At 39.5% G+C, this 72,089-nt stretch overlaps 1 long non-coding RNA gene across 1 annotated transcript; it reads left to right on the top strand.

Annotated features, from left to right (window-relative positions):
- Positions 1 to 41,084: 41,084 nt before the first annotated feature.
- On the top strand, positions 41,085 to 43,718 carry LOC141583548 (uncharacterized). Its single transcript, XR_012516198.1, has 3 exons — positions 41,085 to 41,181; positions 42,238 to 42,398; positions 43,402 to 43,718. It is a non-coding gene; the product is annotated as an uncharacterized LOC141583548 (long non-coding RNA).
- The last annotated feature ends 28,371 nt before the right edge of the window (positions 43,719 to 72,089 follow it).

The following is a 72,089-nucleotide window of genomic DNA, read 5'->3' as shown; positions in this document are numbered from 1 at the left end:
CCAAATTCATTTTCTGCTTTCTTTTCTACTAGCTTACATAAAGACTATTGTTAGCTATTAATTGCACATCTCTGTCTGCAAAATTATAGGATATTGGGTAGGAATTTTGACCAAGAAAGAAAAAGAATGAATATCTAAAAATGAAAACAGGGGCATTAGGATTTTTGTGTCTTGCCTTTTGAGGGAGGGATTGAACATTAAATTGAGGGATAGTTCCAACAAGTCACTTACAAGTATAATATTATTGTTGTTTGGAAATTTAAATATATGTGTATGGAGATCTAACTAGATATTGTGTCTTGAAATGTAATATGATGCCTGCTCTTTTAAACTCTGTCCTGTTACATGGGGCTTAACAGCTTGGAAGCTACATTAACCAGATTTACTAGCCAGTAGGGAATCTGGCTTAAATTCTGCCAGTAAAAGGCATTTGTGTGAGGATTGGAAGAGGAAGATATAGAGAGACTATTATTCTCTGGGAGCAGCTGGGCATCTGCAGATGGCTGATGGGGGTTCCGCCATGGCTTTCAGGTGTCCTCTTGCAATGCTGTAGGCAGCATAAATCATTGATGGAAGTTTATTAGGATCCTCCTACTATCTTATTTTTGGGTATGCTTTTTAGCTTTCCTGACCTTGCAATAATTGTCTAAGACTGTGCTTTTCTGTGTTAGACCCTTTCCTGCTTAAAATACCCAGTGTCATAGCTGGTTTTCTGAGCAAATCCTGATGGATGTCTAGACTATATCTTTGTTTCTATATTTGGCTACTCTTTAAGGTTGTGTGATGTGAACTTTGAAAGTATATTCCTATAAAATATTTCTAATCATATGCCTACGGAAGTGCTTATCTGCAGCATTCTCTTCAAATACAAAGATAGCCCATAAATGGAGTCCTTCTGTATCCAGGGAAGATTGGTTCCAGGACCATCCCCCCATGGGTACCAAAATCTAAGGATGCTTGAGTTGTTTATATAAAATGGCATGGTATTTGCATAGAATCTATGAACATCCTCTTGGATACTTTAAATCATCTTTAGGTACTTATAATACACAATGCAGTGTAAATGCTGTGTAAATAGTAGTTACACTGTATTGTTAAGGAAATAATGGTAAGGAAAAAAGTCTGTACATGATCAGTACAGTTTTTTTTAAAAATATTTTCAATCAGTGGTTGGTTGAATCCATGGATGCAGCATCACTGAATACAGAGGGCTGATTGTAGATGTAAATATACCATATGTTGTGAAATACAGCTCGAGTGGTTCAGCCATAATCAAAACAGAATAGATTTAATTGGACTGCTCAAACACTCAGCCAACTCATATTTATTATGTTGGTGTTCCAAAATGTTACGCTGCTGAATTTTCTGCCAGTTTAACTTACTGTGACTTTGCCAACATAAATGGGAATAGAAAAAGAGGTTTAGTTGTGTGAAAATCCTCACAGAGCCAAGCATATGTTTATGCCTTTTCAAAACATTATTATTATAAATTTATTTCTATCTTACTTGAATTCCATATTCTTCTGCATTGCAAAAGAGGAAGGAAATGAGAGTGATAGCTATTTTCAGCAGGGAAATCATATTTATTTTTTCTTTTAGTTAGACAAGTAAACTCTTCTTACTTGCTTCAGTCAAACTGCCTGGAAAAAGTTGGTATTTCTAATGATGTGTCAATGTTGTTTGAATGACACTGTGTAGATTTAAAAGAACAGAAAAAGTTATTTCCAGGATGGAAACCAAAGCTGTCAAAGTGAGGTAGATTCATTATGGAAAATTGAGAAAATAGTATGTTAAAGAATGAATTGGTCAAAGAAGTACCAAATGATTTATAATCAATTTATTCTATTGCTAGGCAGTCTTTCTCAAACATCTTTAAAAAAGAAGAAAAGAAGTTTTGATGATTCTCATTTAGAGAATAAAGTCCCAGCTCCCTGGCATAGCACATGGATTTCCAGGCCACACTTGTCTTCCATTCACCCTGCACCACTCCATGGATTGGCACACACCACAGTGCTTCCATGTGAGCCTACTTGCTAACCCGGATACGCCAAGCACTTAGGGCTCCCGCTTGGGTAATGCTTGGATCTGAATTCTTTTAGCAGTTTTAAAATATCTCTAGCTGTTTATGTGTGTCTCTTCAGCTGGATTGAGTTCAGTGAGTATAGAGATTATTTTTACATCTGTTAATCAAAGGTGCTTAGCAAATATAGATGGTAGATACCAATAAATGGTTGATACATGCAATAAATGAATGTATGGATAAATAATAGTTTAGATTTGAAAGGAATAGTAGGTGTTCTTTTGTTCAGGTTCCATGTTTTACAAAAGGAAACAGGGCCTAGTGGACGTTGTTTTGTTCTAACATACAGTGGTAGCACTCCTGGTGGTGGAACAAGGGTGTCTCTGCTTTCCACTCAGAGATCTTTCCTGTTTGATTCCCAGCTAATTTGGAAATTTGCTTGAAGGAATTGTGGTTCATTTTCTAAGTATTTGCCCTATAAAGCTCCTAACATCCTTGGGGACATCACTCTCACTTTAGAAATAATTGAGAAGGCCAGGCACGGTGGCTCATGCCTTTAATCCCAGCACTTTGGGAGGCCGAGGTGGGTGGATCATGAGGTCAAGAGATCGAGACCATTCTGGTAAACATGGTGAAACCCAGTATGTACTAAAAACACAAAAATTAGCTGGGTGTGGTGGCGTGGGCTCATAGTCCCAGCTACTTGGGAGGCTGAGCCAGGAGAATCACTTGAACCCAGGAGGCGGAGGTTGCGCTGGGCAGAGATCACTCCATTGCATTCCAACCTGGGCAACAAGAGCAAAACTCCGTCTCAAAAAAAAAAAAAATTGAGGAAAAAATAACAATAACTTCAGACATTCGAAGAGCTACATGAGCCTTCTAGTTTTTCACCTGGCTCCTTGCCTGCCTACCATTTCATCTCTCATAAAACAGCAGGCCCATTGTGGAAACTATTTACAAAGAGCAAGCCTCTATATTGGGTATAGACTTCATATTCTATTTCTCTGTTTGACTTTTCATTTTTGAGTTGTGGGAGTTCTTTATAAATTCTAGCTATAAGTCTCTTGTCAGAGAAATAGATGATAGAAAATTGATAGAGAGACAGAGAGAGAGAGAGAGAGAGAGAGAGAGAGAGAGAGAGATATTAATAGCTATTTCTTCCTAGAATGTGGCTTGTCTTTTTGTTATCTTCCTAGTATTTCTTGAAAAATAGAAGTATTAAATTTGGATGAAGCCTCATTTATACATTTTGTTTTTCTTTTGTAGTTCATTCTTTAGGTGTCCCTAAGAAATATTTGCCTGTCCCACGGTCATGAAGATTGTCTCTGATGTTTTCTCTGAGAACATTTAGCTTTTTTTTCTGTAAAGTTTAAAACTATTCAATTCACTGTAAATGAATTTTCTTAATAGTATAAGGCAGAATTTGATCTTATGTGTTTCTCTGTATATTCACTTACTTGTTACAAAATTACTTTTGAGATTTTCTTTTCCCATTTAGTAGATTTGACATTGTTTTGAAAATTAATTCACCACATATATGTGGGCCCATGTCTGGACTAAGTATTCTGGACTATCTATTCTGACCCATTGATATGTTTGCTTACCATTTTGCCAAACTCACCCTGTCTTGATTATTATAGCTGTTAGTCTTTTAAATCAGAAAGCTCAGGTCTTACAATTTTGTCCATCTCTTGCAAGATAGATTTTGCTATTTTGCTATTCTAGATCCTTTTCATTTCCATATCAATTTTAGAATCTACTCACAAAATTATACCATGCAATTCATTGAGTCTGTAGATCAACTTCAGGACAATAAACATTGAGACAATATTGGTTTATGATCCATGAATATGAATATTTTTCTCCATTCATTTAAATCTTTATTTCCCTAAGCCATGTTTTATAGTTTTCAGTAGAGATTTTATGCATCTTGTTGTTAAATCTATTCATAAGTATTATATTTTGGATACTATTTTTAGCTGAGAAGACAAAATCTTACTATTTTATTTTAAGATTTATGAGTCTCAGTTGCATTCAAATATATTGTAGATAAAGTTTATTGTTTGACAGTGTTTAGATCTTGGAATGTAATTCCACACTGATGTATCTGTTAGAAAATGATAGTTATTGATCCATGCTAGGCCATCCAAAATGAATTTGACATTACCGGAAACAAACAAGTCATAGACACATACATGAATCTGTATACACATAAATAAATCCTTATTAATATTTGAAAAGCCTTCTCACTCTTCATTTAATTTAGCTTTCCAAATTAGCCAGATGTTGTTGAACTCTTAAGTATCTTTACTGATTAAATATGTGCTGCTTATTAGCTCTAACACATGACATATGGATGTCAAGCAAGACGAGAGGACAACAAAGACTGCAGCTTCTTACAGAAGCCGACAGTTGTCTGTACGACCTTGCTACAGAGATGGAGTAACTAAGGGTAGCTATAATATCTGCAAAGGAAACCGGAGGAGACCAACTGGACAAAGAGGCAGTACAAACTTAGCTGCTGTAAGCTGGAATGCAACTGTGCATTTCATCAAGAGTAGGTTAGCTAAAATTATTTATTGCTTCCCCTATTTACTCAAACTAATAATATATTTACATTCCAAAGATCTTGCCAATAGTCACATTTCATTTTACGTAGTTAAATGTAAAGAATCAGTCCTAATAGCAAAACCATTCCATTTTCAGAAGAAATAATGTACATAATATATTCAGAACACATATCAACACATAGCAATGACATTTTCTTTCATCTTTTGTTTCCCTGAATGTGCAGGTGTTTTGAGTTCCTAGTATTTCTTCTTTCACCTCAGATAAGGACTGTTCAAAACTATTTCATCATCACGATTCATTCCAGCCATTCTGATTTTCACTTCTCCAAACATGTTGGTATACAAACTGCTGTGTGATCCTGACTATCTTAGGCAAGCCAGAGTACTTGAAATCTTTTTTCTCCTTTGGTAAAATGTGGCTATTTATCAAGTTCTGAAGATCTGTGTTTGAGTTAGTTTTTTTTTCTTTTTCCGTAAGACCAATGAAGGAGAATCACAACCTATTCCTAATTTAGCTACTTTCTTTATCTTTTTGTTTGTTTGTTTGTTTGTTTTTAAATCTCTTCTCCATTCCAAGCTTTTGTGTAAGTATCCATTTCTTCTACTGTTCCACCAATTTGTATATTAGCCTCTGCAACATACATCTGAATGTGATGATAAATGCTGGTGGCCTGACCCTCCTGAGGAGATATTGTAGTCCTCAACTGAAGTGTAGGAAAAGAAGAAACTCTGTGTTCTTGTCTGTACCCACCTAGTGGAGTTTCATTCATTCTTAACTGGAAGGAGTGAGTGAAGGTGTGAGTTGTGATTCAAATGCCATGTACTTCAGTGGTCTGTAGAGTTGTAGTATATTTTTTTGAATTTTTTTCCATTTGCTTATGGCTTCAGGACAAATTTCCAAGACCTCAATCAGTTTAGTTTTTCTAGTTTTTCACCAGTTATGCTTATTTCTCTGGGAAGTGCATGCACAGAGCTCCTCATGCTACCTGCCCAGAACTACAACTCTACAGTCCATTTTAAATACCATCTAGTACCTTTCAAATTTTTGAATATCAAACTATTCTGTTCTAGAGTTCCAATTTTATTCTTATTTATATTTATCATTACTCTGGTGGTATTTCCTTTATCTCTCATTGTGTTCATATTAAAAAATCTTTGAACATCATTACGATAAAAGATTTCATGTACTGTCTGCTAATTCCAACACTGTAGTCATTTCATGGTCTGTTTCTTTTGCCTGTTCTTTTCTCTTGGTTGTCAATCACATTTTTAAGGTTTTCGTTTGCATGACCATTTTTTTCTGTATGCAAAACATTATGAATGTTTTGTTGTAGGATGTCTGAGATAGGTAGTATTTCTTTAAAAGGTGTTGGATTTGTTTTGACAGCAATTAAGTACTGGAATATCCTTTTGATCTTATCTGACTTGGTTTATGCTAAAGGAGACTTACACTGGATTTGTCCTTTGCCCTAGTGTGTTCCTGATTCCCAAAGCATCACTTCTCTTGGGTCTACATTGAATGTCTAAGTTGCCCAATAGTATATTTCCACTCTGGCATGACTGAATTTACTACATCTTAGAACGCTGTATGATCTCTGAGTCTCTGTGTGGCTCTCATTCCAGAAGTCACTCTCTGCTAGGCATCATGTCATTTTGCACTGTGCATGCGCAGCTTACTCCCAGCCAAGGGGTCAAAGGAAACCTCCATGTAGATCCAAGCCTCTCCCTTTGCATTTTCTCCTCTTAAGTATGCCAACACACAAGATTTCATCTTGCTCAGTAGCAATGGATGCTTATCTTTGCTTTTTGAATTTAGGAAAGTGAATTTTTTTGGCTTGAGCACTGTGCAATCATGAGGAAGGTACTCACAGTCTGAAGGTGGAAGAAAATGTGGAATTAACTTGGCGTATTTTTCTTTTCTCAAGAATCACTGTACTTTGACGTCCGTTGTCCAATGTCAGAAAATGGTTCCATGAAATATTTGAATGTTATAGTTGTTTATGTCGGGAATGTAAATCTGATAACACTTTCTCCTTCATAACCAGAAGCAGAATCATTGCCTCCTCTTGACCTCTTTTAAATATATATTAAAACTTATTTATAGATTCTTTAATATTTTCAATCTGGTTTACATTATCTATATCTCACTTAGATGCCAGAAGCTTGCACTATCTATTAAGTCTCATTGATAATGCTGCACCCTAATTAAGAAACCACAACAGTTTGTGATTCAGCACTCAATAGTATACAAGAAAATTTTAGTAGATGCTGCCATGGAAACTAAAATTCTTCTCATTCTTTCTGTATAAATCAGTGACTAGGCAAAGTTTGTCTCAACTTCATACACAAGAGGAGATATCTATCTGGAAGGGACACAGGTTCTGAGAATTTTAAAGCACATAACTTTACTTCAGGAAGTTAGAAATCTGAGAATGAAGAGACAGTAAAATTATCCAAATGAGCTGTACAACAAAAGTTGAGCCATAAGAAGGAGAAAAACTCCCAACTGAAAGAGAATAAATTTATTGCAGTGTAAACAAATAAGAGCCAAATGTTTAGTTAGCACAGCATTGCTACAATGGGGTAAGCTTTATTTATTATTTTGGTTTGACAAAGTATGCTGGAATTGATACACTCCAGACATCCTAAATGCTAGAAAAACGTTATTAGTGATATAAAATATGTGAACTGACCTAAAAATTCTCTCACTTGTATACATGTTAAACATATTTCCGAAAAAAGTTCAAGTCAAATAATCACACTTCATGGTTAGAAAACATTTCAACAAAGGAGTAAGATTGCTCAAGAAGACTGCCATTCAATTTGAAATGGAAAGGTTAAACCTGACAAAGCTAACACAAAAGGAGCTCTTCATCTGTGGCATTTTTGAAAGTGGTGTAGACTAGTTGAAATGTCCTCTGTTTTTGTGAATGTGGCAACTTTTACTATCAGTTTCTACTTTAGGCACTAGATTTCTCAGGGGAAAGGAGGAGTTTTGCCACAAACCAATATCTCTTAATACAATGCTCTGCCGTGTGACTTTAAATTTCAATTGGTATACAAATTCCGTCAGGTGATCACTCTTTCGTTCATGTTTTTTGGGTGGACCTAGGGGTAATGAAAACACACTCCTAGCTCTTAACATTTCAGAGTTGTGGAAACTCCTCCTGTACATGTGATATCTAAAGCATAGAGTATGATGGGCATGGTGACTCATGCCTATAATCCCAGCACTTTGAGAGGCCAACATAGGCAGATCATTTGAGGTCCGGAGTTCGAGAGCAGCCTGGCCGACATGGTAAAACCCCATCTCTACTAAAAATACAAAAATCACCGGGATGTGGTGATGGGCATCTGTAATCCTAGCTACTCAGGAGGCTGAGGCAGAGGAATTGCTTGATTCAGGGAGGCAGAGGTTGCAGTGAACAAAGATTGTGCCATTGGACTCCAGCCTAGGTGATAGAGTGAGACTCCATCTCAAAACAAACAACAACAAATCAACCAACCAACCAAACAAAACCCAATAAAGCACAGTGTTCTCATTTAATTAATCATACAGATGTTATAATCACAAACTAGAAAATTCCATCATGATATGATTGATCAACTCCTGCAAGTTGCTCACATAATAAACTCAATATTTTAGGAGTTTATTTTCCAGATTTCCCAAGTGCTATTCCTGCATTAAAAAGATATGCATGCCACTGCACTCCAACCTGAGCAACAGATTGAGAGCCTGTCGGGAAACAACAACAACAAAAAGATATATGGATAATATTACCTGAGACTCCTCAATAAATACTTTCACTAGCTAAAATTTAAATAATTATGTGCTCAGCCTATGAAAGTAAAAAATTGAGAAGCATACATTTGGTCAATTTTTCTGTTTTGCAAGTATGTAGTTTAAGTTACTATCTGATATGTCATTTAGTGCCCCTTAAAAAGGAATCCATCTTTTCTCTAATTCAGTTTCTGGGGAAAATGTAGGTTTCTACAAAGTGCTTAAATTTCTTTTCTTTGTCAGGCAATGAATAATAATTTCATGAGTTTGTATGTGTGTGTGCCTGTGTGTTTCCTTATTTGTTTCACCATATAACATATTAGACAAATCAAGAGCCCTGGAGTGATATAGCTCATCTCATATGGCTAGTCGGATCGTATGGCCATATGATATTGTAGGAAGAGCAGCACACACAGAATCAAAGAACTTGGGTTTACGTTCTTGATTCTGCTTCTCCCAACTTGAAATGTTGAATAAGTTACGTATTTCTCCAGGGCTTTAATTTTCTCATGAGTAATATGTGGCTAATCATACTGATGCCAAAGGATTACTAAAATTTCAAATGATTTGCATGAGGGAAATTAAATGTTAAATATCAATAATATGGTGTTGTATAGTAAAAAAATATGCAGTCTGCATTGTACAGTGTAAACTATAAAAGGTTGAGGGATATTATTCATTGCTTCCTCTGACCTGATTTCCTTTTCTTTTTATTCTGTAGAATTGTAGAATTACAGGCTTGGAAAAGACATGAGAGTCATCCACCTCCATGGCATAAAATATATAGAACTTTTCAAAACTACAATATATAAAGAGTGATTAGAAATGGGACATTTTCAGTGCTTTAAGTAATCCTATTTTGTCCCAATGCTTAAAAATATATTCTCATTCATCTCTTCCCACCCAGGATCTTTTAAGAAGTCCTTATTTGTTTCTACAAGCATCGAAAGTTATGAGAGAATACCTGACCACAGGTGTTACCTGGGAACTTGTCGTAGAGCCATAAATCTTAGCATTCAGCCCATGAAATCTCTAACTGAAATGAGAGGAAACATGACATAGCCACTGATTGTAGCCTGCTTGGTTGACGTCAACATAAATGCCACCCCTTTAGAGATATCTCTTCTGACTCCCTTGGCACAAAGAAATCAGAGGACATAACAATTAGTTTAAAAGTGGAAGGCAAAGAAAAATTCAAGAGACTCAAAAAGAGTCATTTATAGTGATTAGCAAAACAAAGATATAGTTAGAAATCATTAATGTTGTCTACATAGCGTAAGATATAAATATCAAAATACAATAGGATTACAGAGACACTGATAAAAACATTTTCTAGAGATGTTCAAGAGCGTTAAAATAAATAAGAATATGAGATTTGAATACAGCTATTTAAAGAATAAAAGAGATAACCAAGGATGCAGCTTTTTATTCTGTAGAAATAACAGAAATTACATATTTTCTTCAAATTTACATAATATAGTTATAAATGTTTTCTACAACACAAACAAAATTATAGTAGGAAACAATTCTACAAAGCACAAATGACATATGTCATATATTCTGACTACACTACATTAAGATCAGAAATTCATAAATATATTCACCAACTCAGAAATTTTTACATGGCTTCTCCACTTAATAAATATTATTTGAAAGAGATATTAAATCTGTAATTTTTATTTTTAGAACATTACAGAAAAGCATTTTATTTAAAAATATCAATATGTAAATGTGATGGATGAATTGACATAAATGATAATAAATTGATCCAATTAAATACTAACATTGAGGAATCTTAACTCTGAAAGCAAAGCTTAAAACTTTGATGCAGCATATTAGATCCTCTAATTTTTTTACTCACTCTTCATTACCAGAACTTTTTTGTTTGTTTTTTTCTGAGACAGAGTTTCACTCTTGTTGCTCTGGTTGGAGTGCAGTGGTGGGATCTCAGCTCACTACCACCTCTGCCTCCCAGGTTCAAGTGTTTCTCGGGCCTAGGCCCTTTTGAGTACCTCCTACTACAGCAGACAGCATATGTTTCTTTGCCCCATTGATCTTGAGCTTGGCCTATGATTTTTATATCCTAAATGGAATGTTAGTAGAAGTAAAATGAACAATGCTACCGCTAATCAGCGGTTCTATTCATAAGAAATAGGTAAGCCACTGAGTATTAGGGCTGTTCATTATGTAGCATTATTGCAGCAACAGTTGACTAGTATACAGTAATCCTCTGTTATCCTTGGTGGATATGTTTCTAGACTCCCCAGTGGATGCCAGAAACCAACAGATATTGTGAAACCCGATTGCCATCAATTAGAATATGTCTCTTTCTGTTCATGTCTTCCACCCACAAATGTAATGCCTTTTCCATCTTAACTAAGCACTTAAACACTGTGGCCATAACTTTCGTATTTTGAAATGTCACAGCAAAACTAGCATGAATTTATTTTCCTTTCCTCACAATTTCACAGAGAGAAGATTCATTCTTATGATGGATCTTAATAACTTCAGCATACGATTTATTTCCTTTCTTATTAAGTGAAGAACTTGTGCCTTTTCGTTTAAAGAAAGCACTTTATGGACTCTTTGTCATATTTGAACTGCCAGCATCACTAATCCTGTATTTTAGGGGGATTAGTAAGTAAAATAGGGGTTAGTTGAACACGAGCATTGCAATATCATGACAATCTGACCACTGAGACAGCTACTAAGTGACTAATGTGTAGGTAGCATTTACAGCGTTGGATATGCTAGATAAAGGGATGAGTCACACCCCAGGCAGGAGGGAACTAGAGGGCACAAGGTTTCATCATGCTGCTGAGAACAATGTGCAATTTGAAACTTATGAATTATTTCTGGAATTTTCCATTTTATAGCTTTGGACCATGATTGACCATGAATAACTGAAATCATAGAAAATGAACTGTGGATAAGTGGGGACTGTTATACTCAATCAAAGATTTGTAGAAAATATAGCCAAGAATGAATATTTTAAATTATTGAACAAAAGCCTCTTTAGTCCACAGTTAAAAAAATTAACAACACAATTACTGAAGACATTTAAAAAGCAAATAAGCAAATAATCAAATAATTATATGAAAATTAAAATAATGCGATCAAAAAGGGCTGCAAAATATGAGTTTGATTTTTACATTCTAAGTAAGTCAAATTTAACATTTAAAATGCTTAATAGTGATAAAGCTGGTACTTGCAACATTTTACTACTGAAATTTACATTGGTTTAGAAAAGTCATGAGTCTTTAATAAACTTATAAACTTTGATTAAATAATTTATTTTACAAGAATGTTTCCTAAAGAAATGACAGAAATAAGAGTTACTTTTAATGAGGCATATATAATATTATTTTACATGCTAGAGGGACAAAGTGGAGAATTTAATGCCTTACCATAAGGAAATGCTTCAATAAGTGTCATGACACATATATAAAGAAATATCATTTTTGAAACATAAATAGTATTTTCAAAGAATTTGTAATGACATTCGTAATAAAAATTTAACAGCAAAATACAGATTTTTAAAATAAAAGTCTAGAATAAAATGGTCTACAATATTACCAGTGGCTATTTACTTCACTTTGATTGCTTTATAATTGTTTTCTTAGCACAATTTGCTACATGGCAATTCTATTTTATTATTTTAAATTTTATTTTAGATTCAGGAGGTATTTGTGCAGGTTTGTTACAAGGGTACATTGCATGGTGCTGGAGTTTGGGCTTCTAATAATCCCATCACTCAGAGAGTTAATATAGTACCCAATAGAAAGGTTTACAAGTGAGAACATGCAGTATTTAATTTTCTGTTGCTTCATTGATTTGCTTAGAATGATGATTCCAGCTGCATGCATATTGCAAAGGACATGATTTTGTTATTTTTCATGGCTACGTAGTATTCTACGGTATGTATGTACCACGTTGTCTTTATCCAATACACCATTGATGGGTACCTAGGTTGATTGTATTTCTTTGCTATTGTGAATAGTGCTGCAATACATATGAGCACAGGTGTTTTTTGGAAGGATTTATTTTCCTTTGGGTATATACCCAGTAATGGAATTGCTAGATTGAGTGATAGTTCTATTTTGAGTTATTTGAGAAGTTTCCAAACTGTTTTGCATAGGGTCTGAACTAATTTACATTCCCACCCACAGTGTGTAAGTGTTCCCTTTTCTCCACAGCCTCACCAATATCTGTTCTTTTATCTAATCCCAAAGCTAGCAGATTAAAAGAAAAAACTAAAATCAGAGCAGTACTAAAGGAGATTTCAACCCAAAAACCATACAAAGGATCAAGAAGATGAAAGTTTCTTCTTTGAAAGGTGAAAAAAGAACAATAAATAACTAGCCAGATTAACTAAGATAAAAGGAGAAAAGATCCAAATAGGCACAATCAGAAATGACAAAGGAAACGTTACAGCTGATCCTACAGAAGTGTAAAAGATCCTCAGAGACTATTATAAACATTTCTATGAGAGCAAACAGAAGAATTGGATAAATACCTGGAAACACATAACCTCCCAAAATTGAATCAGGAAGAAACAGAAACCATTGACAAGCCAATAACAATTTCTGAAACTCAATCAAAAATATAAAACCAACCAAAGAAGAAGAAGAAAAAAAAGCCTGGGTCAATGGATTAACAGCCGAATTTTGCAAAACATACAAAGAAGAGCTGGCGCCAATTCTACTGAAACTATTCCAAAAAATCAAGGAGGAGGGATTCCTCCCTAAACCATCCTGTGAAATCAGTATCATTCTGATACCAAATCCAGCATAGACACAACAACAACAACAACAACAACAACAACAACAACAACAACAAAAACTGCAAGTCAATATCCCTGAAGAACACAGAGGCAAAAATCCTCAACAAAATACTATCAAACTGAATCTAGCCACACGTCACAAAGTTAATTTACCACAATCAACTAGGCTTTATTCCTGGGACACAATGCTGGCTTAACATACAGAAACAATAAATGTAATTCACTACATAAACCGAATTCAAAACAAAAATCATTCTATATTCTCTTGAAGTGCATTAATAACCTACTTTTCAGATACTTAAGGTTGTAGTGCACCATCATGCCCCGATAATTTTTAACTGTTTTGATTGGGGCCTTATAAACCATATGTTCACTTCCGGAGGCGAGATTAGAATCAACCACACTTCAAGTATATTAATTGGAAGTGCTGTTCTCTAAAGGGAAACTTAAAAATTGTTATCAAAAGAAAGGGTCATTAACTTTTGGCGTTGTGCTCATGGCAAACACAATGGATCTTCTCAATGGAGCATTCTTGTCTCCGGGTGTTCCCAACTTAAATTGTCGCCCCCACATACACTCTGTCTTGCCTGGTGGCACCACATTCCTGCACACAACTTGTGTGAGCCACAGTTGTAAGCAGAATAGGGGTCACAATCTAAAGGCTGAAGTTCGAAGTACTTAGTGACTTGCTCCCTAATGACTTTTCCAGCCTTGTACCACTCACATCCCCCACAGACACACATACAAACCTTCACTTCAATGGTGTTGGTAGCCCTTCCATTCCCCTAACATACCCTGCAACCCCCCGGCCCCATTATTGCATTTGACATGCCTTGGGTCTTTTAGAGCCTCAACCAAATTCTACCCTTAAATCATGCCCCTCCCATGTCTTGTATCACTGCCTCAGGTTGTGTCAAATATATGTATTTACCAGATGGTGAACCTCTGGAGGATACTGTATAGGTAAAAAATCATCTCTGTATTCCCCAGAGTAACTTACACACCACCTTTCAAATAGTCAATAAATATTTGTTGAAATTGTTGAGTTGGGTAATTACCCAGCCTTAGGCAGAAGAGCAGAGGTTGGGATTGGCACAGAGCTCAGTATTTTCAGCATGTAATTTCTGCAGGACCCTGAAGGTGACTGAATCCTGACAAGCTGCTGGACAAGAAAGGTGATTCAAATTACATATTTAAGGGAAGGCGTAATTTAGCCCATGTGTTGAGATAAAATAAGAAAGCAGTCAGAAAGTTCACACGAATAAGAAAGAGGCCCAGTGTCAGCTACAGGGGCCTAAATGAAGTGTTTTTAAAACACGTTGCTCACTATTTGGGGGAGTTTCTCTAGTATTAGGGAAGAAAGAGTTCCTGTGAAGATTGGAACTCAACTGATGAGTGGTTAGACTCTGAACGAGAGATGCAGAAATTTTCCTACCTCGCCAGCATGCCTTTTTTTGCATAATTTCCTAACAGCTTGGATGATACCTAAGATACTTGTGACTTGTGAGGGAGGAAAAAAGGTAATCAGAATTTTTTTTTTTTTGATACAGTCTTGCTCTGTCACCCAGGCTGGATTGCAGTGGTGCAATCTCTGCTCACTACAACCTCCACCCCCCCAGGTTCAAGTGATTCTCCTTCCTCAAGCTACCAAGTAGCTGATACTACAGGTGTGCACCACCATGCCCTGCTAAATTTTAATTTTTTTTATTTTTAGTAGAGACGGAGTCTCATCATGTTGCACAGGCTGGTCTTGACTTCCTGAGCCCAAGCAATCTACCCACCTCGGCCTTCCAAACTGTTAGGATTATAGACATGAGCCAACCATGCCTGGCTAAGAAATTTTTATATTAAGTGGTACTTAAAATGCTTTCATCTTATGACACTTTTACATACAAAGCATAACCAAATAGCCATAGCAATTAGCCTAGGGTGGTTAGAAAAGGAATGCATTGTGATCATGAGGTCTCACACACACACACACACACGCACATATGTGTGTGTAGTATCACTTTTTGAAGTTAGTCCTACTGCTCAAGCTAGAGAGCAAATATTAGCACCCTCTGTTTGATGCTCTTTCTACTAACTAATTCTGTGGCTTTAAAAGTATTTCTTAAATGCTCTGAGCCTCTCAACATAATCTGAGAATCTAGGCCACGGTTGCAATTGCCTTTAAAGTCATCCTAAACTTTTTGAGATCATGTGATTCTATATTTCAAGAGATACTATATTATATGTAAGATAAATAAAAATACCAAAAAGGACTTAGACAAATCTGATAATAGACAGTCAATAATGCTCTTCAAGTATCTTGGGGATCAGGAGCTGAGAACCATCTATTATCTTGGGGTAGAGGACTAAAAAGAATTCATATTGTCCTGTCTTTTAGGTATAAAGCTCTTTTCTTGTTTCACTAGAGAAAGTAGACTTCAGCACTCATTTGAAGAAGCTATTGCACTTGTCCTGGCAAGGGATGTTATTTCATTAGACTAGAGTAGAAAGAAGTGAGGGAAAATTAAATTTTGAATATGTTTTAGATATACAGTAATATAATTTATAGAAATATAAGCTTTTACACTGTTGGTGGGGGTGTAAATTAACTCAATCATTGTGGAAGACAGTGTGGCGATTCCTCAAGGATCTAGAAATAGAAATACCATTTGACCCAGCAATTCCATTACTGGGTGTATGTCCAAAGAATTGTAAATCATTCTATCATAAAGACAAATGCACATGTATGTTTATTGTGGCACTGTTCACAATAGCAAAGACTTGGAACCAACCCAAACGCCCATCAATGATAGATTGGATAAAGAAAATATGGCATATATACACCATGGAATACTATGTAGCCATAAAAAAGGATGAGTTCATGTCCTTTGCAGGGACATGGATGAAACTGGAAATCATCATTCTCAGCAAACTGACACAGAAGCAGAAAACCAAGCACTGCATGTTCTCACTCATAAGTGGGTGTTGAACAATGAGAAAACACAGACACAGGGAGGGAAACAGCATACACTGGGGCCTGTGGGGTGGGGGGCAAGGGGAGCAATAGCAGGAGATGGAGAGATTGGGGAGGGATAACATTAGTAGAAATACTGAATGTAGATGACGGGGTGATGGATGCAGCAAACCACCACAATGGCACATGTATACCTATGTAACAAACCTGAACAGTCTGTACATGTACCCCAGAATTTAAAGTATAATAAATAAATTTTTTTAAAAAAAAGAAAGAAAAGAGAAAACAAGCAAACAAAGAAACAAAAAGAAATATAAATTGTGGGATGTCTCAAAAAGAGAAGAACTACTGGTGATTCCTAGATGTAGCCCTATAATAACTGGGTTGATGGTGGTGCTATTTATTAATATGGGCAAAGATTAGGACCCAGGAAAATCTGAGTGTGAGTGGAGATGATGGCTTGACACATTAAGTTTAAGATATCTTTTAAATATCCAGGTGGAAATACTGAGTAAACAATTGAATATGCAAAGTATAAAGATATGCTTAGAGAAGAATGTGCTTCAGAGTGGGGGCCAACAGTGTCTAATGTTGTTGAGAGTCAAGTATGATGAGTATGCAGGATTCAACACAATTTCTGTTTGAGAATGGTGGATGTAAATTCAAACTACAATAAATTGACTTGCTAATTGTTTTTTCATTAATATTTACCTATTCAGAAGCAGATACCACATAAGAGGATAGGAGGTTTAAACAGGTGTAGGTTCCACTACATGAGTGTATTAAAGGGAGAGGGGGAGAAAGGAGATTTTGCAAGAGTGTGGTTTCACTTGACATAGCCAGTAATACACTTACACTGAACAAGCTACAACTACATCAACTCTTCTGTCCTATGTTATACTCTAGTCCACAGAAAGTATAATTACCTTCTATTCTGTGAGGCTTCACCCCGATCTATTGCATGGATGATATGCTGACTGGACATTGAGAGCAGGAAGTAAAAGTCACTCGTCCTAAGACACACAATTGCCAGAGGGAAGGAAAAAAAGTTTCATAAAAATTCAAGAATCTGTCCTTTTCATCAAGAGTTCTAGGAATCTAGCACTCTGTGGAGTATCAATATAATTCTTTCAAGGTTAATGACAGGTCATTGCATCTGACATTTCTGATACTAAGAAGGAGGCATGGGGTATAGGGAAGAGAAAGTGGGACCGGGGGATGCATCACTTTTTACTGGAGGAGACGGTGAAGGCCCCGAGCTCTAGTGTCTCACACTATTTATTGGTTACAATCACTTTGATCTATAGAGTAGGGGTGGAGTGATGGTGGGGAGAGGGTGACATGATGGTGGAGTGAATCAGTGAGCCAGAACTGAATCAGTGAGCCGAAACTGGTGTCATTCTAAAGGTATTGGACTCACTTTAGGCATGTAACTCACTTGGGCATTCTGCTTTCTCATTTATATCAGTCACCCATAAATTAGCATGCATTGAGTGGGAGCCAAACCAGCCAATTGCAGAGAAATTTATCCAGCAAGCTGTGGCATGCTCTTTTTACCTTTGGGATCCCATAACCTCAATGACCCCTTTGAACTGTAAGTCTGTGTGACTGATTATGTTAACATCTGGCAAAGGGAAACAGCTTCCCCACAGGCACCTCTTGAAATTATGCATCCACTGCCTACCTGACACAGCTACCATACAGCCCTCTAAGAGTACTTACTAGCTAACTATGGGTGTCTTGTCAAAACCAAACTTCTGACCCGTGGAAACCTTATGATCCTCAAGCCTGATACTCCCATTTGAGGATGGTTAACTTGGATATAATGACTAGCAAGGTGAGAAGGGTCCAACAAATATCACTTGTCAAGTGGAAATGGAATGTTCAAGAACGTAGTTTGCTGGCTCCAAAGGCATCTGACTTCACACAAAACTGGAGCAGGTGAATTTGTAAGTAGGGCAGAATCTCAAAACTTTCACAGTTACTGACAGACAATAAATGAACGTGCCATCTACTCTGAATGGAGACACTGTCTTCATCTTGCAAAGTTGTTTATATGTAGACATCATTGAAAAATAGTCAAAAACAAATGTCATCAGTGACTATGCCCACAAGGTACCTAGAAATGCAAGCAACCCATACATAATTGCCTTTCAACAATATGCTGGCACTGGATAAACGTGGAAGGCTACATCTCACTTAACTGAAGAACAGTGAAGGAAAATCCTCCTGGTGAGCAGAACTTTGAGCAGTATACATGAAGGTTTATCTTCCTTAGAAGGACAGGACAGAGATTCAGATATATATTAATGTGTGAGTATTGGCTAACAGTTTGGCTGATGGTTAGGGACTTGGAAGGAAGATGGTTAGGAAAATGGTCTTAGGAGGAGCTATTTGGATAAACTTTTCTGAATGGACACATAATGAAGATATTTGTGTTCCATGTGAGTGCTCAACAAGCAGCAGAGTAAGATTTGAACAATCAGATAGACAAGATGACTTGTTCTGTAGACATCAAGCAGCATCTTTCCCTGGTGTCTTATTCCATTTTGTGCTGCTGTAACAGAATACCAGAGAAACAGAATTCCAGAGACTGGGTAATTTACAAAGAACAAAAATTTACTTGGCTCATGGTTCTGGAGGCTGGGAAGTACAAGATCAAAGCACTGGCTTCTGGTGAAGAATTCTGTGCTGCATTACAACATGGTGGAAGATGCCACATGGGGAGAGAGGGGAAAGGGGACCAAACTCATCCTTTTATAAGGAACCTATCCTGTGATACAAGCCCATTCCTGAGATAACAACAATAATCCATTCACAAGGGCAGAACCCTCATGACCTGATCACTTCTTGAAGGGCCCACCTCTCAACATTGTTGCATTGGATGGCCGGGCACAGTGGCTCAAGCCTGTAATCCCAGCACTTTGGGAGGCCGAGGCGGGTGGATCACGAGGTCGAGAGATCGAGACCATCCTGGTCAACATGGTGAAACCCCGTCTCTACTAAAAATACAAAAAATTAGCTGGGCGTGGTGGCGCGTGCCTGTAATCCCAGCTACTCAGGAGGCTGAGGCAGGAGAATTGCCTGAACCCAGGAGGCGGAGACTGCGGTGAGCGGAGATCGCGCCATTGCACTCCAGCCTGGATAACGAGAGCGAAACTCCATCTCAAAACAAAAACAAAAACAAAAACAAAAAACAAAAACAAAAAAAAAAGTTTCCAACACATAAACTTTTGGGGGCATATCCAATCCTTAGCACCTGGGCTTCTCTGTTTTGGCCCAGTGGGTGCATAGACAATGTGTCTATGATAGTAGGGATAAAAGTTATACATGGGAACAAACAGATATCCTTTCAGGGCTAATGTCACTCTGGCAACTACTGAGTGCCCCATTTTCCAACCACAGATATGACATTAAGCTATTGGTGGCATCACTCTCCAAGGGATGCCAGTTAGACATCCTAAAGGCAGGTTGACTCTACAGGATTGCTTCTATCATGAAAAGGACAGCACTTAGTTCTCACTAGAATAGAGACTTTTATCTTCTCTGCCTGCAAAGCCTTTGTCCAAACCATTATCCACTGGCTCATAAGCCTTATTCATTATAATATTCTACAACACTGAATATAATCAAGAAACTCATTTCACAACAAAGGAAAGGTGGCACTAAGCTCATGCACGTGAAATTTCTACCATAGTGCACACATTTTCAGTCATGGGCTCTCCATATATATTCTCTTGTAAAGTGTGTTTTGAAGTCTTTTGCTCACTCTTTAACACTGTTGATCTTTTTTATTCTTGATTTGTAGAAATTTTTATATAGTATGAATGCATTTTAAAATAATTACTATAATAACATATGCAATGATAATTGGTACCACTCCCAAAAGAGACAAAATTAGAAATTTACTCATTTGAATCTGAAACTGAAACTATATGTATATTTTATTTGAGTTGGTGTATTAGTCCATTCTCACATTTCTGTAAAAAAGAACAGAGACTAGATAATTTATAAAGAAAAGAGATTCAGTTGGCTCAGGGATCTGCAAGCTGTACAGGAAGCATGGCCGCGTCAGCTTCCAGGGAGGTCTCAGGGAGCTTTTCCTCATGACAGAGGGCAAAGCAGGAGCTGGCACTCACATGACCGGAGCAGGAGGAAGACAGAGAGGGAGGAGAGATGCTACACACCTCTATATATGTATTTATTTATTTTTAAATTTTATTTTAGGTTAGGGGATACATCTGAAGATTTGTTTAACAACCAGATCTCACTAGAACTCATTCACTATCTCCACAGTACCAAGGAGGAAATCTGTCCTCATAATCCAATCACGTCCCAGCAGGCCCCACCTCCAAAACTGGGGATTACAATTCGGCATTACATTTGGGAGGGGACACAGAGCCATACCATATCAGTTGGTTATATCAATAAAGTCCAAAAGGGTTTTCTTCAGGTGAAATGTGCAGTGGGGAGGCTAGAGGAGGTGATTTGCTTGGTGAGGATGGAAAATATGTCCCAGAAAGTATGTCTCAACCCTGCACTCTCACAGAGAAGGGGAGGAACAGATTAACTTCCTGGCTTTCATTTCAGCTTTCCCAATCTCCAAAATGCTCAAATATCTTATGTCTGAAGGGACTGAACTGAAACTTAGTTACCAATCATTTGGGATTTTAAAAGAAGACAGATTCAAATGCTTGTTTTCTTACTTGTCTTTAAAAACCTGAATTGGCAACTCAGAATTCAATGGCAGAATTGTGCGTAAGATTTTTCTTTCTTATTTGTGTAGAAGACAAAATAACAAAGGTAGTTTAGAGCGAATGTCTGTCTCCATTGTTCTTTTATTTGTCCACAGTTTTTGTAAGCTTTGGAGACTTGTAATAGAATTGAGGAAAGGATGCAAAAACATAGGATAGATGGCAAAAATGGCCACTTATTTTACAGCTTCTCTCAATAAGAGGTGGAGTGTATCTCCCTTGCCTTTTAATCTGGGCCAAAATGATGACTTCTTTGACCAATTAGATGTAGCAGAAGTGAGATCATTCAAGTCCCAATCCAAGGCCTCATAAGGCCTTGAACTTTCTCTTTTGGAAATCTGAGGTCACCATAGGAAGAAGCTTGGGCTAGTTCACCAGATAAAGAAAGGCACGCTGCCCAGTGATGCCTTTCACTCTGAACCACCAATGCCAGCAAGCAGACATCCAGCAAAGCCATCCTAGATCATCCTGCAGTGATCAGTGGTCAGCCCAGATCAGAAGGATCACACAGCTGATTCATGAAGTCACGGCCAAATCAGTGTTGTTTTAAGCTGTTATGTGATGATGTGGCTTATGGTGCTAGAAAAACTAATTGACACAGGGTTCTTTTTAAGAAACTTGGTGAATTGTAGAAGCCCAGAACACTTGCAAACTGCAGACACACAAACATTGCAGCCATTATGCAAACACAGAAGGTCAATAACTAGGCTTTTATATGCTAAGATTTTATTAAAAATATATCCTGAAGTGGTCCATCTCCTTTGGAAAAGCTTATGGCAGAATTTTTGGTGTGAATTTCAGAAACTATCAAACAGTAAAATGGCATATTTTAAAGCTGAAGAAGACAAAATAGCTCATGTGTGCTCAGGAAAATAATCCCAACACAATAGAAGTATTACAAAAAATTTTTTTGTTGTTGATTGTATCATAGTAATGTTTACCTGAATGCTTAAATGTTTAACTTAAAGATACATTGTAAATAGTCACTGGCCTAAGGCAAGAAAAGGTTGAGCCAGAAAAGCATTAAATATGATAGTTTTATGGAGTCTTGCTGTGTCACCCAGGCTGGAGTGCAGTGGTGTGATCTCAGCTCACTGCAACCTTTGCCTCCCGATTCAAGCGTTCTATGTCAGCCTCTTGAGTAGCTGGGATTACAGGCACCCACCACCACACCTGGCTAATTTTTGTATTTTTAGTAGAGACTGGGTTTCACCATGTTGGCCAGGCTGGTCTTGAACTCCTGACCTCAGGTGATCTGCCCACCTCAGCCTCTCAAAGTGCTGGGATTACAGGCGTGAACTACTGCACCAACTGGTACTTTTATTTCTATTACCTATGTATTTCCAGGAAGAAGAAGAATATTTTTAAAGTGGAATTTTTTTCTTTGCATTTTGAGACATTGAAAACAGCTTCATTAAAAGAAATAAAAATATCTAGAGTCCAAAGGCAACATTTGCTTGAGTGTTGGTTTGCTCACTTATTATGTGAGCTTGAACTAGTCCCTTTTAATTTTCTCAGCTGTATATTAAGGATTATATTATCTATTTAACAGGAATAAATGAGGATTCCACAAGATAATGTGCATTAAAGGAGGTGACATATGTAAATATGTTAAATAACCATATTTAACATTACCCTGCAACTTTGTAATTCTTAAATCTTGTTCTTGAGTATGTCTGGACCAAGAAAAAATTGATGGATGAATAAATCTCAGAGCATCATTAAATTGATCATAAGTTAAAGAAGCAAAGCACCTAAATTCACGTTGCTTTATATTATTTTTGTCACTAATAGTATTCCATTATAATTACCCAAACTTGACATTTTTGCAAAATTCTTTGTTCCACAGTAATAATTATGTGTTTTTAATACTGTTATTTAGATATAGTGCAATTCCATGGCACTCTGTATTTTTGAAGAGGCTGTAATATCTTGTATGTTCTTTGACTGTATCTTCAGCACTTAAATACATGTCGGCCAGATCTTATTACTCTATATTTTTAAGCAGGAAAGTGAGAAGTTATTAAATTACATGACCTACCCAAGGTCACTCAATGATAGAAGAGCCTAAGTGTTCTGCTTGGTCCCTTGCTATTGGTTCAATATCTATTTACACATCAGCTGACATAGGTTCACAATTGTGAATACAAGTGCCATGTTTTGTTAGCTATTTTAATCTGCTTTTAACTGGCACTTTTCTGCTTATTTTGGAACTCGTTTTGTTAAGGCTTCTTTAGACACAACCCAGAGATGACAGGTTTGGAGTTTGAACTCAAAATGGAAACATTGGGTGTATAAAATGTATTTACTTTTAGCAAACCGCGGTTTCCTGTTATTTGGCTTTCTTTAAAATGGCTTTTGTTTTTCAATGTAAGGAAAGTAAATTTAAACACTCTTGGACAATTGATAGTGTATAGTATATTAGATAACTATAAAAGAAACCAATTTTTAATGATCGAAGTGTAAATGAATCAAATACATATGGATATGATTTTCTTTAAAACACACATGGGTTTAAAAACAAAATAAAATTGTTCAGGGCCAAATACATCTGGAGTTTTATTGAACTCAAAACATTTGAAAAGTAGATTGTGACCTTCAACAGGCTATTACCATGGCTCAATCCTAAACTTTTTAAAAAAAATGTATCCAGTGGAACCTAGATCAACAGTAAGTTGCTCTCAAGGTGAGGTTAAGCATACTGAAATGATGACTTCTTACCCAAAATATCATCTGGGCTGAGCCACTCTAGCACCTGAAATATCACCATCATAAGCACTTTTTTTTTTTTCGACTAAAGATATTTATCACTCAAAAAAAAAAAAAAAAAAAAAACAGATCCCTGTTAAGAAAGTGAATAATATCGGGGGAAAAATAATAAGGTAGTTAATATTTAAGTAGCCCTTTGTAATTAACAAACCCTTCACTACATAAGTGCTTAATAATGCTATTTTTATGTATAGCTCATAAAGTATATTCAAGGATTGCATGTGAGGCTCAGCAAGGAAAGTGATTTGCCCAAAATGTTAGGGCTCAAGCCAGGAAAAGAACCAAAAACGTCTACGACTGGGATTTCGCTATGCCACACTCTCTCTTAGATAGTATGCATTTCTTTGCCCTTGCCAATCCCTTGGTTGGTTTGGCTTCTCAGCTTATTGGCTGCCACTGGAATCACTAAGAATAAAGACCTTTAAAAATGCGACATGCAAAAAGCAACAGATGCTGGTATGACTGGGTTGCGGGATGTGGGGGAGGCTCAGCTCCCCAATAGGATGTGTTCTTCCAGGCCCTTGGTCCCTCACTCACCCACGAATGGCGGACCCTGCTGGGTGTAGAGAGCTCATTCATGTAAATATCAGACCCAAAGAGTTTGGCAGAAAGTGATTTATTTAGGCAGAGAGAGAGAAAAAGGAGAAAGAAGAGCTCTCACGCTGTTGTGAGAGGGGATCCGGAAATGGAGACCGCACGGATGTGAGGGAAGGGAACTTTTAACCTGGGAATTATTCCCACCCTATTCAGGTTTTCTGTCCTACGAAAGGATTTCCTTTAAACTTCTGCTGGAGTGATTGACCTTTGATTTTTGATATCTGATTTGTTGTTTGGCCCACAGTCCTCTCTTAGCTTCCCGTGGGCTTTTCTAAACAAAGGAAGCTCACATGGGCAGTCTACTTTCCATACATGTGAAAGTTAAACAAAGATCTCTGGTCTCCTGGATGGAGAAGTGGGTGGAGGGATGGCCCTGGGAAGTTCTTGTTTTTGAAACCATGCACCCTTGTGGACCCAAGGACAGAATACAATCCCTCAGTCCCTCCTCAGAACAGGAAAGTCCAACTGCTGTTGGGACACGCGTGTTGATTGCTCTCTAGCTACTTCCTGCTGAAATAGCATAGAATGGGCCCTGAAGTCGAGGTTTCCTTCAGAGGGGAGTCTTTCAGGGCTGCAGGTTGATCCTGAGGTCCACGATAGAGCTCAAGATCCAAGGACATCAGGGGTTCCAGTTGCAGGATTATCTTTGGCCTTATGGTTCTAGAAGAAATGAATGTGACAGGAAAGTTAAAGATGAAAAGCCCAAAGGCCAACAAATATAGAATGGTTATAAACAGGCCTAGGAGGGGATAGAGCCAGGATAGCCAGTGGTTAAACAAGCTCCCTGATACTATTTCTACATTTTTAGCCCTGCGTTCGATTGATTCCTGAATTCTTTAATTTTGTTTAAAAGAACACTTAATTGGTTTACAAAGTAGCAGCATTCATTTCCTGGAAAGAGACAGTTTCCTTCTTTCTTAGCTGTTAGCAGATTTAGGGCCCTTCCACTTTGAAAAGCTATGGCAGCTAAAGAGTTAAGCTGTTTCTGCAGAGTGAGTTAGCAACATTTCTATGTCATTATTTAACTTCTGAGATAGCTTATAGTAACTGAGTAGACGTACTAACTTCTAATGTCAGCACCAAATTTTCCTCTTTTTTTCAACCTTCCATCATGAAAGGAATAATTGGAGTTTGAGAGATAGCAAAGTTAAGAGTGATAGTCCTGTTAATGCTAGGGTGTAAGTTAGACTCGTGAGTAGTTACTTTCCTGGGGATCTTGTTGCAAGAGCAAATGTAGATCCTCTAACTGCTCACAGGTGCACAAAGGATAATCTCCTGGAACTTCAGGCTGCAGAGTGGAGGGTTTATGACTTTCCTCAGGAGGTGTCCAAAGCTTCAGCCAAGTGTGATGAATCCATGAGTCAATTCCCACCACCTTAACTGCCATTGGGGTAGACAGAATAACTGAAAATGGTCCTTCCCAAGATGGGCCTGTGGAGGGAGAGTCTGAGGAGAGAGACTTAACAAGCACCAAGTCTCCAGGGAAGAACAACTATTTCCCTTTTCCCCTAGGGTGTCCTTTAGGTAAAATTTTAAGAGCCTGTTGGTACTTGTCCAAGGAGGTTATATCTTATTAGATCTGCTGTTTTCTCATCTAATACAAGATCATTAGTAAGAAAGGGCCGTTCATAAAGCATCTCACAGGGGCTGAGAGAAATATTAGAAGGGTGCTTGTCCTAAGACTCCTCAGATAGTTACAGACTTGCAGGACAACTGTCCAGGGCAGGAGAGTAAAATGGAGAAGGCCTTGCCAACGTCCAGGAGAAGACTGACCTCCTGGTTCTTTATGGTCAGCTTTACCCAGGGCTCTGTGTGGGTGATGATTTGTGCTGGCATTTGCCCTGGACACTCTCAGTCCTGTAGTTGGGTCATCTGGTTAGACACCTCAGGCCCTGGGAACCTTTGTCATCTGGGACAGTGTACTTTCCAGTGATCCCCTTGGCACAACAGGAAGGACGAGGTAGTGGTCCCTTCCTCTGGGGATAATTTCTAATAAAATGTCCCTTCAGACCACACTGGTAACAAGCTCTGCCAGACTGGTGGCTAACCTGAACCTTTCCCTCATTTGAGCCTCTTGGGTCTGCTTGCTTGAGGGCCATGGCTAGGGATGCAGCTTTTCTCTGGTCGCTCCTCTTCCTTTCAGCCTGTTCCTCCTGATCTCTATTATAAAACACCAAGGTTGCCAGGTTCGGTAATGATTCTAGACTTTCTTCTGGCCCCAAGGCTAGCTTCTGGAGCTTCCTTCTAATGTCTGCTGCTGACTGCATAATAAGCTTGTCCTTTAGTATTAACTGACCCTCAATGGAGTCTGGTAACAGGGGCATGTGCTTTCTTAAGGCCTCCCACAATTGCTCAAGGAAGTCTATTGGGTTTTCTTCCTTTCCCTGAGTCATGGTGAATAACATTGCATCGTTCATGGACTTCTTCCTAGTTTGCCTTAATCCCTCAAGTATGCAGGTCAGGAGGTGCCTACGATTCCAGTCCCTGTGCTCTGAGTCAGGATCCCAGCGAAGGTGGATGCTAGGGACTTCTTGTCTACCTGTGGGAAATCTATCCTTTTCCTCTGGCATCATTAGGTCAGGTACTTGACTAAGGTACCACGTGTCCCCAAACTCCTGAGCCTCTGCTAGAGCAGCCTCTCTCTCACTGCTAGTTAGGGTTTAGTTAAGCAATAGCATGATACCTTTCCAGTCTAATTTGAAGGACTGACCTAGGCCCTGAAGAACGTCTATGCAGTTATCTGGGTCACCTGAAAACTTCCCTAAGTCCACCTTGATTTGTTTTAAGTCAGAAAGTGAGAAGTGGGTGTGCACCTTGGTTGGGCCAAATTCTCCTCCTACTGCCTGTAGGGGGCAGAGCCTGGGTATTCTAGCAGCCTGAGGTGCCTTGGCTGTCTTGGCCCTCCCTGGCTCCCGTTGGGGTGTAGGAGCTGAGGAGCCCTGGTTGGCACTGGTGGAATTAGAAGCCACAGGGAGTCCCAAATGTGGAGGCAGTCCTGAGGAGGACTGATTAGGATATGGGGAACAGGCCTGACAGAGCTGAGGCTTATTTTTTAGAGAAAAGAAAAGTTGCGCACAGAGGACCTCACACCATTTACCCTTGCTTTTACAAAACAGGTCTAATTGTAGAACAGTGTCATCATCTATACTTCCCTTAGGAGGCCAGGTTTTTCCACTTGGCAGGGGGTATTTCAGTCGTGCTGTTCGGCAGAGAAAAATGAGCCACTTCTTCTCCAAAGATCATGTGTCAAATTGGTCCCAGTTCTCCGACATACATTTTAATGGTGACTTTATTTTGGGAAGAGTAGCACCCATCTGAAATCTAACATGAGGGATGCCAGCATCCCTGGTTATTAATTGCAATCATTCGATCTGAGGCATCCCTCAGATAGGGCACAAGATCTGGGGCATCCCCTAGTCAGCACCTTGTAATTTCCTTATTCCCAAGATGCGTGATCATCTTTTGGGCATCCCATGTGCTGGGCTTAATCATGCTACCAGTGCCATCAGTACTCACGCTCACTGTCTGCATGCCTTTGGTGACCACCATAATGATACGTGGACTATTGGGATGGGTGGTTTGTACCAGCATGTCCCTGAACCAAGCCAGTGAGGCTTGGGAGATGGGTACTAATATTCCCTAGCAACAGTCCAATTTACATGGGCCTGATTATAAAACTGCCCTAGGAGTACAAACTTCTAAGGAGGAACCTCAGAGCACATGATTCAAAGAAGGTGGGGCCGTGTGGCTGAGGCCGGAACAATGCCCTCAGGACCTGGACCTCTTCCTCCCCCCATTTTCTGTTATAGGAAAATGCCCTAGGGTTGTGGGACCTGCAATTAACTATTTGAGCCTAGGACCTGGTTTGACTATGGTCTTCTAGATGGAGAAGTTCTGCCCTAGGGAGAGCCAACCCACTCTGACGTTTGCACCTTCTGGCTGGCTCTCCAACAGATGTTATCAGGTTTCAGGACATGCAGAAGGCTCAGCTCCCCAGTAGGATGTTTTCTTCCAGGCCCTTGGTCCCTTACTCACTGAGGAATGGGGAAGAGAAAAGTGCTGGGTGCAGTGAGCTCATTTAAGTAAATATCAGACCCCAAAGAGTTTTGCAGAAAGTAATTTATTTAGGCAGAGAGAGAGAAAAAGGAGAAAGAAACAGAGAGAGAGAGAGAGAGAGAGCTCTCACACTGTCATCAGAGGGGATCCAGAAATGGAGTCCACACGGATGTGGGAGAAGGGCACTTTTAACCTGGGAGTTATTCCCATCCTATTCAGGTTTTCTGTCCTATGAAAGGATTTCCTTTAAACTTCCGCTGGAGTGATTGACCTTTGATTTCTGATATCTAATTTGTTGTTTGGTAGCTTCTCGAGGGCTTTTCTAAACAAAGGAAGCTCACCTGGGCACTCTATCTTCCTGCACGCCTGAAAGTTAAACAAAGACCACTAGTCTCCTGGATGGAAAGGTGGGTGGAGGGATGGCTGGGAAGTTCTTGCCTTTGAAACCACGCCCCATTGTGAACCCAAGGAGAGAACACATTCCCTTACTGGTAAGGCTGTGGAGAAAAGGGAATGCTTATACACTATTGGTGGGAGTGTAAACTAGCCCAGCCACTGTGGAAAGCGGTCTGCAGATTTCTCAAAGAACTTAAAACAGAGCTACTATTTTACCCAGTAATCCCACTACTGGGTATATGTCCAAAGACAGTAAATCATTCTACCAAAAAGACACATGTACTCACATGTTCATTGCAACAAAGACATGAAATCAACCTAGTTGCCCATCAACAGTGAATAGAATAAAGAAGATTTGGTACATAGACACCATGGAATACTACACAGACACAAAAAGAATAAAATCATGTCCTTTGCAGCAGCATGGATGGAGTTGGAGACCAGAATCCTAAGTAAATTAACACAGAAACGGAAAACTAAACATTGGATGTTCTCACTTGTAAGTGGAAGCTAAGCACTGAGCACACATGGAAATAAATATGGGAATGATAGACACTGTGGACTACTAGAGGGTGAGGGGAGAGGGTGGCTTAAAAAACTACCTACTGGATATTATGCTTACTACTAGGGTGGTGAGATCTACACTCCAAATCCCAGCATTTTGCATTATTCCCATGCAACAAGTCTACACATGTATCTCATACATCTAAAATACAAGTTGAATTTTTTTTAAAGGGGATTATGTGGAATGAAAAGGATTCAAATACAATATCAATTTTTAAATGGGTGGCAGAAAAAATGTTCAAATAAAAAAGTGGGTAGTGAGTGCAAGACTGAGACAGGGTGGAAGAATGGGTGGTTTTGTTTTTGTTTTTGTTTTTTTGGTAGGTAGAGTGTGAAGTCTTTTAGGATGTCCAAGAATGTCCCTTAGGTAGTTGGAAATAGACAGTTGGGAGCATGGGCCAATGGCACAATGGATAACGTGTCTGACTACGGATCAGAGGATTCCAGGAAACAGAAGGTTGGCTTTGGGATGAGAGGATAATATAATCACACATCTGCCTGAAAGACAAGGCAAGAGGTAAATTAGTGCCTCAAGACAACACTCTGAGATAAAGCAAACAAACTTTTTTTTTTTTTTTTTTTTTTAAGACAGAGTCTCACTCTGTCACCAGGTGCCAGGCTGGAGCGCAGTGGCATGATCTCGGCTCACTGCAACCTCTGCCTCCCGGATTCAAGCAATTCTCCTGCCTCAGCCTCACAAGTAGCTGGAACTACAGGCATGTGTCACCACACCCAGCTAATTTTTTTATATTTTTTAGTAGAGATGGAATTTCACCATGTTGGCCTGGATGGTCTCGATCTCTTGACCTCATGATCTGCCCACCTCGGCTACCCGAAGTGCTGGGATTACAGGTGTGAGCCACCAGGCCTGGTCGAAAACGAGCTTTATATGTATAATTCCTTCCTGCATCTCCTCTATCCTCTTTGGATCTTGCTTTGCTGCTCTCACAAGCTTGAAACTCACAGAGAAATTGTTTTGCAAGAGTTGCCCTCCCCTTGGCAGAAATAACTACACTTTAAGCATAAAATTACCATAATTTGAGTTTATCATCTACTTTCTTATAGCTCTGAGTGGTATGTATTTATATTGCTAAGGAAATACCTTCGTATTTATTGTAGACAGCTGCCCATATGTTTCTTCAGCCATGAAGGACGCTTCAATCCGTAGATAGTGTAACCACTGTGCTACCTCCTACCTTACACACAGGATAAAATACTTAAGGTCACAAATAAGAAGAGTTACTGTTTCCCCATCAGTAAGAAAGTTGATTCACAGCAACATGTATACATATAAGTATTCTGGCTAGAGTTAGATCTTAAAATAAAATTCTTTAATAAAACCACATTTTTAGTGTTGTGAGTTATTTTAGATTCACAGGACAGAGACATCCTCAAACATTATATATGGGATTGGGGTAATGGGAGAATTATTCTAAGGATACACAGATTAATTAATTCAAACTTATTTATTAGAGGGTGTTTTAGATTTAACCATGCCACGTCCCCATCCCCTGCAAAAATAAAGGTATGTTGAAGTATCCACCCCACAGTGCATCAGAATGGGACCTTCTTTGGAAATAGAGTCTTTCAGAGATGAGCAAATTCAAATGAGGTCATTAGGGTGAGCTCTGATTTAATATGGATTAAATATTGATATTGTATAAGAATCCAAGGTCCTGATAAAAAGGGTATGCATAGAGGAAGATGATGTGAATATGCATAGGGAGACTATGACCTTGTGACTGGAATGAGGCAGCTACAGGCTTGGGAACACCAGGGACTGCCAGCAAATACCAGAAGCTGGAAGAGGCAACGAAGGGTGACCCCCTAGAGTTGTTAGAGAGAGCACAGCCCTGCTGAAACCTTGATTTTGAGCTTCAAGCTTACAGAACCAGAGGTCAGTAAATTTCTGCTGACTTTTTTCAGGCCACCCTGCATTCTTAAGAAATGAATGCAGAGAGACACTGTGTTTCTGCGGCAAGGTGAGATGAAAGGGAAGAGGTGATGAATCTGAAGAAATGGGTATTGCAAACCAGAAGGGCAGTCATGGAGAGGGGCTCTGACAGAAATTGAAGGTCCAGTCTTGCCTGCCAGAAACAAGTGGGGCCCAAGTGCTCTTGAGGGGCCTCAGAAGCAAGAGTTGACAGGTCTTCAGTGAGTTCTCAGCATTTGTGTGAGTATTAGTTCTATTTCCCACCTGTGCCTGCCTTCAGTGGCCCACGGGCTCCCCTGCCTTCTGGTCTACATCTTTCTCTTTTTTCTCTCTCTAACTTCCACTTCCTCTTAGATTTTTCTTCTTTCTCACTGAAGACTGTACCCAGTCCTTACCGACCACCATGTTAGCTTATTGCTTCTCTGTGTATCTTTTAAGCCTCCGCTTCTATTCATAATTTCCTGTTTTTCTCTTTATTTCACAACAATTTTGCAAGAGTGATAATATGATTGGACTAGCATCCCTCTTTAGCTAGAATATTTTTCTGTAGTCCTTGGAAAATGGATACCATCAATATATAGCATTGGCCCTTAACACCTGTGAGCCTTCTTAGCAAACTGTGCTGGGCCATGTATGAAGCACAAGGACCTCCTTCCTCTAATTTAAAGGCAGGCCAATAGGCCTAAGCAATACATACCATGACTCATATCTCTTGATTTGAGTGTTTGCCCAGAGAAGTCAAAGGGATGCCTTTTCCTATGTGTGCATCCTCTTATACACATCTGAAGAATGAGGCAAATGAGAGAAGCAAGGGAAAAACAAGATTCATTTAAAAATCCTGTTTAATAGGACACTCATGTGGATAAAAGAACTTTTAGCCTTTCTTAAGCACCACAGACACAAACAAGAGCTTGTCTTTGTGGCAGAGTGAGCTGAGAGAAGGAGCTCTGGGGCTAATGTGCGTTATTAATACATCTTCCATTTCCTTCTTTGTAGGATGGCTTCTCTCTGTCTCTTATCTTTTTTAGTCTAGTGCATGCTTCATAAATATTATGTATTATTATAGGGAGATAATAAAACATTGATCCACATGCATTTCACATTCCATTATCACCGAATTAATCCTTACTTATACAAGGGCATTCATTACCTTAGAGAGGATGATATTTAACAGAAATTTAAATTGAAATAAAAAATAATTATTAAGCTTTGATTTTCAAAGGAGGCATTTAGAGACATTTCTGGGGCATCAGCCATGAAAGACAAAATGTTTTAGATAATATAACAAATTTTTAAACATAAAAAAAGCCCTAGAAGTAGCAAAGCAAAGAAGCAGTGATAATCACCTTCACCTGTGCATTATAGGTTACATGCATAGCTGGACCATCCTGCCTGGAAAAGGAGGCTGAATTTGCCTGTGATGGCCAGAGTGGGGAGCAGAAAGGGCAGGAGAAGGAAAGTCAGTGGAATCTTCTTGATGTGGAAAAAACATCAGGGTGATACTCAGCCTCTGAATAAGTGAAAAGGGTCCTTTAACAACACCCAGCACTCTATTACTCTCTTTTTCTTTGCCACTTAGTGATGGCATTCTATGGACAGCTGCCAGCACATTCCCTACAGACCATCAAGCAGAAATTATGTGCGTCTGTTTTATATGACTCTCGAGTCCCTCCTAAATACCCCTCCTCACTGGCCCAGTTGACTTGTAAGCTCCTTGAAACAGAAAGGGGATGGGGTGAAAAAGAAAGCCCGCCAACCTTGGAGGTGGAGAGTCCAAGCTCTCCGTATGAGCCAGCATGAGGCATTGCTGTAGGGTATTAACTTAACTAGTCTCCTATATTTTCATTGTTATCACAGAGTACATTACTCTATGTGGTCCCATCACACTTATCAGACTTTCATTTAATATGTACCAATATGAGAAAAATCACTCGACACCATTAAATATACTGTCAAGATTTAAAATTAGACACTATATATTCTCTTCTCTGGTCAACTCAGTCTTTAGTTCCAGAGATAAACTTTTAAGTATGTACAAGACTATCTTTTGTCTCTCATAGTTTTCGCTTAGGTTTCTCAGTCCCAGCTGAGGTCTCACAGGGTCACTGATTGGATAAACATGGCCTCAGAATTACCCCTAGAGCTACAGTACTCCTGTAGCATCTTTGGTTTCGGGTTACTTCAAATCCAGGCCCATCACATATCCCATCTTTCCAAACTCCCGACAAGTTTTGATACAGAATAATATTCTAGCATTTGTAAGGATTATTTTTTTAAAGTACAGAAGCCACAACAAATCCTAGAAACAAATATGACTAGTGTATAATGTGCAGTATAAACACCGATTATTTTGGCAGCAGCTTCCCAAGAACCTAGTATTCCCCTAAACCCAATACCTGACTTGCAATTTTCATATTTGCTGTTCTGAAGGACGAGCTCAAGAAAATATGCTGAACCCTTGGCATAAACAAATGTTGACTGTATCGGGCAGAATTGGCAGACAATGGAAACGTTCACCCTGTAGGGGAAAGTCTGTGCTTGAATATAAACTCATGCATTGTCTAGTCCCAAAATGTCTTCCTTCAGATGAGCTGACTCTGTCTATGGAAGTGATTTTATAACAGTGTGAATTATAACTGGGAGCAATGCAAATCATTCTTGTCTATAGCCATGCAAACTCTGTTTAGTCTGGTGGACGTTCAGTTGATTTCCCTCCTGTCTGTGGAAGAGGCTAGTTTTGCCTCTATTTACATGTTTATTTCAGGCAGCATTTCTTCACTTCATATAACTGCGTACTTGTTTTTTAATCTCTCCTTTGAAGTGGTCATAATACCTGCCAGGTTCCCTCATTAGTTAGTGACTTAAACAGAATCTTTAATACTGTTCTTTTTGTGTTTTATATAAAACTTCACAAGGGTGCTGTTTCATGTATGATATCAACATTGACATGCCACTCACCAGAGATTAGTTTCTGTTCCAAGAATTTTTATATACGCCTAGTTAATTCTTAGAGTTCTCCTAATAAGTAGGTACTACAATGATTCCCATTTTACAGATGAGGAAACTGAGACGCAGACAGATCACGTTTTTCCTGGGATCACACAGTCAGTAAGTGCCAAAGACAAGATTTGAAACCCAACTTGACTGTTTCAAGAACTGATGGTTTTCATTCTTCTCTGTCACATACCAAGAGTCTAGAAACTGTCACTTTGTAGCTCAAAATAAAGTGACATTATGTTTCCATATTTGTTTGTGTGTGGGGAAGAGTGTCTACTAAATGGGCAAATTCTGACCTTTCTCAGCAAATGACATCTAAAACATTCTAGTTCTCTTGAAAATGTTAGAATTAACAATGGCAGTTTCACTAGTTTTCAATTCTTTACTGAGGCTCTGTTCCTACTTAATGTTTATTAAATAAATTACTACATCTTAACATATTCTCTTTCATCCTGCTTTCCTAGCACTAGAGTACTGAGGTGGATGTTGGCTATGAGTGGGCAAATACTTTCTACTGTTACTTTTAAGCAAGGTGATATATATATATATATATATATATATATATATATATATATATATATCACCTTGTGTGTGTGCGTGTGTGTGTGTGTGTGTGTGTGTGTGTGTGTGTATGGAATTTCTCCAAATAAGGTTTTTGATCTTGGTTTTCCTAGAATCCATAAATCATATGTACCCTGTAAAACCTCATTTCAGATTAATCTAAACATCATTCTCTGCTCCTACAACTAAATTTTTGAACACTGGTTGGAAAAGTCATTTGCTTGGCTGCAAAATGTTACTACAAATTTAAACTACTCCATCCGCATTAGAATCCAAGGCGTTTTCTGTAGCCTATGCTACTGCTGTTGCTTTCAAAGTGTGGTTTCAGTAAAAAAATGAGAATAACCCATAGGCTCCTCCAAAAATGTTTACTTTCGCTTAGTTTTGAATTGTCCGGTCAATTGCTAGCCTATACTACTCTAATAACAGCACAACTTTCCCTTTCACTCTATCCCTTTCTTTGTAGCCACAGGAAAGAAACTTGGTTGCTTCTGGAGTAAAAGCCAGCATAGGATGAGGAATTGGATAAAGGATAAGAAAGTCATTTTGGAGTATATTTGTGTATTGCGGACATTTGTTCTTTATCAGATACACTATTTGCAAACTTTTTTCCATTCTTTAATGGAAAAAAATCTTTTTACTCATTTGATTTTGTGTCCTCTGATGCACAAAATTTTTATTTTGATTTTTTCATGTCTTACTAAAATTTTTTCCCAAATCCAGTGTTATGAAGATTTACCTGCATGTTTTATTCTAACAGTTTCAGAGTTTCGGTCCCAAATGTAGGCCTTTGATCCATTTTGAGTTAATTTTTGTTATACAGTAAAATAATTTAATTTAATTATTTTCTATGTGGATATCCAGTTTTCCCAAAGCCATCTATTGAAAAGACTGTCCTTTCCTCATTGAATGGTCTTGGCACCATTATTGAAAACCAATTGACCACTTGAGCTCATTTTTTCAAAAGAGTTTATGACTTCTGAGAAGATTAGAGGTCTTTTTTTTTTAATTGTATGCCTAAAAGATTGAATCCAAAGTGTTAGTTATATGGAATTGGTATATATCCAGACAGATGCTGGATCTAATCTTTGGGATCAAAGGTTTAAAGGTAGGGACTGAGCTTTGAGCAAAAGGTGAGCTTTAACAGTTTTTAAAATGTTAGTATGCATTAGTCTACTCAGGCTGTCATAACACAATGTCATAGACTAGGTGGCTTAAACAGCAGAAATCAATTTTTTCAGAGTTCTGGATATTGGAAGTCCAAGATCAAACTGCCAGCAGCTGGTGAGGGCTCTCTCCTTGGGATGCAAATGGTCACTTTCCTATGATCTCCTCACCTGATAGAAAGAGAGGGGATCAGAAAGCTCTGATCTCTCGTCCTCTTATTATCTAGGCATCAGCCTTATAGGATTAGGGCTTACCCTGCTACCTCATTTGACCTTAATTACCTCCTCTTAAGTTCTGTCTCTAAACATAATCACATTGGGGGTTAGGGAGTCAACATCTACATTTCAGGAGGACACAAGCATTCAGTTTATAACAAAGTAGGAGGTTGTCCCTTTGGGTCTTCATGTTGTACAAAATAAGGAACGGTAGTTTTCCCCGTGCTATGAAATACAGTATTGGGTACCTCAGCACCACAGAAACAGTGCTGGAAGGGGCCACAGAGGTGATCCAGTGTTCTCATCCCACTGAACTGGGTGAGGAAACTACACCTAAGAGACAATGGACTTTGTATAATACAAGGTCATACAGCCAATAAGTCAGACTTATTTTGAACCGGTTTTCTAATTCTAAATTTATTGCTCTTTCCAGACTGAAAACATTAAAAATTCCACATCCTCTCTTTTTTTTTTTCTTGTTAGAAATCTTGTGAAATTCTCTTTGCCCTAATGGCACATAACATGTTTAGGGAGGAAGAAGGAGTCTTGGTGTTTCATCGAATTGTGATGTTTTTTACATGAGTATTTCTCACAGATAGAATGGGAGCAGTCTGGTCAATTTATCTTCTTCCTTGTTGGCAAGAGTTTCAGACTCTTGGCTTCCAACTGCATGTAGACAGAGCTGCTACCATAATCAAGAAAAAAAATGATTGAATGTTGCCAGTGCAAAGAAATAGCAGAGAACATTTTACTTCATGAAACCTTTACAAATCATTTTTTTAAATGCTGAGATTCTGGAGTGTTCTTTCATTCTTTTGAATAAAAGAATGAATATTTTCATCTCTACTTATTAGCTGGAAGGTGTGAGTTCTGTGAAGGTTTCATATCTAGGAATAATGTGGAAGAAAGTGTTCAACTCAGTTTCCTCTGTGGTGCACATGTTGGGGTCCTGAGAAGATATAGAAAGTAGCAGGGCTTTAATGCTATATTATTATGGAACCCATTCAACAGAGAAAATGAAGATTGTATTTCTCAATATTTCTTCTTTATGTCTACTGAAAATATATAGATAAATATTCTAGCTAAGACTCTACTCAATTTGAGGCACGTTCACGAGCCCTCTGTTAGCTGCTGTAGATGAGATTGTCTGTTTTTCCTTGACATTCAACAATTTCACTCTTTTAATCTTTCTGGCATGCAACTGTTCTGAATCTCTGTAGCCAGGCTAGGTATGGCTGACGTCATTCCCACACATGGGTGAAGTCCACTCCGCATACATTATGGAAAGCAGCTCATGTTAGGATTTAAATGCGACTTGTCTCCCTGCCAAGGGAAGTGCAGGGCCTCTAATAAGCCCCATGTGTGGGGGAAACTTGTTTGGAAGTTTGAAATTTGCCAGTTTCTGTAGAGGAATGTCCTATGAAAATACAGTTCTGTGTTGGTCACCATGGCATCACCTTGTCACAGTTCAAGTGCATTTGAGGGTTTAATATTCCTTGAGGAATGTCTTCTTTTTTACATTCATATAATATTGTACCCTACTAGAAAGGCAGTGAGCAGCTCATCCTGGTTTGCTAAGGATCACAGCCTTAGAACCCCTCTGGGCCTCAGTATCCTCACCTAAATCCTGCAGGAGTTTTAGCTCTGATGAGCTTTATGGTTTACTAGCAATCAAGTGCTCCTGCTACTTGTTTATCTTTACTTTTAAATTTTTCAGTTCGTACTTGCTTACTCTGCCTCATCCACCTTCAGCTCTTGATAAATGATAACTATCTCTTCTTTTTCTACTTTTCCCTTGAAATTTTTCCTGTCTATGGAGAAAACCGTTGCACCTGGCTGATGACTCCATTAACGATGCACATTCCCTCCTCTCTGAGCCACATTACTCTTTGGAATTCAGGATTTCTATTACACATTTTAAAGAAACCCCTTTCAGATCACCAATGACCGTGCTTAGCCTAAAAGTTTTCCAGAGGAAAACTAAGCAGGCTCTAAAATCCTCCTTCCTCACCACCATATATTGGTGAAGACACTATGGAACAGAGAGAGGCATAAAGTGAAGGCAGCATGGCACACATAGTCTGAAGTCAATTTCAGACAATAAAATAATGGAGGTATTTTGCAGAAAGCATATACTGGAAGAAAGCCAACCTCTAGATTATAATGTTTCGCTACTTCCTTTAAAGAGGAAAGATTTAAGTTAATATTAGCATCACACATATTATTTGCTATTTTTTGTAGATACATTTAGTAGTAAATTGCCAGTTTAGTAAACATGCTGTGTATTTAACTTTAGGCATTCCCAATTAATCTTATTTTCTTAAAAAAATTATAGATTAGAAATTTGTTTTTAATGTCAACGGTTAAAATTAAGATCCAGGCACCATACTAAGTGCCTTATATTTCTTGGAGGTAATAATTAAAAAATAGGGAGAAGTAAAAATAACCCTATTTTTCTAATTTTGTCAGTGGCCATGACCACTAAGCCACCAGAGCACGTAGAAACATGAGGACATTTTGAAGAAAGATGATGAATTCTGTTTTGAGCATTGTTTCAGTCTATTTTCACACTGCTATAAAGAGCAGTGAGACTAGGTAATTTATAAAGAAAAGAGGTTTAATTGACTCACAGTTTCCAATGGCAGGAGAGGCCTTCGGACACTTACAATCATGGAGGAAGGCAAAGGGGAAGCAAGCATGTCTTACATGGTGGCAGGAGAGAGAAATTGCTACACATGTTTGAACCATCAGATCTTGTGAGAAGTCACTCACTATCACAAGAACAGCATGGGGGAACCTGCCCCTGTGATTCAATCACCTCCCACCAAGTCCGTCCCTCACATGTGGGAATTACAATTAGAGATGAGATTTGGGTGGGGACATAGAACCAAACTGTATCAAGCATATTGATATTGAGGCCTTGGTGGGGCAAAGAGATGGAGATATCTAGATGGTCATCATAGTTAGTCTGAAACTTGAAGAAGAGGCTAAGACTATACATTTGAAAGTGATTGACATACAAATATAAATTAGCTGAAAATTGGGATTATGGTAGATCATTCAGAGTGGGACTGATGGAAAATCAAATGGAGAAAAATCTAAGATGAAACCCCAAAGCAAGCAAAATTTAAGGAGAGTCTGTGAAGGAGTCAAGGAGAAAAAGCTGAGAGAGATATCTAGAGAAACAAATATTCTGTCATGTACTCAACAGAGGGGGAAAGGTTCTGCTGTGTAAAGTGCTTTAGAATGGTCCCCAAACCACATCTGCTGGTATTTTGAATTGGGCCATTGGGTTACTCCAGTGAGAACATTTTTAGCAAAGAAGCGGATTCCATTTCACAAGTGGTTTAGGGATGAATGAGGAGTAGTGAGAGGAACATAGCAGATACAGAACACTATTAAGAATATTTGGATGCAAGGTAAAGGCTGAATGATAGCTAGAGGAACAAGGACAGATTCTATTTTTAAGCAAAGAGACACTTTGAGTATTGGTGGATTGAGGCAAATTTTTCATTTGATGATAACCAGATCTAGGATGTGGTAAGTGATATAATGTAAAGTGAAAGATGGTTGGAGTTAAAGATACAAGGCTAGATTTCTAGGGGCACATGCTACTTGGTATTGTTATTCAGGATTAGAAAGACAGGAAGATAATAGATCTGGTCTTGAAGTGCTCAATGTGTAGATGGATTGACTCGGGGGTCAGTGCGTGACAGTGATGAAGAAGCATAGAGTACAATTTGAGCTGGAGGGCCTGAGCTTCAGAGAAATAGGAGCTCTTGAATGAAGGTGTACAGACAACAATATGGAAGAGACCGAAGACTGGAAAAGAAATGACGACTCCAACTCCTCCTTCCATCTTTTTTGTAGATTGGTCCCTGTGAATCGGAGAAGAATGGTGGAACAGAGCACAGGAACATTTCATTTATCATCTCTTATTTGGAATTCACTTATAAAGCATTTTATGGCTTAGAGAAAAAAAAATCACAAGATCACAATGTGTTTTCAGCTTAAACTGAAAGCTTTCTTTCTTGTGGACCAAAGTAAGTATTTTTGATTTTCAAGTCACTCCTTCTGAATAAGAAAAACATGAATGGTCTACATTTCTAATTAAGGCTCTGAGAATGTCTACTATACATTTTATTTTCCCTGGAACTTTTCTGACAAGGTTAAGAGAGGCTGTGGTAATTGCCAGCACATTGCGGCTTCAATTTGGTTTGAGGGGAGAATTTTAAAACCCAAGCTCAGCAGGCCAAACCTCACAAAAGGTTTAAATTTTGAAATAAAGACCCAGGCCCGCAGTCATCTCATTAATACCCATGGACTCTGCTTGTGTATGTATCTCAGCGACGAGCCCTATGCAATCAACTATAAGCTTCTACCAGTAACCTTTGTGTCTGGATATTTTACTTGAGGGGAAAAATAATAAGAGGCTGCTGGTTTTAGAAAAGTCAATAAAGCAGGTACTTCCAAAGGAAAAACGGATGGTGAATTTGTGAGGCACAGGGCCATTCTTGGAACTGACGTGTCCCCGGGGTCACAGGACAAAACAGCTCAGGAGAGAAAGAATTCTCTCATGGTAATTTTGCATGAATTACACGGCACCTTAAGTGTTTCTAGGACACCCAAGAAAAAGAATTATTCATGCCTCCTTGATCATTTCAGCCTAACAGCATAAACCAGGACAAAAGAAGGGCTGCAGTGCAGTGCTGCTGAGTCCGGAATGCTTTGCAGAGCACTTTTTCCCTCAAGAGACTCTCTAAAGGGAGCTGGGGATGGAGGAAGTTGCTGTAGGTTAATTGTGAAGCAGTTCCAAGAATTAAAATTGGCATGCAGGCAGAGAAAGGAGACAAAGTGTAGATGGGGAGATGCCTGGGCTGGGGAGGGGTAGAGGAGGAGGGAAGGGTATAAAAGCCAGGATGTTGCAAAGGGTTTGCTTAGCTGCCAGGAGCTCTGAAAGTGAGAAAACGCTACATTACCAAGGTAGAAAATCACTTAGCTACTAAGAGCAAAGAAAGCATGCAACTCAAAACCGAATGAAGCTTTGCTGATAGAGGTATGAGAACAACTCTGGTACCCAGTCAAAGAGTTATTGTGAGTGGTGAATAAACATGAAGTCTTTCGTGAGAACTGCTGACTTTATCATCGCTTTTAGGCAAATCCATTTTCGTGTTTTGACTCTTTCACTTTCTGTTTAAGCCTCTTTTACTAATACCTGATGTTCAATAGACTAGCCTGTCAAATAATATGCGCGGAGATTATCTACTTTTTGGAATGGTCCACAACTATTTTAGATTTCTAAGAACTATGTCTTTCAGATGATATTTTGAGTGTTTCCAAAATAGTTTTCTTTCTCTGAAAAACTGTAAAAGGTACTAAAAATAAAGCATGTGAGAGTCAATTACACTGAGAACTGCATCAAACAGCTTGTTTGGAGAACTCTTTAGAGAAAGCAGGGAAAAAAGGAATTTTCATAGATATTCATTAATATTCATAGAACAAAAAAAGCATAATTTTTGCATGCATCCCAGAAAAATACTATGGTAGCAAAACAGGGAATTTTTACCTCACATTTGACTTTTCAAAAACAAAATCAAATACAAAGATGACACCTGTGAGCTTCTGCCTGCTTGCTTTGTTCAGGCTTTTCCCCCTAAAATATCCTCTCCTCCCTCTCCTATGTATCTTCATCCTTTCCAGCTCACTGACTGTTCCCCCTCCTCTGCAAAGCTGCTCTTTGCAATCCTGCCTATGGCGATTCAGCACTCTGATACCATTTATTTTCTTGTATAGTAATTTAGTGTTTTACAAATGTGTTTTGTTTTCATATGTAGGAAAAGGTCTGTGCGGAAAAAGAATCCTTCAAAATGACAATTATTTTTTATTTGCCTCTGAATGCTCTCCTCCATTCTTTGCAAATTGGTGCTAGGGAGGTATACCCAATTGGTATTTATTGATTGAATAAAAAAATGCAGTAGCTGGAATGCTAACATATTTCTTTAACAAAAAGTATATAAACCAAAGTTTATTCTCTGCCAAGACATATGTTTCTATCTGTGTGATTCATTTTATTGCCTCAGGTTTCAAAGCCCTCATTTCCTCTCCCCCGCAGGAAGACATTGAATAAGAGAGATTTTAGAAAATCTTATAAGCATATGGTGTAACATGCTCGTCTCCTGTGCTGTAAATATTGGGAAAGATTCATGGCATTCACATTGCCACAGAAGTACTGGTTTTCCCGCAAAGAAACTGAGTGAGTTTGGAACTTCACAGGTTGGTGACACACATTTTACTTTACAAATTTCACCTGTCCATCACTAAATACAATATTGTGCAGGGTCTTCCTTTCTTAAGTACATACTTGAAAGATTACATCAAGAAGGAAGATATCCACCATAACCCCAAAATAACTAAACATGCTCTTTGATATTGTTCTCTTTTTGAAGTCACCCATCTCCCAATTACGTAAATATCTCTGCTGCTGTTGGCTCGTAGCTGATAGCTGAATGTTATATGCTATTCAAAATAAAAATGTAAATCTTATGCAAATCTATTTTAGTGAACATTGCAAATCTTGCAAAAGATTCAGGATTTCACAAAGTCAATGAAAGTGATGTTGGAGAAGTGTGATTCAGTCCTTATCTCACACCACACAGAAAAATAAATTCTACTTGAATTAAATGTCTAAATTTTAAATCAAGAAACTTAAGTTAGAAAGAAAATATATGAGAAAATTATTTCATGATTTGAAGGCAGTAAAGATCTCAGTAAGAGAGAATCCAGAATCCACAAAAATAAGGACTAAGATCCTTAATCACACTAGAAGGAAAGAAAATATCACCATTCAATTATGGATAAAAACAAAACAAAACAAAACAAAAACCAGTAGGGCAGGCTAGGAGAGAGGATGAGTTATTAAAGGTTAACTTTACTCAGGAGGCTGAGGCAGGAGAATTGCCTGAACCCAAGAGACGGAGGTTGCGGTGAGCCGAGATTGCACCATTGCACTCCAGCCTGGGTAACAAGAGCGAAACTCCGTCTCAAAAAAAAAAAAAAAAAAAAAAAAGGTTAACTTTACCTGATTCTAACACCGTTATGCAGTGTTTATGGAGAGAAGCTATTTCCTCCCCTTTCCATTGTCTAGGGAGAAAGCCCTTAAGAGATTCATTTACAAATTATAAGAGGTATCCGTAAGAAGAAAGATGTATTTAGTTCTTGAGTTAAATGAGTGCTTGTTCATTATGCTTATTAACCTTCACTGGGGTTACTCTTGCAGGGGACTGTGGATTAGTGAGCAATGGCATGAAGGCCTGACCAGGTGAAGAAATGGGGTTACCTCTCTAGGTCCCTGATCTTGAAAGACATGGAAGATGGATCCTGCAAATTGTTGGTGGATACAGAGCCAGAGATCGAGATGCTAGAGAGAACCTGGATTTAGGAATCCTGTTGCAATATGAGTCTCTATCTGAGACTAATTAAAATCTCTGGAGTGATTCACTCGAGTTTGAAATAATGGCTTTTTGAAGTAGATGTTTGAGTACTATTGGATAATGTTAATAATGAATAACTCAAAGTCCTCAGAAAATAAAAAGTAGTTAGGAGAATGAGAATGAGCTTACTTGAGTTGTTGAAACTAACTTCTCTGTGACCACCATCTCTTTCTGTGAGATTATCATGGAAGGGAATGCATGGAGAATTATTTTAGACACTCTTATCTCAGAGCAACCCCCTAAGCCTGGAATGTGTATCAGAAATATGGCCAACACACTGAGACAGGAGATAGGTGAGGTCATGTTGCCTATACAGGAAATAATGCTGCATCAGAAACTGAAAGTATTTTCAAACGATAGAACAGCTACCCAGGAAGAAAAGACGTGTGAACCTTGGCTGACCCATCCTAACAGAAATCTGCAAGAGTGGTGATGAGTGGAATGTGAGAATGACGGGGACTCGTGGAAGGCTTTAAAGAGTATACAGCGGAGGTCATCAAGTTTCCTGAGATAGGCAATACCTACATAGCTCTAGCCACATAATACACTGGGTAAGTATTTTAAGAATTGCAAAGAATAAGTTAGAAGGCAAGAGCCTCTCAAAGGCTTGGTTCCAGAACGTTTTTTAGAAAACATTGCTCTCACATGGCAGGGTACATATTATTAGTTGTTGAACTATTCTCAGTGAAACATTGTTATGCAAATTTAGGCACCAGACTAATTCTTGAGCTTCCCAGAGCTTAAAGAAATTCTTAGATCATTATCTGGGACTTGAGAGGCAACTTGGCTGTGACAGCAGCTCTGAGCATTGTTCAGTGATGAACTTGAAAAGATCCTTAATTAGAAGACTCAATGTCCTAACATAAAAAGTATTTCTGAGATAACTGCTGAGGATTTAGGACAACAAAAATGCCCGTGCTGTTGTTTTACTTCTAAAGAAGATGGTTACTTTCCTGTAGCCAGCACATGGGAGACTCTACTGCGAATGACCTCACACAATGAGAGGCACGCAGGTGGAGGGGCTTTGGTTTTGCAAAGGATTAGGCTCAGCAGTGTTAAGGACCTCTCATTACACAGCCCACAGGTTATGTAATGAGAGAAGCTGAAGAAGGGTGTGTGACAGACTGAGTGATATGGTTTGGCTGTGTCCCCACTCAAATCTCATCTTGAATTGTAGCTACCATAATTCCCACGTGCTGTGGGAGAAACCTGATGAAAGATAATTGAATCATGAGGGTGGTTTCCCCTACACTATTGTCATGGTAGTGAATAAGTCTCATGAAATCTGATAGTTTTCTAAGGGGAAACCCCTTTCCCTTGGTTCTCATTTTCTCTCTTGCCTGCCACATGTAAGACATTTTTTTGTCTTCTGCCATGATTGTGAGGACTCCTCAGCCAGGTGGAACTGTGAGTCCATCAGACCTCTTTTTCTTTATGAACCCAGTCTCAGGTATGTCTTTATGAGCCGTGTAAAAACAGACTAGCACACGGAGTCATCACCCCACAGCACTCTGTCCCGATTGGATGGTCTCCGGAACTTGTCAACATTATGGGACTTTACAGCTGTGACTAAGTTAAGGGTCTTGAGATGGGGAAATGATGTTGGTGGGCCCAATGTCATCACAGGCATTCTTATAAGAGGGAGGTAGGAGGGTCCAAGTGAGGGCGGTGTGAGATCAGAAGCAGAAGTCACAGTGAAGCAGGAACTTGGACCAAAAATTATGAGCAGCCTTTTGAAACTGGAAAAGACAGGGAAACAATCTTCACCGAGGATATCCAGGAAAGAGGCAGTCCTGCTGCTCATTTAGGACTTCTGACCTCCAGAACCATGAGTTGATAACTTTGTGTTGTTTTATGCTGCTAGGTTTGGGTAATTTGTTACAGCAGCAGCAGAAAGCTAATGCAGGTGGACAAGACTGAAATCCCCACCGAGTGATAGGAACTTATCAATGAGAGAGGCCGCACCTCCACACTGGCCACCATGTGCTAGGCCCCCTCAGAGTGAATCCAAAGTTAACTTCACTGCTGATGCCCTGAGTTCCACAACAGGGGTCAGGCTCCCACATAAGAGCAAGAGCTGACCGTTTCAAGGTGCTGTCATTGGGCCTATTGCTTGGGGGCTGATTCCAACTTTAGTTAAGAGAAGACAGCCAGAGGCTCACACTACAGACAAGCCCACTCTGCTGGATATCCCCGAATCCTTAAATTGGGAGGTCTGAACCCAAGGAAGCAGTTCACCCTTAGGTTTACCTGGGCTCATCAACAAATTTTTTAGTATCAGTGAAATCTAAGAAGGAATTAGGGTCCTTCAGAGTTGGAGAAGGCAGAATTGGAGTTGAAGAGACTGCAAAGGAGGATCTGTCACCATGAAGAGAGAGGTCAGGAGGTCTAGCACTGCAGAGTCTCCTGAAGAGGCACCCCAGGAAATGCCAGGTACAAGACCAGACACTGCTATACCTTTGAGAGGTGACCTGGAGCGCTGGTGAAGGACCTTCTGGTAAGCAAACAACCTGGTCACATATGGAAACTGTGAAGCAAGAGTGGCCTCTGGATGAGTCATGCCCCCAGGTTTGCCCAAAGCCCAGCTCTCATCCTCCCACCACCGAGTTTCCAGAATCTGCTCCATGTCCTACCAAATTTAGCTCTTGGTTCAAGCTTGTTAATCCTATTCTGCAAAACATAGCTTCTTAAAAGACAGCATCGTTGACTTCCCTTTGAGACCTCACCCTCACACCAAAGTGCATCCCCAAAACCCTGGCTGTCTCCCTGGACAGTCTTGGAATAGGCCTGGGGGTATGCTGTATGTGGATGGGTCTGAGGAACAAGGGAGAATGAGAAGTCTTTGGGAACGGGTTATGTGGGAGGAACAGTGGGGAATGAGTAAAATTTGCTATGTGATATGTGCTGTGCTCATAAGATCTTTAGTATCTACTCTAATGTTCGTGACTGGACTAGGCATTTCAGTTTCCCTTTGAGAGCGACACTAAACAGAAGTCACAGTGAAGCAGGACCTTGAACCAAGGCTGCACCTGGGCCACTTCAGGGTTACTGCAATGTCTGCATGATACAAGTAGTTGAAATGTAGAGTGAACTTTAAAAGTTTTTCTTATATATGCTCTAAATGCACATTTGTCATCCCCTTTAAAAATAAAAGAAATGTTGGCAAACATTTTACTTTTTTTAAAGTAATACGTAAGCAACCCGAGTGTTCATCAACAGATGGATTTTTTAAAATGTGGCATACACATAAAATGGAATATTATTCAGCCATAAAAGAGAAGGAAATGTTACCATTTGTCACAACAGAAATAAACCTGGAGGACATTATGCTAAGTGAAATAAGCCAAACACAGAAAGACACATATGGCATGAGCTCATTTATCTGTGGAATCCAGAAGAGACCCACTCAAAGAAGCAGAGAGTAGGATAGTAGTTGCCCAAGGCAGGGAGGTAGGGGACGTGAGGAGATGTTGGTCAAAGGGTACAAACTTTCAATTGTAAGATGAACACATTTTTTGGGATATAATATACAGCATGGTGCTAAAATTAATACTACCGTATTATTTACTTAAAAGTTTCTAAAAGAGTAAATCTCAAATGACCTCATTATAGACACAAAATGGTAATTATGCGTGGTGATTGACATGTTGATTAGTTTCATTATAGTAATCACTACACAGTATATACATATATCAAATCATCACATTATACACCTTGAATATATATTACTTTTGTCAATTATACCTCAGTGAAACTGGGAAAATGTAATATTTCAATTCCCAAGTCTTTATTTATTTAATTGAATTGAATAAATACCTAGTAAGCACTCAAATAAAAAGGTATTTTGTTTCTTTTTTTTTTCTTAATTTGTTTTAATTTGATCACAGCCAGGCTGAATAAACATAGCACGTTCATCTGGGCTCTGCATTTCCACCCCTACTCCCCACTGCATTTCCACAACCAAGGCCATTTTAAAGCTGAGACGCCAAGACGTGGGTCAAAGTCACTTTGTGCTTCCCATTGCATATATGGATCGACCTTCTGTAGAGCAGCCTAATTGTCTAGCCAGCCATTCCTCATTTCCTATTTTCAAATTACAACACACATGTTTTGGGAGCCTCAGCACACCTATATTAACACTTGAATGAAGCATTTCCTGTGTAAACCAACCATCATTAATATTTGCCGTAGAAAGAAACAGCCACATGATGTATGGTATGTCAACTTTACCCACCCTCCAGCGGCCAGTTTCTTCACACAAATCCCAGTGCATATTACCACGAAAATGCTGGTGCCTATGTTTCTATAGCATATGAAGATTGGCAGAGTCCTCCTCAAAGAAAAAGAATAAAGCAAATTCAGAAAAATTCTGAAATAAAAATGTAATGGAATGAAATCCAAGGCAACCAAACATAGGAAGAAAAGAAAAGGAAATTCACTCCTCAGAATTCAGGGGTAAAATACCAATAAAAACATAAATATATGTAAAAAGTATGCTGTTCTTCCTAAATACTCAAAGCAATGAATTCCAATCATAGTTAAAAAGCATTGGTTCCTAACAGAGGCAGGACCCAAGTTTTACAGAATGATTAATCTGTTAAACATACTTGCTTACAGAACCAAAAGCAGAGTGAAAACACACAATGGCTTGCATCCCACAGAATGGGCCAATTGAGATATATAAACTACAAGAAGCTGGGTTTAAATAAATTATGGTTAAGTCAAGCAGACAAAATGCAGGGCATTCCAAATTTTTCTTGGGAGGAGACCTCAATTGATCCAAGTGGCCGCCCAGGTCAAGCAGTTACATCTTAGTTTATAACCACTAGGGAGGAAAGCCTCCAAAAATAATGCTGACAGAAAGGGAAAGGGAAAGTTTATAAAAGAAAAATGTAACATGACGTGGCCATAGTTATTCGTTGCTGCCCTGTTCTTTGCATCATCTACACCACAGCCAGCTGGCAGCCTAAGCCCTTGGACCATCTCTAGATGAGAAGATCAGGACAACCTGGAAGCTATACTGAGCAAAGAGTTGGTAAGACTCTTCTGTGTGTGGGAGAGACATTAGTCACTAAGAAGACACCAGCTGCAGTGGGGGAGGCATGGCTGGGGTTGTGCACTTAGCGAAGCCAGTGGAGGCCAGGAACAGGTGGGAGCTTCTGCCCCCTACCAAGTTGGGGGACAGAAGCCCCATGTTTAAGGCTTAGTGGATACTCTCTTCATGGGAGGGTGGTCGTGAGACCTAGTTCATCCCTTGAAGGAATCTAGAAAAGCAGACGTGTGCATATGCACACACACACACACACACACACATACACCCCTTTACTACCAAGCAGAGTGCATTCAGAGCCACAGAAGAAAAACCAAGTGCCCTGTGAGTTCAGGAGATTCTCAGTATCCTCAAGCAAAAATATGTTTACCCTCTTTTAAATTCTTGTAGCATTTTGTGCCTTAGATCTCTTGATTAAGAGGAGAAAGAACAGCAATGGCCTCATGTAATAAGAGGATGAATATGTGATGTGTGTGTGTATGAAGAATACTAAAAATAGATTCTGGTGTAAATGTAGTCAATTTTAACAGAACATGTATGGAGTATCCACTATCCATCAGGCACTGCCCCAGGCATTGGGCATACAACGAGTTTTCTTGTGCACACTGTGATATGGTCTTCTAAAATGTAATTTGGAAAATCTGCAGTTAGAGGCCAGGCACGGTGGCTTAAATCTGGATTCTCAGCACTTTGGGAGGCTAAGGTGGGCAGATCACTTGAGGTCAGGAGTTCAAGACCAGCCTGGTCAACATGGAGAAACCTCATCTCTACTAAAAATACAAAAATCAGCCAGGCATGGTGGCAGGCGCCTGCAGTTCCAGCTACTCAGGAAGCTGAGGCAGATGAATCACTTTCTAGTGATCATATTAGAAATCACATTCTGCCTGGGAGGCAGATGTTGCAGTGAGCTGAGATTGCACCACTGTACTCCAGCCTGGGTTACAGAGCAAGATTTTGTCTCAAAAAAAAAAATCTTCAGTTAGAAATGAAAATATGCATGTAAATAGATGACAGTGATGGCAGTGGTGGCCCATCTGGAGCACTTGCTGTGAAGACACCAGCTGCAGTTGGGGAGGCATGGCTGGGGTTGTGCACTTAGTAAAGCCGGTGGAGGCCAGGAACAGGTGGGAGCTTCTGCCCCCTACCAAGTTGGGGGACAGAAGCCCCATGTTTCTGGGTGCAGCGGCAGTCATGCAGCTGCCACTCTGGACCCAGACATTTCTGTGTTCTAGGAGGCCTGGGAAATTTGGCTGCCCCTGCAGGTTTGGAAGTGCTTGCTCCTGATCCCTGGCCTCTACCTGCTCCTGGCGCCTGCTCTGATTTTGAAGCAAAGTTGACGCCTGGCCCAGGTGTTGTCATGACCTGGATGAGTGTGCACATGCTTGGGGCAGTGCTGACCCCCACCCCCACCTCGGCCCCCTCTGAAGCTTTGGGCACCAAGGAGCTCAGGAAGGCCAGGGGTGGGGCCGAGGGTGGACTGGCACAGGCCTAAAGGCACTCCTCTGCACGAATAGCCTGGATCCATAGATGGCATGTTGATGGTAGCAGGAGGCAGACAGGGTCCTGGGCAGAAAGGGGCCAATCCCCAGTGAAATCCTACCTTCAAGCCAGAGACAGCCTGAAGCCTGGGAACTGGGTGGAGTCTGGCCCAGAGTGGGAATGGTGCTTTTTCCAGGCTCACCCATGGCTTGCCCATGGACCAATCAGCACATACTTCTTTCTTTCTGAGCCCATAAAACCCCCAGACTCAGCCAGACTTGGGAGCTACTTTCTGCAGGTCTCCTGAGAGCTGTTCTGTCATTCAGTGAAGCTCTTCTCTGTCTTGCTCACCATCCAGTTGTCTTTGTCCCTTATTCTTCCTGGACATGGAACAAGAACATGGGATCTACCAAATGGCAGGACTGAAAGAGCTGCAACACAAACAGGGCTGAAACACATACCCCCACTTGCCACATTACAGGCAACAAGGAGAAAAGAGCTCTGACCCTTTGGGGAGTCCAGACCTATGGGCTCCCCAAGCCTCTGCTGTGACAAGCTCTTTGGGACTCTGCAGTTCCTGGCATCTTCAAGCTTCTGGGCACCACTGCATTCCCCTTGTCCAGACATGAGTGTCTGCAATGGAAGTTGCAGGTGGTACATGTGATCCACTGCCTCGCGGGGAGCCATCACCTGTGCCTGCACCTGGAACTGCCTGACCCACTGCAGTAGCCAGCGTGCCTGGCTGTGTGTAGTGGAAAGACTTTGTGCTCTTGTCCACACATCCTTTGCTACTCCACACCTGCATTGTCCTTGGCAGGCATGGGGAATGGACTGGTGGTATGAGCTGAGCACAGCCTGTAGGGCTGAATGGGTAGAACAAACCCAATGGACATGAGCAATGCTCAGGCAAAGGTACCAGTGGCCACAGAAGTTTCTGGCTGGCAAAGTGACACCTCAAGGACCTTATGCAACTTTGGGGGGGCTCATTCAGGATCTGAAAAAGGGTGAGTAAAAGCAGACTTGCTGCTTGCTGTCCTTGTTTCTGAGTTCCTAAACTCCACAATAGACAAAACGAAAGAAAAATATTGGGCCTCTGTGGGCCAGTTAAAAGCAACTATCGTGGCTGCTGGATATAATACATGGAGGAAAGTCCTGCTGGAGATGGCACTGTTAATCCCCTGTCATCCTCAGGTGTTGGGAATGTTGGCTTTATTCCAATCCAGTTTCCCTTCATGGAGGTCCAGCTACCACGTGGGATCAGAAGGTCCTGGAACAACTGAGGTTATCTAGCTGAGGCTACACATCAGTGTTATCCAAAGTCCCCTGGACTAACTTCAGTCCCCAACCACCCATGAGGGTGTCGGCACTAGGAACCCCAGTCTTTCCTATCGCCCTTCCTTCCTGTCAAAATGCGTTTTTTGCCTACCAGCTGTGCCTGCTTATCAGGCCCTAGAAATTGCATGCTTTCTTAGCCCTGTTTCTTGAAGGCCTTCACTCTAAGGTCAGTAACCAATTAGGAGATTGGCAAATGAAGAATTTTACAACTATGTATGTGTGTTATAGATTATCTCTGTGTTATGTGGTCAGATCTTGCACTCGCTTGCCCACACACCCCTTACCACTTCACGCCTGTCATGCTCTTGGATCTGGCCCAGTAGTGCAAGTTGAGCATGTCAGGCTGAGTCGGCAGAATGAGCCCCATGGGCAGGAGCAATAATCAGGCAGAAGGTGCCCCTGGCCACAGAAGTTTTCAGCTGGCAAAATAACAAGCCAAGGATCCTATAACAACAGTTTATTCTCTAAAGAAAATAACAGTTTCCTTTCTATCAGGGATAAGACCTACATATACCATGTAGGCCACCAGGACCATGCTTCCAGCCTGAGTTCCCCATCCTCCTAAAATTTAAAAAATCAGGAATGATGGCCTGATAGCGAATTTTCTCTATTTGAAAATGTTTAAGAGGGACTACCAATTTATCTAACACCATAGGGCTTCACAGAAAAGCTTTGCTGTTACTGGGAATCTATCAAGGTTGAACATTCAACAAATTCATGGGACAGCCATATAATGTTGAATGAATTATTACCAAATGCAGTTTGGTTGACTACATATTTCAACCACCATTAATATCTAAAGTCACATCTAAATGGAGAATGGGTGAACACACCTGCAGGAATAAGGATCTAAGACAGACTATTTTAGTTTCCTGTCAATGATGTAACAAATCAGCAACAAGCTTCTGTTGTTGATTTAAAACAACAGAAACTTATTCTCTCACAGTTCTGGAGCCCAGAAGTATGAAGTCAAGATATCGGCAGGGCTGCCCTCCAGCTAGAGACTTTGGGGAAAATACTTCCTTGCCACTTTCACCTTCTGGTGGCTGCTGGCATTCCTTGGCTTGTGGCTGCATCACTCCAATCTCTGCCTCTGTCTTCACAAGGCCCTCTCTCCTCTGTATCACATAAGACCTTTGTTGTTGGATTTAGAACCCACCTGGATAATCCAGGATAATCTCATCTCAAGATTATCATGTAATTACATCTGCAAAGATGTTCTTCCCCACCCCACCCCCCACCAAATAAGCTCACAGCTTCCAGAGGTTAGGCCATGGACATTTCTTTTTTTTGGGGGGTGGCGTCATCATTCAACCCTCTACAAGGAGCTTTGTGGAGAATAACTTATCCAATAGGAAGGAAGAATTCAGGCATCTAAGTTGAGCCTCAAGACAATGGGTCAGAAGTACAGGGCATATAATAACCATAAGCTATGTATGGATTTAATTAATCCTAGTCCCTCTAGTGCTGGATCATTGGAATTTCTATAATCATCTTTGAAAATCTCATTAAAATAAAAAGACTAAAGGGCATGTCTCCCCCCTGGATGCTGATGCTTGGAGTCTGCTGGCTCATAGCTTAGAAACAGAGTGGGGAAATTGTCACAGTATCTCTTTATTGCCAGGTTCTAGTTCAGATCCTGATGTATAGAAATGATAGATGAATACATTAATGAATGATCTAAACCTAGATCCTAAGCTCAGCATCATCTTTAGGCAGCAATAGGAACTGGAGTTGTTTTAGAGCCATTGGAAAGGAATAAATGACTGGGTGAGTGGAAAGTCTCTGAACTCAGCCATTATTAACGTCAAGTTTCCTGGAGTCTTCTATTCATGAAAAGCCAAGTTCTGTACCTTACTCCATAGAAATTCCCAGTGTGATATGCTATCATCACATTTTGGCAACGAAGTCACAGCATTGGGATTCAGGTGACAAGGGAACTAGACACACGCATTTCTAGTCATGCCACCTTGAGAAAGCAAGGTGTCTCCCACTAGCCTCACTGGTCAATGGATGTGCCTTAATCCACATCCACAGCAAATGCACCTGAGACCCCCACCTGCCCGTTTTAGCAGCAGGGCCACAACACTGCCCTTCCCGTGGTGCATCTCAGTCTTCTGGGCCCTGCGTGTCTTGAGACCAGAGTCTGTTCTAGCTCTAGTATAACTGCTTCTAACTGGAGAAGGGTGCAGGCAGTTTAGTAAGCTTTATACTGATCAGTTGTGTCTTATACACCAAGTTTTCCCCAACCCTTACAATGGGCCAGGGGATTGGGGCATTTGTTCTCTTGCAGTGCTCATGGTGAGCATGGGCACTGCTGACTTGTACATGAGAGCAACACTCTGCAGTAGACACTGGGTCCTCTTGTTTATTTGCCTCCCTATTGTGACAGCCTATGGTAGCACTTCTTTGTTTAACTCACCTGCATAGCCACATTCCAACATACAAGTGGGACATGATATCTAAAGTGTGGCCAACAACAGACCTATCATCACTTCCTTTTGCTTTTCCCTGGCAATACGCCGAGGCATGGTAGAATTTTCCTATTACATATTTAGAGTTGAGTCCCTTTCTTCCGGGTAGGGCATCACTCACTCTGTGTCTGTGGCACATCATGCTATGGTGATACCAGTTGTTTACCATTAGCATAATTCCATGTTGGTTCATCTCTATGGCTTCTGCCTTGTGTTTCCCAAGGTCCCGTGCCCAGCTGCTCCATCTCCTCCCTTGTTGTTCTCTGACCTCTCCATTATTAGTAGCTAAAATTTAGTGTCCAGAACAGGAGGCATCCAGAACCTTGCTCCAGCTGTGTGGTTAATGTCTATTCTGCCTGTTCAGTGCCTGGTGCACAACAACTGTTAATTTTTTGAATATCACCTCAGCATCTGTGACCTCTGGGCACCTTCCTCTCCCCATCTTCCAAGGAGAGCTATCCAGTATGTTTCCTGGGAACTGCTTTGCTGAAGAAGAGAGAGAAAAAAACAATTTAAATCACTATTGGGCCACTGCAACTTTCATTTATACATCCATTCTTGATCTCAGATTCTACATCTACAAATTGCAGAAGTTAAACTATGATCTCTAAGCATCTGCCTCCAGCTCTGAAATTCTATGATTTCATATTATTTTGAGAAAAAAAGAGAATATTAGTCCTAAAAATATTAATGAATGATGGCTCAACAATCAATTAAGCTAGAGTTCATTAACTTCCACAATATAACCTTGGACCCTGTGAGAAACATAATTCTGAACTTGTAGGTATGAAACTGATCTGGGATGCTGCCATTCTGTGGACTCTTCCAAAGAGCAAGAATAAAGTGGCTGATTCAGAAGACAACTCTAATTTACACCATTCCATGCCCTTAAGAGAGGTTATAAAGTCAGGGCCTGACAATCTCAATTAAACAAAAAAGTACTAACAGACAGAGAATGTTCTGGAATGAGACTATACCAATGGCTATTTGTTTGGCAATTTCTAGGCTTGTCTCTTTTTACTGCTTTCTCTGTTTTGCCCATAGCCCAAATTACTACATCACAGTGTGTCACGTGACAAATAAAAAGAGGCCTTCATCAGAAAGAAAATACCTAAAGGACTTGGAGAATCCCCAGGCAACTTGTAACCGTCCTTGCCTCTGTAGCAGTTCCAGCTTGCACCAAGGCGGTGTGCTGACTCTAAAATGTCAACTACTCTTGGAAATGGAAAACCTGTTATCATGGCTCATGGTTGCTGTTTCCATTTAAAGGGTTGTGACTGAGATGCCGAAGATCCAAAATTTTCCATAGTTTAACTCACGCAGAGTGACACGGAACACAGAAAGAAGCAAAACTTTGTAATGAAAACAAGTGCTTTTCCTATATAATCCTGTCCTCTTAATTTTACAGTTCCCTAACTGCTGCACAAAGCAGGTAGCTGTGAAAGATGAGTAAGTTGGTATCATTTACTGCACAGAACTTACAGCCTTTAGCTGTTGTGATGCTTTTCATTTCAAACAAAAAGAAGAAGAGAAATATGTCAGTACAGTATCATGTCTTTGCTAACAGGGGTTGCACACACGACTGGTTCCCAAGTTAGAGTTTGACAAGCAGCTAACTGACTCAAAATACTCACAGAATCCACTTGCAGCTGGTTCTCAAGTCAGTATATTATAGACATTTAATTGTCTCAAAATACTTGCAGAATTATATTTATGTTGGTTTAATGTATGATTAACAGTCAACGGACTAAATTCTTAACATCATTAATGCTTTAAGAAACAACTGAGTAGACTTAGAGGGATTCGATGATTTGGGCTGTATAATAAATAAAAGTTTATTATTTATTTATTTATTTATTTATTTTTTGAGACAGAGTTTCGCCCTTGTTACCCAGGCTGGAGTGCAATGGCACGATCTCGGCTCACCGCAACCTCCGCCTCCTGGGTTCAAGCAATTCTCCTACCTCAGCCTCCTGAGTAGCTGGGATTACAGGCACGTGCCACCATGCCCAGCTAATTTTTTGTATCTTTAGTAGAGACGGGGTTTCACCATGTTGACCAGGATGGTCTCGATCTCTCGACCTTGTGATCCACCCGCCTCAGCCTCCCAAAGTGCTGGAATTACAGGCTTGAGCCACCGTGCCCGGCCCTAAAAGTTTATTTTTTATTGGGTATTTCATGCTTTCTCAAACAAACTAGCCTGGTTTTCCCAGGCCTTCTGTTAGTGCCTGAGCTTCTGGGTTCTATTGAGCAAGGGTGTTGTAAGAATTACTGCATGAACAACAATGCTGGCAGCTGCCCCGTGTTCAACAATCATCAAAAGAACAAATAAGATGCTTATTCATATTTAAAATTGTTACCAAATAACACAGACCGGATGAAAGTGGCGTTTCATGGAACAATAGCACAACAGTATCTGGGATGTTTTCTCCGTTTTTGGTAGGCTCATTTTAGGGAGGAGTGAGCTGAGAATGAAGAAGTTCAGAACAAATGACAAAATTATTATAAAGCAGTATGTATTCTGCATATTTTGCTTCAAATCTATTACATTCAGCTAATATTTCTACAGCATCAATGGGTAAGATACCATTTTTCTTTCCTTGCTAAGGAAATTTGGGTACTGTTCCCAAAGGGTAGAGTATGACGTTTCAGGCCTCAGGTATCTGATTATCTTTCATCTCTTTTCATCTCTGGAGTAGAGCAGTGTTCAACTTGCAAAGGGTTAAACCAAATCATAGAAATTCCCCTGGTAGTAATCCTGTAGCACTGAGCTCAGACTCACTCAGGAGACAAATAGATGTGTCTTCCTGTTTCAGGGATAAGCACATAGGACACTCCCCACAGGGTGAAAAGGGAAGTGTCATATGATTCATTTTTATTTTTAATTGACAGATAATAATTGTATATATTTATGGGTACACTGTGATGTTTTGCTATATGTATGTATTTTGCAATGATTACATCAAGCTAATTAACGTGTCCATTGCCTCACCTACTTACCATTTTTTTGTGGTGAAAACATTTAAAATCTTTGTTAACAGCTTTGAAAGGCACAATACGTTGTTCAAAACTATAGTCGTCACGCTGTGCCATAGGTCACTAAAATGTATTCCTCTTATCTAACTGAAACTCTGCACCTTTTGACTATCTCCTCTGTCCCTATTTCCCTTCCCCTCCCCTTCACCAGTGTATTAGGGTTTTCTAGAGGGACAGAAGTAACAGGATAGCTGTATATATGAAGGGGAGTTTATTAAGGAGTATTGAATCACATGATCTCAAGGCAAAGTCCCACAACAGGCTGTCCGCAAGCTGAGGAGCAAGGAGCCAGTACAAGTCCCGAAGCCTCAAAAGTAGGGAAGCCGACAGTGCAGACTTCGGTTTTTGGCCAAAGGCCCAAGAGCCCCTGGCAAACCACGATGTAGGTCCAAGAGTCCAAAAGCTGAAGAACTTGGAGACTTATGTTTGAGGGCAGGAAGCATCCACCATGGGAGAAAGATGAAGGCTGGAAGACTCAGCAAGTCAGCTTATCCCACCTTCTTGTGCCTGCTGTATTCTAGCCATGCTGGCAGTTGAGACGGTGCCCATCCACACTGAGGGTGGGTTTGCCTGTCCCTGTCCACCGACTCAAATATTAATCTCCTTTAGCAACACCCTCCCAGACACAGTCAGGAACAATGCTTTGCATCCTTCAATCCAATCAAGTTGACACTTAATATTAACCATCACAGCCAGCTTCTGGTAACCATCTTTTCACCCTCTACTTCTAAGAATTCAACTGCTTTAGTTTCTAAAAATAAAAGAGATCATGCCAGTTTTGTCTTTCTGTGCATGGGTTATTTTGCTTAGCATAATATCCTCCATGTTGCTACAAATAATCAAATTTTCTTCTTTTAAAAGGCTGTATAGTATTTCATGGTGTGTGGGTATATCACATTGTCTTTGTCCACTGATCTGTTGATGAACACAGGCTGTTCCATATCCCAGCTATCGTGAGTAATGCTGCAGTGAGCATCGGAATGCAGGTATCTCTTCAACAGACTGCTTTTGATTTCTCTGGACACACACCCAGAAGTGAGACTGTTGGATTACATGGTAATTATACAGAGAACACACAATTGGGAAAAGACAGTTTCTTTGTTAAATAGTTTTGAGAAAACTGAATATCCACAAGCAGAAGAATGAAATTAGACCTTTACACCATACAGAAAATAAACTCAAAATGAATTAAATACTTAAATGGAAGACCTGGAACTTTCAAATTACTAAAATAAAACACAGGTGTTGAAGAATATGTGTAGCTGAATGAATATAGAGATATCTTTCAAGAGATTGTACTTTCCACAAAATGATATTGATTAATTTCTCAATTCAAATTATTGCCTAAAGCAGATCTGGTAGCTAAAGGCAATGTAAACTTATGTTAAAATAAGTTAAAGAAAGGAGAAAATGGAAGGAAAATAAATGTACTACCTGTATTTTTCCACGACTTTGAAGTGGCTGCTATCATTGAGACCAAATACTCTGCTCTTGTGCTAAATCCAACCTATTAAAAGAAACCATTTACTCTGAGCTAAATGATTGAGAAATATGAACTCTGAAGTATATGCACTTTCTATAATTTCAAGACACCAAGTGTGGGTTGAAAACATTCAGGTTCCTATATATGTTTATGTAGCTTCTAGCTGTATCAATATGCTGAGAAAAATCAGATAAAATGTTAATTACTTTAGGCAATATAATACTAAACAAAACAATTAGGTGATCACTTACCACTATATGGCTAAGCTAGAGATGAAGTAGACATAACTTTACATCTAAAACTGATTTGTTTTATAGCAATTCACTCATTCCAGACATTTAGGGAGCACCTACTATGTGCCATGTAGTATTCCAGGTGTCAGGGATGAAACAGTGTACAAAACTGACAGGAATTCTTGCCATGATGAAGTTTATATTCTGCAAAATTATGTTTTTATAGTTTTATCACAGATTTTAAAAATATTCAGTGAACTTAGTATCTTCTAGGATAGGAGTCACCAACCTTTTCTGTAAAGGGAGAGGTAATAAATATAGTAGCCTTTGGGGGGCACCCCTTTCACTCATCCCCAAGGTAAAAGCATTGAATGCAGGGCAATCCCCTCTCGACAGCTTCTCCCCAGAAAAGGCTAGTCAGAATGGAGACCTTTGCTATGCGAGCTTCTGTCCCTGCATGTGCTCAACACACCACCCACGTCCAGTTCTTTCTGGTCTTGTTAATTCTCTTTATAAAAGACAAGTCGTGCCAGCCTCACCCTTGAGATGCTTCAAGATTTTACGGTTCGGCATTCTCCATATTGCAATAGTCTCTCTCCACCATGACGGTTTTTTTTTCTAACAAAATCTCTCCTTACCTAAATCCAAATTTGGTTTTTATTTGAGAGTTGGCTGACTTGAAAAAGAGGAAATTAGAATACTTGCTTTCTCTAGCTGGGCGGTGGCTCAAGCCTGTAATCCCAGCACTTTGGGAGGCCGAGGCGGGTGGATCACGAGTTTGAGAGATCGAGACCATCCTGGTCAACACGGTGAAACCCTGTCTCTACTAAAAATACAAAAAATTAGCTGGGCATGGTGGCACGTGCCTGTAATCCCAGCTACTCAGGAGGCTGAGGCAGGAGAATTGCTTGAACCCAGGAGGTGGAGGTTGCGGTGAGCTGAGAGCGCGCCATTGCACTCCAGCCTGGGTAGCAAGAGCAAAACTCCGTCTCAAAAAAAAAAAAAAAAAAAAAAAAAAAGAATACTTGCTTTCTCAACCTACAGCTGCAACCTCTGCATCTAACTGACATATCAGAGTTCTCTGACTCATGGAAGGGAAAAGTCAGCTCCCAAGAAACTGAGAACATCTGTAAAAAGAAATGAGAATATGCCCAAAGCGATCTTTCCTTCAGCTTTATAGTGTTAGTAACTGTCCGTACTGAGACTTAGGCAACAACAATTTGTACAGAATTATAGCCCTCTTGAGTGGCAGCATCATTTTGAGAGCAACCATTTATACTTCAAAGAAAAAGCAATTGGCTATTTTAAGGGTAGACATGATTTGCTCTTTAAAAGCCAAACATTATCCAGCTTTTCAAAGTAAAAATAAAAGCCAATGAAGCATTCTACAGGTTTTAATTGTAATAAGACAAACGTTGATATTATGTAAAAGAAAACCTCTTGAGTTCTTCAATAAATTTTAAAAGTAAAGCATTCTTGAGGGCAAAAAAGTAAGAGTAAACTACTGTTGTGATTGATAAAAACTTTAGTTGATTGTCTCCAGGACTCCTTGACTGATGTTTTGATAGACACTATAAGGAGTCATTCCCCATCCAGGCTCTGGGAGACACGCACTGCCTGGGTGTGCATCCTTGTAGCTCAGGAAGCTGGTGACAGATTTTGTAGACATCACTTGCTTCTTCTTTTGTAGACATCACATTGACCTCATGAGGCTTTTGCCTTTATTAAAATTTTCTAATTTTTACTATTTTTTATTTCTTTTCTCATTTTTTTCTAGGTTTGGTCTGTATTTTACTTCTCTCCATTTACATTTATTCTTTTCTTTTTTCTTATTCTTTTATTATTCTTCCCATTATATTTATCGTATTTTCCTTTTCTTTGTGCTTTTTCTTTTTTTCCTTTAGGCTTTTATTTTTATTTCCTTCTCTTTTGTCTTCTTAGTCTTTGTTCTCCCCTTTTACTTCTGATTTATCCTTTTCTTTCTTATTTCTCATTCTATTTATATTTTCTCACTTTCTTCTTCACTTGTTCACTATTTGGCTCCACCTGCACTAGAAATCCTGTGGGCCTCACTTACACAGTGCTGTGAGTGCCCACTCCCCACCCCATCCCCCGGGCAGCTGAGGGATGCCAGGGTCCAGCACACCTCACAGTGAGTCCTTGTCTCCTCTCCAGGAGCCTCAAAATCTGAGCAATCATGGTACCTCAGGCAGAATCAATTTCCTCCTGGGTGAGTCAGTTTGCAGCTGCTTCATGCTGGACAGCTCTACAGGCAGGGACCAGCAGAATTAGCCCCTAGGCTAAAAAACCCCATGGCTACCTTCCCTCTCTGTGTGTCCCCAGCCTCTGTCTCTGGCCACTGGAGATCGCTGGAGTGTCCTCAGCAGGGTCACCTCCAAGTTGGTCTACAATATGACTTGCAAGTATGCCAGAAGAAACCTGGATGAACCTATAAAAGTGAAGGCTGACAGGAGATGCTCAGGCTTCCTGTGGCGGGAGCGGAGAGGATAATAGAGAAAAAGGTTTCCCAGAAGCCAGACCGCACTCATTAGGTTTCTTGTGGAGACCGAAGACCACCCACTCCACAGGGCCCCAGGAGATGAGGCAGGAGACCCACGGGTCCTGAGCACCCCCAGCGCAGGTGCATCACAGGAGAGGTGATTTCAGTCCACCCGGGTGTGGAGGTGTCTCATTGCAGCTCAGTGTCCCAACAGACCTCCAGCATCTCCCTGGCCTTGGAGACCCTTGCTTCCAAACTAGCCATGTGGCTGGAAGGAGCCAGGGGAAGCAGCAGAGATTGCCTCAGCCCTACCTGGGCAAGACTGCAGAGACTGGCCTAAACATGATGTCTTCCTCACTGGCCCTTCTCTTCCTTGCCCTTCTGTGACTTTTCCTCCATGTTGTAAGGGAAAGGAGGTGGGTCTTTCTTCCACACGTCCACTCATGTCTGGAAACTCTCCCTTCCCCTTTACCCCCCAGAGGAGTCACAGGACTGGAAGGATGGGTAGAGCTTTCCCTTGGTACTAAAATGAGACAGTTCCCTGACTCCCTTCACAGGACATGTGGCAGGGGTGCGGCTGGCCCCGCAGCTCACACACCTAGGTGGAGCGCACAGACGGGCAGATGCAGAGGCTGGGTGAGTGCTTTGGGCTGTGGCCGGGCATGATAGTGTCTAGGGGTAGGTGTCTGCAACCCTGGTATTACAAAGCTCTTTGAGAGTTGCTGCCTGCAGATGGCTTGAGTGTTAATAAGCTCAACGGACCATCTGCCTTACAAAAAGGACAGAGGGCCAGTGTGACAGTCTTCTGTATCCGAAGCTCTTGCCCAGTGTTCTGGAAGAATCGGATCACACATAGGCCTGAAGGATGAGTGCCAGGTGTTACTGCGTGGTGCAGGTGGCTCTCAGCAAGATGGATGGGGAGCCCAAAGGTGGAGGTATGGGGGAGATAACCTTCCCCTGGAGTTCTCCCTTTTAAATGCAGCCTTCTTATCCCAAACCCTGACCATGAGGTCTAGCTGAAACCCTCAGAAACAGTCTCATTCTCTGAAGGGGCTTGGCTGTGCTCAGCCCACCAGCTTCTGGACTCAGTTTCACCTCTGGATCAAACAGGTTGTAAAGAGAATGTTGGCAAAGGAGTCTATCCATGATGTTACATGCATGTTAGAGGTGCAAGAAGATGAATAGCCACATCAATTAGAAGGCAGTTATAGTCCAGAAAGAATTAGGTAGTTAAAATTAGGATATCCAAGAAACAGAGTCAAGATACACCTTGGAAGCAGAATCAGCAGGATTTACTGGATGTGGAGAGTAGTGGAGAGTCAAGACCAGCTCCTCACTGTTCAGCTTAGGCCACAGGGTAGATGAGAAATATTTGATTCAGCACAGACTTACATGGGAAAACCAACGTTCCGTTCAAGATACATTAAAACTGTGTGGAGTGTGTGTGCCGTGTTACCATTTGGATATGTGACATTGTGTCTTAGAGGAGAGGTCAGGGCTGAAGATAACATTTGGAAGCTTCAGCATGTAAATAGTGTTCAGAACTATGGTGGACTAGGCCATTTTTGCATTGCTATAAAGGAATACCAGAAGCTGTGTAATTTATAAACAAAAGAGGTTTAACTGGTTCACAGTTCTGCAGGTTGTACAGGAAGTATGATGCCAGCATCTGCTTTTGGTGAGGCCTCAGGAAGCTTACAGTCACAGCTGAAAGATAAAGAGGAGCCAGTGTGTCACATGGAGAGAAAGGATGCAAGAGAGAGGGAAGGAAGAGTTACCACACACTTTTAAACAACCAAGTCTTGGGTGAACTCACAGTGAAAATGCACTCGTTACTGTGGGAAGGGCACCAAGCCATTCATGAGGGATCTGCCTCCATGACCCGAGCACCTCCGACCAGAACCCACCACCAACATTAGGGACTACATTTCAACATGAGATTTGGAGGGGACAAGTATGTAAACTGTATCACATGGCAATTGAGGAGACTGTCATAGACAGAGGAAAGAGAGGAAAGAAAACCTAGACTGATTTTTGAGGAATTCTGACATTTGGAGATAAAGACATGAAAAATAAGCCTGAAAGTGATGAAGCAGAAAGGCAGGAAGAAAATAAGAAATGTGGTGTCAACAGAGGCTGGCTACAAAAAGAACAGAGACAGCACTGGGGGATCAAAGGGTAAGTTCAAGGGAGGCGCTTGTGTAGGCAAGGGGGGCACATGTGAGGTTTGGCCTTTGAAGACAGGAGAGGGCCTCCCTTTGTTTTACAAGAAGGAAGAAAGAAGATCTGTCTAAATCAGGGGTCAGCAAACCTGCCAAGGGCCAGAGAGTAAATATTTTGAGTTTCCAGGGCCATATGGTCTCTGCTCCAGCATCACTGCTGTAGCAGGAGGGCAGCCACAGACAATAAGTCAACACATGCGTGTGGCTGGCTTCCAACGAGACTTTATTTATGGACACTGGAGTTGGAATTTCATAGAATTTTCATGTGTCATGAAATATTATTCATCTACTTTTGCCAGTTATTCAAAAATGTAAAAACCACTGTAAGCTGGTGGGCTGTATGAAAACATGCTGAAGGCCAGACCTGGCTGATGGGCCATCGTTTGCTGGGTCTCCTCTCCGTCTAGATACTGGTAGGAACATAGTCATGTTTATAAAACAATTGTGCATGGGGGCTGGGGGTGCAGAGCGCAGCACGTTCCACTTGCAGAACTCTGTCGCTTCAGTGAGGTCTGAGTCACAGGCTCATGCCTGAAGTAAGGGTAGGCTTGAATTGCCAAAGGCAGTGAAGTCTCAAAAAGAGGAGGAAGCTATTTTATTGGGATAACACAGCGGCATGCAAAGCAGAGCGGAAAACCCGCAGAAGCATGACGGTGTCAACCGACGGGAAGGAGTGAGGCTTCCGGGGGCTCTGACATGGAAGCTGAGTCTTCAAGGATGGTCCAAGATTGTGAATTCATTTCAGTGGGATGCAGTATGAAAGTGTGAAGACAGAAAGAAGTGATCACATGCCACCACAAGGCCATTTGCAAGTGACAATAATCACATTCAATAATTTCTGTTTTAAGCAAATTGCCTTTGAATGATACTAAAACAGAGATTGACTGTAGTGTAAAATGTCCAGACGTCCCCCAACAGGCCAGCGGGCTGCCTTGCACACACATCTGGTCAGCATCTGGAGCGCACATAGGAGAAAATTCATCATATTTGCTCTGCATGTTAAAGTCGGAGGCAGCCAGAGAAGTTCTTGTTCATTTCAAATCAAGCAAATTTGGTCAATTTGGGAACAGCGTATGTAAAAGGCCTTAAAGGCAAGTCCCATTTCCAGCATATGTGAAGTCTAGTATAAGCTGCTGGAGGATAATCTCAACTCACCTTCAAATCAGCTCAGCCTTTGTTCCTTCTGGAATGGTACAAGAAGAGTCAACGTCTAAGAGAGCAGAACTGGGATTCACAATTCTGTGTTCCTAAATTTGTATTTACATTTCAGTGTATCTGGCAAATCAACATTTTTTAAAGGCAACATGTTGACTCTGGTTATTAAAAGATTTGTTCAAGAACATTTATATTTTAGGCTCTAAGATATCTTTTGGAAATATCATCCAATTAAGTTCATTTTAAGTTGTAAAAGAAGTGCACAGCTTTAGGGGTAAGTGGTTTTTAGGTAACGTGCACGTTTTGCAATGTGAAAAGAAATGAAATAATTTAAGGAGAGATGAGTTTAGAATTGTCTTTATCTTCTACCTCATATCAAAATAAATTCTAGGCTCCTCCCTTTAGCTAGTGTTTTCCCTAGAAAAAGATTTATTGTTGTCTCTTTCTTACAATAAACTGGTTTTTCATTCTTTATTTTTAATTTTACTTTCTTAAAAAATGTAGTTTTATTTATTTATTTTGAGATGGAATTTCACTCTTGTTGCCCAGGCTGGAGTGCAATGGAGGAATCTCAGTTCACTGCAATCTCTGCCTCCTGGGTTCAAGTGATTCTCCTGCCTCAGCCTCCAGAGTAGCTGGGACTACAGGCATGTGTCACTATGCCTTGTTAATTTTGTACTTTTAGTAGAGATGGGGTTTCTCCATGTTGGTCAGGCTGGTCTCGAACTCCCGACCTCAGGTGATCCGCCCGCCTCAGCCTCCCAAAGTGCTGGGATTACAGGCATAAGCCACTGTGCCTGGTCTTTTGGTTTTCAGTCTTTAAAAACAAAAACAAAAACAAAAACATAGAAGAAATAATGACCTCAGGCCTTGCAGAATTTCTACTGTAAAATGTCTATAATAAATCAATTAAAACTATTCACAGGGTGCAGATGCCAGGTGCCTCTGATTAGCTGATCCTAATGGGTTGGAAGTATTATTAATAACTGGCAGGTCAGAATTTCTGGTATTGGAAGGAAGTGGTAACTGGTAACTAGAGTTAGTCTCTGGAGACGCACACAACCCCCTTGAGATCCCTTTCGCCAACTGTTCGAACAAAAGAGGGAAAAGATCACCTTTCTTCCAACTTTCTTTAGCTTTATTGAGTATTACAACAAATTAAAATAATTTTAATTTAAAATTAAACTAAAATAAAAGCACTGGATTTTTCCATAAGTGCAGATGGTGAAGCTGAATCCAGAGAGCTTAGCTTCTTTTCCCTAGGAGTCCTCAGAGGATGAGAGGCAGGGTCATGTGGGATGAAAATGGGAATCTTTATATTCTAAAGTGGTCTTAGACCTCTGGACAGATGACTTCCCAGGAAATAAACCCCATCTGATTTTGACAAATATCTTTATTTTACATCTTCTGAAGCCTGGAACATTAAAATAGCCTTGTACTCCTTTTAATTTCTGGCAAAGAGAAGCCAGTTTGGCTACAGACCTCTTTTGGAGGGCATTGGCATGTTCATATGTATAGGATTTGCCTTTTAGCCCAAGCTAAATAAAAAGTCAGACAATTATGGCTTTGGAGTTCTCTTCCAGGAGGCAAATCAATATTTTTTTAAAGGCAACATGTAGCCTCTAGTTATTAAAAGATTTGTTCAAGAACATTCATATTCCATAACCTCATGTCAGAAAAATTCAAGCAGTAAGACATCTAAAGAGTGGTTTTCGCAGCTTTACCTTTTTCCTTGTTAGCACGTCATAAAAAGGACAATCCAAATATCCTTTGGCTTTCTTGCATTGACTTCTAACTCTTACCTCTATTCGATGGGCACTCATGCATACTTCTTTCTTCTGTGTATTCAAGAGTATTCGAAACCTCCTTTTATTGTGAGAGATATTATCACTCTACAGAAATAAAATAACTGATTTTCCACATATATAGTACATAAGACCAAACAGTCACAACACGTCTTGATTTTCTGCACACCACACAAAAATACAGATGCTATAAATTTCCTCGATTTGGTAACCGTAATATCAAGGAATTATTAAATTTCATTTTAAGGACAAATAAACTAAATTTGTCACAAAATAAGGTTTTGCTTTTCTAAACTAAAAAATCCATTGTGGTTAAAGAGATAGCTTAAAGCTAACTTGAAAACAGCACTTCTTTGTATTTAGAGGTGGGGATGGTCAGGATGTGAAGGTGGAGATGTGGCTGAAATACCTTTAGAGGCTTTTACTTAACACTTTCAAAACCTGGAGTGCATTCTACCAGGGAAAAAAAGAATGTTTCTTCTAATTTAAACATAGAATAATCTATTTTTATGTGCAATTGAGTATGTTATGGATTGTGTGTGTGTGTGTGTGTGTGTGTGTGTGTGTGTGTGTGTGTGTGGTTTGGCCAAATGAGAAATACAATTAAACTTTCCCTTGGGTGGGGGAGATTTTTGTTCGGGAAAAAGGAAAAGAGGAAGAGAAGTCATACTATTTTACTTATAGTAAACCAGTTATAAAATTAAAGAAGGATTATTTTCTTGCTTGTGGGGAGAGTTGTAAGAGAATAATGTATTTCTAACTTTCTCTAAATACAAGGACATGTCAATTTTTTGCTGTTTTCATGCCAATTCAAAGCCAACTCCCATAGAAGCAACATTGCATAAGGAGATGAAATATTTTCTACTAAAAGAAAAACACTTTGAGTGTTTCCATATTTTGTTGTTGTAGAATGCTTTTCCTTTTAAAAAGGCTGTTTTTCTTGGTTGTTTAGCCAAACTTCCAACCAGGCACATCTAGCATCGATGAAGGAAAATGGCCATTTTTAAAAAACTGAAAGGTTTAGTTAAGCTGAATATCCTGATTTTTGATAAGGAAATCCCAGTAAGGATGGCTTCATGTTTTGCAAATAATTTCTCACTTTCATGTTTCTATTGGAGGTCGAATGGGGCTGCTGCCTGCACAGCCCGGCAGGGGCTGTCAAGAAGCATGGCCTTAGCATTCTTTGGGAGATTCCCTGGTGTTGGGAATTCTTTAGGCAACGATATTACAATCCTGACTTTTGAACTATGCATCTGGCAGAGGATTTTCAACTCTTTTCTCACCCAGAGAAACCTGAGATAGTGAAAGAAACTGCAGCAAATGTCAGAAAGGATGAAAAGGATAGACAAAAACATTTTAGTTTTAGAAAGCATTTATTTGAGCTTTACACTCCTGAAAGAATATAAAGATAGCCTCGCTATCCTTTTTGTTTAAACTGGAGAATAAAAACAGATCCTTGTAACTACTACTCATATTTACTCTCAGGATATACTCATTAGAAAAGCAGAAATCTTTTTAAAAGGGCATCACGTTAAAGTTTGCTGTCTCATTCAAATAAGAATGACATTTTAAAAATAGACTCACAAGTTGTTTAATCAGTTTAACGTTTATAAATAAAATAAAGAAATGTAAATGAATAAATAAGTAAATAAATTCCATAAGAGTATGTACTTAATCTATTTTTATTTACTGTTGTAGCTTTGGGACTTGGAACAGTATCTGGCACATGGTAAGCTTTCAATAAGTATTTTTGTATATAAAGAAATAAATGAATATTGAGATTGATATTGCATAAAAAGAGATTTCCAGGCCCCAAACTATTTTATTTTTGAGATTACTAGCTTAGTCTTAATATATCTAGCTCACTTAATGTGTTATTATTGTTGTATTTTACCCAATAAATGGTCTTCCTTTCTGCTCTTCTGTCTTCACCAATTTTCTGTTCTACTTTGATGTTATATGACTGTTTTTCCCCAGACCATGCCAATACTCACAGTGGACAGGAATCTATGACTTGTGTAAGCCAATTTCTGTTTTTTCTTTTGTTTTTCCTTTCTAGTTTCTCAAGTGATGGCTTTACTGAGATATTTTTGTATTTCTCAATTCGCCATCATTTTCATTTTAATTTGTTTTTCTATTTGCCAATTATTCTTAGCTTTGTTTTTCCATTTTTCTCTGATTTCCATTAGCTCAAATAAATATCACTAATATTCAATCTTGTTATTTTTGTTTCAGGGTATATGTGAGGATTTCTCCGAAGTAAAAAGTACATTCTTCCTTTTCTTCTCAACTTAAATGGTAGTTTATTGTTTTGCATGTTACTAATTGTTTAAGTTCTTTTTCATCTTTCTTTGTTCAAATTTGCAATTGTTGTTTATAGTTGCAAATGTTGTTTACCAATGTTTGCGTTGCTCTCCATAACTTTCTTCTTATACGGCATTTCTTTATATACAAAAAGCTTTACCGAGATATGATTTACATAAAATAGACTGAGTGTATTTAAACTGTATAATTTGATGAGTTTTAAAATATAACTAGAATAATAAACATATTCATCATCTTTAAAAGTTTTCTGGTGACCTCTGCAAACTCTTAGTTGGGGCCCTCTGAACACCTCCAGCCTGGTCCCTAGGTAACCACTGATCTGCCTTCTGTCACTATAAATTAGTTTGCATTTACTATAATTTTATATTAACACAAATAAAATAATACAGGATGTACTCTTTTGTTCTTTAGCTTTTTCCACCCAGCATAGGTTTTTGAGGTTCATCTGTGTGTGTGTGTGTATAAATTCAGTTCTTTTTATTTCTGAATAGCATCCTATTGCAGAGATGTACTACAATTTGTTTATATATTTATCTATTAGTGGACATTTGGGTTGTTTCCAGGTTTTGGCTATTATAAATGATGCCATTATGAACATTCATGTACAAGTCTTTGCCTGGATGTGTGCTTTTGCTTTTCTTGGTTAAGTGCCAGGGAGTAGAATGGTTGAGTCATATGTATATGAACACACATATATGTGTATATAATATATATACACACACACATATATACACATATACATACATATGTGTATATATATATATATATATATATATATATATATATATACACATACATATATGTGTGTATAGATTTTTTTTTAATGAAACTGCCAAACTGTTTTCAAAAGTGCTTGTAAACTTTTAGATTTGTATCTGAAAGCCCCAGGTCTTCCATGTTCCCACCAACATTGGTGTAATTACTAGTCTTTTTAACTAATCACTTCAATGGGTGTGTAGCAGTGTCTCGCTGTGGTTTCAATTTGCATTTCCAAAACAACTAATGATGTTGAACATCTTTTCATGTGCATATTTGGCATCCATATATTTTCTTTGGTGAAGTGTCTATTCAAACACCCTACCCATTTTTTAAATTGGGTTATTGTTTTTTATTATTTATTTTTTAAGAATTCTTTATACATTCTGAAAATAAGTTTCTTAACAAATGAAAAGTTTGCAAATGCATTATCCCCATCATTTCAGTTCCCTAACAGTGACTTTTAAAGAGCTGACTTTCCACTATAATGAAGTTCAATTTATCAAGCTTTTCTTTTATGGATTATGTTTTTGGTATTTTACAGAAAATCCTAAAGAATTCAGAAAAAAACTGTTAGAATAAATAAATAAATTTAGCAAAATTGCTGGATACAAGATCAACACACAAAAAAACCAATTGTATTTGTAGACACTAGCAATAAATAATCCAAAAAAATTAAGAAAACAATTTCATTCATTTCCAACAATATCCAAAAGAAGATGACTAGTAATAAATTTAATTAAGATGGTACAAAACTTGTGCACTGAAAAGTATAAAACACTGCTAAAAGAAATTGCCAAAGACCTAAATAAATAGGAAGACATTCTATGTTTATGACAGGGAAGACATCATATTGTTAACATGACATTATTACTGAAAGTGATCTACAGAGTCAATGCAATCCCTCTCAAAACTTTGATGAGTTTTTTTGAGAAATGGAAAAGCTGTTCCTCAAGTTTGCATGAAATTGCAAAGGGTCCCAAGTAGGCAAAATAACATTGACTAAAAAGAAGGTTGGAGGAATCACACTTCTTGATTTCAAAACTATTACAAAGCTACACTAATCAAAACAATGTGATATTGGCATAAGAGTAGACATATAGATGGAATAAAATGTAGAATCTAGAAATAACACCATATATCTATGGCTGATTGATTTTTCACAAGAGTGCCAATATCATTCAATGGGAAAAACAGTTTTTCTAACAAATGATGCTGAAACAACTAGACATCAACATACAGTAGAATGAAGTTGGATTTCTACACAGAAATAGTTTGATCCTTTAGAATATTGTTTATAAGACTTGTTAGAATCAAATCAGTAAGGCAAATTTTTTCACTGTTGAGACAAATCCCCTTGGAGTACTCATTGCCACATGAATCAAGAGGTTTCTGCCTTGCCACTGGGAAGAGTTACTATTCCTTTCCCTGTGTATGTTCAGCTCTTGTTTCCTATTCTAATCCTTTCATGCAATTCGTTCTGTGACATGCACTGGTCAATGCTGAATACTCAAGGATATCCTCTGCAAATTTTTGAGTTCTTATCGTGTAACTTTTTCACTGCTGGTACTCTGTCCATCAAACTCTTACGCTTACGTGTGGCCTCCCTAGACCCTCAGATTTGCCTTCTCATCTAGGAAGTCAACTAGGGTCTGCCTTGGTTACACCTGCTTACTCTGTGGACTAGAAATTCACCTAAAGTTTTTGTTTTTAACAGTTTTATTGAAATATAATTCATTTTTTATACAGTTTACCAATGTAACATTTATATTTCAATAGCTTTTAGTATATTAATATAATTGTGCAATCATTCCCACACTTAAATTTAGAAGTTTTGTCTCTTTAGAAAGATCACTCAGTGTTTTCTTCCAAATGAATGAGGAACTTTAGAAACATTGTTAGTTCTTTAAGCCAGAGTTTTCTCCCCTACATGGCAGTGTCATTTTTATCATATTTCAAGTGAATATTTATGTGTAGAACAGTTTGTGAATTCTTTGCCCTATTCCATCAATTTATTCTTGTGCCAGTAGCACACCATTTTAATTACTATAGCTGGACTATAGCTCCTAATAGTGGCTTTAAGTAGTTAGTTAAGAAGTTTTCCAACAGATGCTGGAGAGGATGTGGAGAAATAGGAACACTTTTACACTGTTGGTGGGAGTGTAAATTAGTTCAACAATTGTGGAAGACAGTGTGGCAATTCCTCAAGGACCTAGAAATAGAAATTCCATTTAGCCCAGCAATCCCACTACAGGGTATATATCCAAAGGGTTATAAATCATTCTACTATAAGGACACGTGCACACAAATGTTCATTGCAGCACAGTTTACAATAGCAAAGACCTGGAACCAACCCAAATGCCCATCTATGATAGACTGGACAGGGAAAATGTGACACATATACACCATGGAATATTGTGCAGCCATGAAAAACGATGAGTTTGTGTCCTTTGTAGGGACATAGATAAACCTGGAAACCATCATTCTCAGCAAACTGACACAAGAGCAGAAAATCAAACACCACATGTTCTCACTCATAGGCGGGTGTTGAACAATGAGAACACATGGACACAGGGAAGGGAACACTACACACTGGGGTCTGTTGGGGGGAAATAGGGAAG

This window comes from Saimiri boliviensis, chromosome 1, assembly GCF_048565385.1.
Source record: "Saimiri boliviensis isolate mSaiBol1 chromosome 1, mSaiBol1.pri, whole genome shotgun sequence".
In the NCBI taxonomy this organism is placed as follows: domain Eukaryota; kingdom Metazoa; phylum Chordata; class Mammalia; order Primates; family Cebidae; genus Saimiri; species Saimiri boliviensis.
Note: the sequence above shows the minus strand (reverse complement) of the source record. Positions and strands in the feature narration are given on the sequence as shown.